Genomic DNA, 72,089 nt, shown 5'->3' on the forward strand with positions numbered 1-72,089 from the left:
ATTAATGAGAAGGAAAAGGAGGCGTGCCGGTGGAGGTACAATGCAAGGCTGATCTCAGAGCGCTAGAATGAAGCTTGTTCTAGGTGAGTTGGTTGCAATATTTGTACACACACTCACTTGGTGTAGGAGAATTTTTGTACATGTTGTTTCTAGCTGTGTTGGGTGTGAAGTGAATGTTGTGGTTAGCGTTAGAGAAACAATCAGTCGGAGATTTTGAGAATTAGTTAAATTTAAATAGATCGAATTAAACTTACTTATCTATCAAGATTATCTGAGCTGATAATCTTATGTTGCCAGCGGAGGTTAGTTTTTTATCAAGTGTTGAACGCAGATTGCGGATTTGGAGAGTGGGTAGATTAGCCGAGCGCTTTGTGAGGTAGAGCCGACAAGTGGTAGAGCTGGCAGATCGGTCGAGTGGACCCAACGTTCGGGTCACTAAGAGGTTGAGTGGTGGAGACGGTCGAACAGGCGAAGCGGTCGATCGAACAATGTGGTCAAGTGAGCAGAGCAATAGAAGCGGCCCAAGTGGGCGAAGCGGTCGTCTCGAGTAGGCAAATGGATCGAGGTTTGCGATCGTCGCAGTTTTCTTGAAATAGATTCGTCCCACCTTCGGTTATACTTCGATATTTTCTCGAGTCATCTATTTTCATGATATAACAGTTAACTGTGATACGCACCAAGTACTGGTGGTCACGATGAACTGAGAGGTACCTAATTGCTACCACGAGTAATCTGTCGAGCAAGAGACAAACGACAAAGGAGAAAGAGAACGGAGATAGAGAGCTTTTGCTTGTGTGTATATTGCTGTGATCGCAGTCTCCTTATATAGGAGTTCAAACCAATGGGCAGCATTAATAATCAATTAATGATCATTATTCACTGAGCAGTGAAATGCCCACATTTCACTCAGTCGTCTACATTCTGAATTAGTCTTTAATTTAATGTATCCGTTACACACTTAAATAAGTAGTAAAAAGATTTATATTGTAAAATGTTGATTTTTCCATTTGGGTAAATTTTGCCCCGATTGGTCTGACATTTGGTGTGCGTAGGTCGTGCTCGCACATGAGTCAACTTAGTTCAATGCAATCTAGGTCCTGAATTTGCACCCCCCCCCTGCGCACCCATGCTGAAAGAGAGTCTCTCCCCATATATTTGTTCAGATCACCAATGCATATAAATCAATATAAATCAACCAATATGCCTTGAAGCTCCCAATACAAAACTAAAGTCTCATTCACAATGGAACTTCATGCCTCTTTCATCTCTTCTCCATTCACATATATATCCAACAATCCCCCATATGAATGGAAATAGGGTATGTGATAGCATTCAGCAGTTGAGTGTAGAATAGGGCAAATAGGTTTTATCCTTTGAACCTTTCCTTATAAATATATGTTTGTTTATTAACTGACAATAGACGCGATGTCCTTGAACTATTCTATCGTCTGTGCAAGCATTGGCATATCTCACCCAAGACTCTCCTTAATACAACTCAGTTCTCATGAGTGTGTTCGTTCTTGGCCATGAACACGCCTGGTTCTGTGAGAAGTTCTAAGAATTGTGCCTCCAATTTTCTTCGACGCGACCCTACTGCTTTCTCACATAGGTGATCTTTTAAGAGTATTTCTCATTACTCTATTTGGATCATTAAAAATCGTATGCTCAACCTCTATCCTTTACTGATTCATTGGATCGTTCCCCCATAGTGAGCAACTTTGTCGGTACAATTAGGTTGTCTCTTTGAACCTAGTTCTTGGGATCTCCAGTCTGCATAGGTTGGGTTTCCTTTGCACCAATATTTCTCATTGGCATCAAGCTCATCCCTCGCGATGAGCTTGTAACTAAGTCTCTGTTTAACCCCTTAGTTAACGGATCTGCTAGGTTATCCTTTGACTTCGCATAGTCAATAGCAATAACTCCCGTTGAGAGTAGTTGTCTAATGGTATTATGTCTACGACGTATATGCCTAGACTTATCATTTTACAGATGGCTCTGTGCCCGATCGATTGCTGATTGACTATCGCAATATATGTAAATTGCTGGTACAAGTTTTGGCCATCTCAGAATATCTTCTAAGAATTGTCGTAGTCATTCAGCTTTTTTACCACATTTGTTAAAAGCCACAAACTCAGATTTCATCGTGGATCTGGTAATTACCGTTTGCTTCGAAGATTTCCACGAAATAGTTGCATCTCCCAGAGTGAATACATATCCACTCGTAGACTTAGAGTCTTTTATGTTAGATATCCAACTCGTATCAAAGTACCCTTCGATCATAGCAGGATATCTCGTATAGTGTAGTTCATATTCACGAGTATATCTTAAGTACCTCAGTACTCTTATTATCCTTTTCTAGTGCTTAACACCGAGATTACTATTGTACGTACTCAGTTTATTAACTGCATAGGCTAAGTCTGGTTGTGTACAACTTATCAGGTACATCAGACTTCCAATCACTCGAGAGTATTCTATCTAAGAGATACTTTTCACCTTGATTTTTCGATAGATGTTGACTCGTATCTATCGACGTTCGTGCCAATGCAGTATCACTTTTAGTGAATTTCTCAAGAATCTTGTTCACATAATGAGACTGACTAAGAGCAAGTCCTTCTGTTGTTCTAAGAATTTTGATTCCTAGAATCACATCAGCTAGGCTCATGTTTTCATGTCAAATCTTGAGTTCAACATATTCTTAGTGGATTTGATAATCTTATCATTACTCCTAATAATAAATATGTCATCTACATATAGGCATAAGATGGCATAGTCATTCTCTGCGGCTTTCATGTAGATACATTTATCACACTCATTGATTTTAAATGCACATTCCTTTATAGCATTATCAAATTTCTCATGTCACTGTTTTGGTGCTTGTTTCAAGTCATATAATAACTTCACCAATCTACAAACCTTATTTTTCTATCTTGGCATAGAAAAACCCCTTAGGTTATTACATGTAGATTTCCTCTTCTAAATCCCTGTTTAGAAAGGTTGTCTTCACATCCATATGATGTATTTCGAGATTTCATAGAGCGGCTATAGCCAACAATACTCTAATGGAAGTTTTTCTCGACATAGGAGAATACGTATCAAAGTAATCAAGGTCTTCTTGATGCCAGTATCCTTTGATTACCAATTTGACCTTATACTTATCAATTGTGTCATCTGACTTCACTTTCTTCTTGAAAATCCACTTGCAACCTAGTGGTTTACTTCCTATAGGAAGATCCACAAGTTTCCAAATATGATTTTGCAAGATAGATTCTAAAATAGATTCTATCTCAGATGCAATTGCCTCTCTCTAGTGAGGTCCATCAGAAGAGCTTACTGCTTCTGAGTAACTTCGGGACTCACTTTCCAATATGAAAGTGATAAAATCTTATCAGTAGGATTTTTCTACCAGAGCTCTTTTGCTTCGTCTAAGCTCAACCTCGACTGGTTTCTCATCATTATCTTCATCTTGTGTTTCATATGCCCATTTTGTGGAGATAGTTTCCTCTCGGGTCTTATACGAAAACACATGTTCAAAGAATGAGACATTTCTTGATTCTATTATCGAGTTCGTGTGTATATGTGGTATGTGTGACTCATACATAAAAAATTGATACGTATTACTGTTAGGTGCATATCCAATAAATATGCAATCAATAGTCTTTAATCCTATTTTAATCCATTTCGAATCAGGCACCAAAACTTTGGCAAGACACCCTCACATTCGTAAATATTTATAGAATGGTTGTCTTCCATTCTAACTCATAAGGGCGCTTATCTATCTTTTTTCGGGACACCTTATTTAAAAGGTAATTAGCTATTAACATCCCCCCATATGAACTCTGACAGCCCAGAGCTCAATAAAAGAGCATTCATCATCTCCTTTAGAGTTTGATTCTTTCACTCAGCAATTTCATTTTACTAAGGTGTATAAGGAGCTATTGTTTCATGTCTGATTCTATATTCAACACACAATTCAGCAAACAGTGATATATATTCACCGTCTCGGTCACTTCGAACTACCTTAATCTTTCTATTAAGTTGGTTTTCAACCTCATTTTTATAGAGAGCAAATTTCTCTATAACATCATCCTTACTTTTAATAAGATACACATAATAATATTTTACGTTATTATTTACAAAAGTGATGAAGTATTTATTTCCATCACGTATTGGTGTACCTTTGAGGTCGCACACGTCGATGAGAATTAACCTGAGTGGTTCGTTGTTTCTCTCAACATGTTGAAAGGATGACCTTGTCATTGTCACTTCAACACAAATCTCACACTTGTGTTTTGGGTCAAGATGGAATGTAGGTATGCTTTACATGTTTATTAATCTACGCAACACATTATAGTTAACATGTCCTAATCTACCATTCCACAAACACGAAGACTCAAGCATATAAGTGGAGAGCTTTCATTTTTATTTATCTTAGACCTAATGACATTATATTGAGCTTGAACAGCCCATCAGATACATAGTTGCTTCCTACAAACATTCCATTTTTAGACAATACAACTATGTTTAACTCAAAAATAATGTGAAAGTCATGCTTACTTAATAGTGATTCGGACACTAGATTCTTCCGAATCTCTGGAACGTACAACACATTGTTCAGAGTAAGGTCCTTGTCTAAGGTCATCTTCAGAACCACTTTTCCTTGGCCCATGATGTTCGAGGTTGCTGAGTTCCCCATAAACAGTTTGTCTCCACTGACTTGTTCAAAGTTGTGGAGTAGCTCCTTATTGTAGCAAACATATCTGGTGGTTCCAGTATCAATCCACCATTGTCGCAGGTTTGAACTCACCAGGTTTAATTCAGAGACTACGGCGCAAAGGTCATCCATTTCTGATCCCTCATTCAGGTTGGCCTCCTGCTTCTTCTTCGGGTTTGTGCACTCTGAAGATTTGTGACCGACTCGGTCATAGTTGAAGCACTTCCTAAAGAACTTACTCTTGCTGATACCTCCTCTAGGTCCTATCTTGGAAGACTGGGGGTTCTTCTGTTTTGAGTTTTGACCGTGCTCAACCACGTTGGCTTTCACAGTAGCCTGATAGAATAGTTTTCTCTCTGAACACTTGTTGTCTTCTTTGATGCGAAGTCTAACAATGAGTTTCTTCACATTCATCTCCTTCTGCTTGTACTTCAGGTAGTTCTTGAAGTCCTTCCATCCGAGGAGCAGCTTCTCAATGATAGCAGCCACCTAAAAGGTTTTACTCAGAATCATTTCTTCTGAGTGGATCTCGTGTAAGATCATCTGAAGCTCTTGGACTTAGCTGGTCATCGTCTTGGAGTCAACCATCTTATAGTCCAAGAATCGGCCCACAATGAACTTCTTGGCCCCTGCATTATTTGTCTTGTACTTCTTGTCCAAGGCCTCCCACAGCTCCTTAGCTGTTCTCTTCATGCTATACACAGCATATAGTGAGTCGGCAAGATAGTTGAGGAGGTAGTTTTGGCAAAGGAACTCAGAATGAGTTCATGCCTCCACTGCATTGATGGTCTGCGCATCAGCATCCTCAGAACACTTGGGAGGGTCCTCGGTCAAGAATTGAGCTAGATTGAGCGTGGTCAATTAGAAGAGATCTTTTGTTATCACCTCTTGAAATCCAATCCACTAAACTTCTTTGATTTTTTTCCCCCCGTGATTGATTGGCACAGTTTCAATCGGGGCAGAGGAGACCTTCGTGTGTTGAATTTGTTGCACCTCAACACTTTGTTCTGTGGTCATCTTAACATAATCGAATTTGTTTCAGGATTGTTAGAGAAACAATCTACCGAAGATTTTAGGAATTAGCCAAATTTAAATACACCGAATTAAATTCACTTATCTGTCAAGATGACCTGAGCTGATAATCTCAGACTGTCAACGGGGGCTGGTTTGATGTCAAGTGCTGAACGCAGACTGCAGATTGGGAGAGTGGGCAGATCGACCAAGCGGGTTGTGAGGTAGAGCTGACACGTGGTAGAGCTGGCAGATCGGTCGAGCAGATCCAATGTTCGGGTGGCTGAGAGGTCAAACGGTGGAGATGGCTGAAAGGGAGCAGCGACAGACTAAACAGTGTGGTCAAGCGAGCATAGCAGTAGAAGAGGCCCAAGCAGGCGAAGAGGCCGACCTGAGATGGCGAATGGACTAAGGCCTACGGTCATCGTAGTTTCCTTGAAACAGATTCGCCCCACCTCTGGCTATGCTTCAAGGTTTTCTCGGGTCGTCTGTTTCCATGGATACAGCGGTTAACTGTGATATGCACCAAGGACTGATGGTTACGACGAACTGAGAGGTATCCGACTGCTACCATGAGTAATCCACCGAGCAAAAGATGCATGATAGAGGCAAAGGGGAACAGAGGTGGATGGCTTCTGCTTGTGTGCATATTGCCTGTGATCGCAACCTCCTTATATAGGAGCTCAGGCCAATAGGTAGTGTTAATGATCAAGTAATGATCATTATTCGCCGAGCAGTGAAATGCCCATGTTTCACTCAGTCATTTACACTCTACATTAATCATTAATTTAATGCATCTGTTACACACTTAAATAAGCAGTAAAAAGATTTATATGACAAAATGTTAATTTTTTCACTTGGGCAAATTTTGCCCCGACTAGTCCGACATTCGACGCACGCAGGTTATGCTTGCATATGAGTCAACTTAGTTTAGTGCAATCCGAACCCTAGATTTGCACCCCTCTTGCGCACCCATGCATGAGAGAGAGTCTCTCTCCATGTATTTGTTCACATCACCAATGCATGTGAATCAATATAAACCAACCAATATACCTTGAAGCTCCCAATGTGAGGCTAAAGTCTCATTCACAATAGAGCTTCGTGCCTCTTCCACCTCTTCTCTATTCACATATATCCAATAGTGATTTGTGTATCGTTTGCATGATTTAATAAGAGGGTTGGGTGAGTCTAGCAAAAAGCAAATCCAAGGAAAGCTCGTGTCTAGGTATTTCTAACTTTCATTCATTCATATGGAGATGGTCAACTTAGTCTTGCAGGTTTTCATCGACCATCATGTAAATTTGATGATACGGTGAATAGGAAAAGAGTCGGCCCAAAGGAAAAGAGGATCAATGAACTTGTATAAGTAGTTTTCAAAGTTCACGAAGGGTTAGAAAGTCGAATAGCTGGCCTAGTAGCGGTCCACATTTTCGATTGGCCTTACCAATTAGATAGGTTCTCTATGGACCCCATTTCTAGTACAGACCAAATTCACTCGGAACTTAGCACCCCTCTTGCTAATCAGATAGGTTCTATGTGAACCCCACACTCGGTGTAGATCAAGCTCGCTCAGGATTCAGCTCCCCTCTCTTTCGATCAACCTTGCCCCAGATCGAACTCACTCGAGACTCAGCTCCTTTCACTTCTGATCTAACAGGTTTCATGTGGACCCCACTCCCAGTGAGGATTGGACTCACTCGAGACTCAGCTTCCCTTAGTCCCGATCGACCTTGTCGATCGGACGGGCCACAAAGAGTCAATGTTGACTTGTTAGATTGCCTATAAAACTTTGCTTCCTTTGAGGATATCGGTACGACCCAGTTAAGTCATATACATAAGTAGGCTCTCTAAGAAGCTCATCTTCTAGCTAGCAATCCAGGGGGACTCCTGGCCCAAAAGCCAATAACTACCATTAACATAGTACATGAGTTTGTCAAAGAATCATATGTACGCACAAATATTTACACCACCTACCTACGGATGTGATTGATGGATGTAGTATAAGCATAATGATGGGATAGATTAATTGATTATAGGATAATGCCTCATTAATGCGGAGATTGTGAGGGGAATTATATAAGAGAGTCCTTCTATGTTGCCAAAGATATGCACACACACACTTACACATCTCTTTCTCTTTATTGCTGCTTGCTTTGCTTTGCACCACCAGTATTGTTCCAACTTGATTGTAAGAGTAGCTGCACTAGGAACCCCCTGGCATGGTTACTGACGATTTCCTTCTCTTCTCAGGAGTTCTTGGAGCTAATCAATCTGTATGCCACATCACCAGTGGTTCATCATTATCGCTTCTATACATGATCAAATTTGAGGTCGTTTGTGGGAATCCCTGCCTGCTCCGAAGTGTAGGACGACATTGGAAGAGTGATTGTCACTTTGTCACAAGAAAATCTTGATTTACTTGTGCTAACCAAAGCGTAGACACTAGCGCAAAAGGCAAAAAAAGCAACAAGCGGCAGTTCCTTCCCCTTCGAAAGCACCCACTGCACCTACCACGTCATCAGAAGAACCACCTGCTTTTGAGCGAGGATCCAAGGCCAAACAGCCAATGGAGCTCCCCAAGCATTTATCTGAAAGCTTGTGGAATGCTGCCTTAGAGCCGAGCGATCCAAGGGATCTTCATCTAGAGATTCACCCCATGGATCCTAAACGAGGCAAGGCCTCAGCTGGTGTTAACTTGGGCAAGTGGCTGGGAATGCCCCTCCTACAAGAAATCTTAGAAAATAAAGATCCAAATATTTTCGTCCTTTATCGATCAGAGAATATGGAGGCTCTATCGATCCCGAGGATTACCTCCGTAAGTTTGAGACTGTTGGCTTGTTCAATCAATACATTGATGACGTCAAGTGTTGAATGTTCCTAACAACTCTATCCAGCTTGGCGCAAAGGTGGTTCGATCAGCTCCCTACAAGTTCAATAACCAGCTTCAAGGACTTCAAGAAGGCTTTCCTCCAATACTTTGTCAACAGTCAAAGGTGCCAGCAGCTAAAGGTACCACAAGACCAACTTAATTTTATTCGCTCTCAAGCAGCTAGCAAAGGAGTCCTTGAAGGCTTGTATAAAGAGATTTGATCAAGTGACTATCGATGTTCCCTCTACCACATCTAAAATTCTGATAAGCGTTTTCTCACAAAGGTTCCTGGATGGGGATTTCTTTCTCTCTCTAGCAAGAAAGCCCCCAAAAGACTTTGACAATTTGTTAGATCAAGCGAGCAAATGCATCAACATGGAGGAAGTCCAAGTGGCCCGTAAGAAGGAAACACCTAGCCTAGTTCCTCTTTTTCAAGTCGAGCGAAAGGCTCCTCCTGCTCCTTTACCATGCAACGAGCGTCGACCGACTCTCATTCCCCTGGCTCAAATGCCTTTGACTCAACGAGGAAGAGTTGTCCAACACATGGAGGTAGCTCAGACATCTTTTGTCGAGCCACATCGATGGATCCCTACTTTCTATACTTATCATCGGACCAGGACACACAACACCCAAGAGTGTCAACAATACACTCAACTTAGTCACTAAGCGGTTGAGCAAGACAACCAACTCTCCAAATTGCTCCGTAATTGCTCAGGCAACTAGCACCATACCCCAGTGTAGCTAGCCAACTGACCAGCTGGTCGGCTAGCATACTACCACTCTTCGGTAATCCTTCTGCCTCGTATAAAGGAAGGACATCTACGTCGACTAGACAGGAGGAAAATCAAAGTAACGCAACAGTGAGAAGAGTGAGTATGATTTAAGGAGGACTCACTGATGGAGACTCCAACAGAGAATGAAAATCCCATGGAAGATGATTGAAAATCCATGTAGTTGGCTCTAGCTGAGAGCAAGTGGAAGGCCCACAAATTAGCTTCGGGCTTCAGGATCTTGAAGGAGTGGAGCTTTCCCATGATGGCACTCTGATCATCAAAGTCATTATTGCAAATTCTAAAGTAGCACGCATTTTCATCAATACGGGAAGTTCCGTCAATTTTCTCTTCAAGGCAGCCTTTAACAAAATATAAATAGGCCAAGCTGATCTTCAACTTATGACTACTGCCTTGTATAGATTTACAAGTAACAAGGAACAACCGCTCAAACAAACCAAGCTCACCATCTCCTTGAGCCACTCATGAGGATTCAACAAAGTACTTTCATTATAGTAGATGCTCCTTCAACCTACAATATCATCTTAGGAAGGCCCGCATTGCATGAATTGCAAGCAGTTGTTTCCATCTTCTATCAAAAAATAAAGTTCCTAGTAGAAGGTTAAGTGGGACAAGTAAGCGAAGATCATACAGCAAGTGGTCAGGGTGCACGAAAATGCTACATGGACATGTCAAAATAGAGGCACGAAAAGCTCAAAGAACCCTAGTGGTCGGGGTGAACATCATACAGCAAGAACTCCTAGGCCAGCTAACTAAAGGAATTGAAGAGGTATAGATTCATCTTGACCTGCAGGATGCGGTGACTCAAATAGCTGCTGACCTACTTCGGATCTAAAAGGAGAGATCGTGACATGCATGTCTCGTAATAGGGACATTTTCACTTGATCATCACAAGAGTGTAAGGGCATCTCTTATCTTTGGCGGAACACAAGCTCCACATCCCTCTTGATGTCCAACTAGTTAAGCAAAGGAAAATAGATTTTAGCACAAAACAAAATTAAATCATTCGAGTGGAGGTTGGCAAGTTGCTCGAAACAGGTCATGTTCAGGACGTATAGTTCTCGACTTGGCTTGCCAACATAGTGCTCGTAGCCAAATCCAATTATAAGTACCAGGTCTGCATTGACTTCAGGGACCTCAACAAGGTCTAACCCAAAGACTGCTATCCACTCCCTTGCATTAATTAAATGGTAGATTCTACTATAGGGAGTGACCTAAATTTGCATGATGAATGCTTACTAAGGATATCATCAAATTCTTCTTTCTTAGGAAGATCAAGAAAATGTTAGCTTCATCACTGTCGACGATACTTTTTGTTACAGTGTTATATTGTTCGGACTAAAAAATACAGAAGCAACCTATCAAAGGCTGACAGAAAAAATCTTCTGACAGCATTAAACCGAAGTATATGTGGATGACATCTTTATTAAATTTATCCGAGTGGCAAATTTGATTTCTGATATAGAAGAAATTTTCAACACCTTACAAAAGTCAGGACTTAAACTAAATCCTAGCAAATGCTTATTCAGAGCTAGGCAAGGGCATTTCCTCGAATATATTGTTACTGAATGGGGAATTGAAACCAATCCGGAAAAAGTTTGAGCACTCAAAAGTATGGATGCGCCACAAAATCTCAAGGAAGCACAAAGACTGGTCGACCGGATCACTGTGCACTCTGGATTCCTCTCCCGATCAGCGAATTGGATGATCCCTTTCTTTAAAGTACTCCACCGAGCTACCAAATTTTAATGGGATAAAGATTGTGACAAAGCCTTTGCTGAAATCAAAGAGTACTTAGAAAAGCTTCCCTCCCTTTCCAAACTTGAACCCAGCGAATCATTATAGCTCTACTTATCAACAACACAAGAGACCACGGGGTCAATGTTGGTTAAGGAAGATAACAATATGCAAAAAATCACTGTATTTTTTAAGTCGTTTATTAAAAAGTGCTGAGTACCAGTACACTTCTCTCGAGAAACTAGCCTACGGGCTAGTCCTTATGGTTCACTGTCTAAGGCCTTATTTCCTTGCTCATCCAATCATTGTCCTCACTAATAACACCTTGGAAAGGGTGTTGGTCAACCCAGAAGCATCAAGAAGGTTGATCAAGTGGACTACGGAGCTAAGCGAGTATGATATACAGTATCAGCCCTGCACAGCTAGTAAATCCTAAGCTTTAGTCGATTTTCTAATAAAAGTTCATAATCTTGAGTCGGAGAGCACTTGAAAAATTTATGCAAATGGATTCTCGACTTAGAAAGGAAGTGGGATGAGAATCTTATTAATATCCTCACAAGAAGATGTAATGCAGTTGTCCGTTCAGTTAAACTTCAGGGCGTGCAATAATGAAGTAGGTACTGGCTACACTCCTAGCAGCCAAATATGTAGGGGCAAACTGAGTCATTATCCACTCAGACTTGTAGCTGGACGCCCAATAATTGGCAGAAAACTTTAAAGTCAATAGTTAATGGCTTATAATATACAAAGAAGCCTATGAAAAATTGAAGACTATTTTCTGAGAGGTAACCCTTTGTAAGATCACCTGAGTAGACAATCAGAAGGTAGACGAGCTAGCCAAGATGACTAACTCCCTGTCTACCTAAGTCTTGGATAAGTCCATCGGACAAACCATTCTGATAGTCCAGATGACTAACCTATCGATTAAGGGGCTCCATTAATTTCTTATTTGTAGCATGGAATTCTATTGGTCGATGTTGAACAGGCTCGAGACGTCAAAAGGAGAGCTAGTCGATTCATCCTGATAGGTGACCATATTTATAAAAGGATTTTCTCTCAGCCTCTTCTAAAATACATTGGGTCAAATGAGGTTAATTATGCACTTCAAGAAATTCATCAAGTTGTTATTGTAGTCACACTGGTGGTCGGACACTGTCCCAAAAAATATTATTGGCAGGATACTTTTGGCCCACCATTCAATCTGATGTCGCTCGAATGGTGGTCACCTGTACTTCTTGTTCAAAGCATCAAAATATTCCCCCACCAACTGACTAGATTCCTGAAGACATCACTAGTCTCCTGCCCTTTTGATCGATGGGGAATCAACATCACGGGTTGTTCCTGACTGCTCCTGCACAGAAGAAATTCAAACTTGTGGTAATAGATTATTTCTTCAAAGTGGGTGGAGGGTGAAACTTGTTAGAGTGTATACTAAAAGCCTAAGCTTTTGTAGACATTTATTTTGAATAAAGAATCACATTTGGTCAAATTGTCTACATTTGTTTGTAGTTGTTCAATTAATTTATATTGTAGATAACATAGTAAGTGGTGTCACATACAGAAGATAATGTTATCAGTACCTTATAAATTATAAACAGTAGCTCACGACTAAGATGGAAAGGAACAAACCATTGGAAGGTCGTAGTGTAATCAGGTATTAGTTTATCTTAACTATATAATTACACTAGTACACTTAGAGTGTATTGAGTAAGACCATTAGATGTCGTTTCTTTTATACTGACTTTATAAAGGAACAAAGACCTCAGTTATTATGAAAGTGTGTGCTCTTAATCCTAATATAATAACAAGCACATATATTTGATATTTATTTCTTTAATTTATCAATGGGTGAGATTTAGTTTGATAAATCAATAAGCCCGATAAGTTGAGAAATGATATCACTTATAGTGTGTGTTGTTGATTATAAAAGGAAACTGTGTCCTAGAAATCTAGGTTGAGAATGTCCCCAAGATGAGCTCATAAGGATTGTCATGTTAAACCCTGCAGGTGGACTTAGTCCGACATGACGATAAGGTTGAGTGGTGCTACTCTTGGACTAAGATATTAATTAAATGAGTTGTCAGTAACTCACTTAATTAGTGGACATTCGACATCTTAAACACAGGGAGACTAACACACTCATAATAAGAAGGAGCCCAAAAATGTAATTTGGGATTGGTGCGGTAGTTCAATAATAGTTCTCTAGTGGAATGAATTATTATTGATAAAATTAAGTTGTGTGTTCGGGGCGAACACGGGATGCTTAATTTTATCGGGTGACCAAAACCAATTCCTCCTCTCGGTCCCTATCGTAGCCTCTTAGTTATAGAGTACTATACCCACCTTCATACACATGTTATAGGGGCCAGCCAAGCTAGCTTGGGGACCAAGCTAGGGCCGGCCAAGCCTTGGTCCATGGGTGGCCGGCCCTAGCTTGAACCCAAGTCTAGGTGGCCGGCCATTAAAAATACAAAAGGAATTTTAATTTTAAAATTTTTCTTATGTGGAATACATGATTTAAAAGAGAGTTTAAAAATTAAAATATTTCTTTTTATAAAATTCTACAAAAGATTAAGAGAAGAGTTAAATCTCTTTCCTTATTTGTAGATTAAAAGGTTGATTTTAATTTTGGTAAAAACTTTACGTATTTATCATCCACATGTTGAAAAGTTAAATTTTAAAATTATAGAAATTTCCTTTTATAGCATCAATCATGAAGGGATTATTAAAGAGAAATTTTATTTTAAAATTTCTCCGGAAGCAAATTAGGAAGCTTTAATTTTTCTAGCCAAAAATTTCCTTGTTTGCTTATTTGAGGTGGCCGGCCATATACACTAAGAAAAGGATTTTAATTTTAATTAATTAAAATTTTCCTTTTCAATGGCAATAGAGTTAAGGAAGTTTTCATTAAATTTTCCTTATTTGCCAAGACTAAAGGATTATAAAAGAGGGGGTTTGGGTGCCTTTGTTGCAACAACCTCTATTCTATTTTCTCCCTCTTTTCTTCCTTGGTGTGGTTGGCCCCTTCAAGTTCTCTCCTCTCCTTGGTGTGGCCGAACCTCTCATCTTCCTTGGAGATCAAGTGGTGGCCGGATTTTAGCTTGGAGAAGAAGGAGAGAAAGCTTGCATCCCTTGGAGCTTGGTTGGTGGAAAAAGATCTTCATCCTTTGGAAGCTTTGTGCTTGGCCGAAACTTGAAGGAAGGAGAAGAAGGTGCTAGGTGGTCCTCGTCTCGGAAGATCGTTGCCCACACAACGTCCGAGATTAGAAGAGGAATACGATAGAAGATCAAGAGGTTATTATTTACAAAGAAAGGTATAACTAATATTCACTACAAGAAAAAAGACATACAACAACGGTTTTTAACCGTTGTCGTAGGCCATTTTTAACTGTTGTTAAAGGCTGTGTTGTTAAAAGGGGTGGCAAACGACAACAGTTTTTAACCGTTGTCTTTGTAGGCAAAGACAACATTTTAACAACGGTGAAAAACTGTTGTCTTTTCCTACAAAGACAACGGTTTTTCACCGTTGTCTTTGAGCGTATGCCTAAGCTCTTCAACAACAGTTTTGAACTGTCTACGACAACGGCTAAAAAGCGTTGTCTTTTTAGCCAATAACATCGGTTTGACAACGGTTAAAAACCGTTGTCTTTTTAGGCAACGATGTTAAATAACATCAGTTTGTCACTATTGTCTTTTAACGCCATTGACAACAGTTTGACTTATTTAAACTGATGTCTTTGGGTACAATATACAACATGTTGACAATAAATAAAAAATTTATTAATCTTTTCCTACTCAACAGTTTATAAAAAACATCATCATCCAGTGCAAATTTCATCCAGTGCAAATCATCTAGTGCAAATTTCATTGATAAAAAACCTACAATCCAAACATAATCAATATTTACAATGCAAATTTCATTAAAGTACCAAACATCATCATCCAAACATCATTAAAGTACAAAACATCAACATTCAAACATCACAAAAGTTTACAAAACAAAATAGTACCCATAACAATATATCACACATATATATAAAATCCAAAATATCTTATTTTGTTGGATCAAGTCTTCTCTACCTGTGCATCTTCTAAACAGCATGTGCATCTTCTAAACACCATATCAATAACTGCAGCCTTTTCTAGTTTCTCCTCCCTCCTAGCTTCTCTTTTCTTCTCCTTTCTGGGTACGGGATCATTATCTTTTCCCTAAGGTAAATAGCATATGATTGCAAGTTAAGTCATTTCCCAGGAGTAAATGGCATAAAGATGATAATGACAAAGACGTTGTACACAATTGAATATGATAACAATACTTCTTTCTAGGCACAAATTAAAATTACTGCATAACTCACTTTCAGTTCAAGTTAATATCTACAAAATATCATTGATCAAGAACCTACAATCCAAACATCATTAAAGTACCAAACATCAACATCCAAACATCACCAAACTTTACAAAACAAAATAGTACCCATAACAATATATCACACATATATATGCCAAAGTATATTATTTTGTTGGATCAAATCTTCTCTACTTGTGTAATTCCTGTGATTAAAGTACCAAAATTGGCTAAGTATATAACACCCTTTTACTTCCTGTGAAAATAAAAATCACATGATTTTAATCCAATTCAACAACAAGTCTAGCTAGTCTCCAGTATATATTTTTATCACCAACATTAGAGGTTGTAATATGTCAAGAGCTACTGGACCTTTGACATGTTTATACAAAGAGTTAAGTTTACTTATTACACCAATATGCGTATCAAGTGTGAAAGGATTTATACAAAGAGTTAAGTTTGTTTATCCAACTGATGGGACTTTCCTGAGACAAGGAGCCTGCGAATACCCAGAACCAACTAATTACTCTTAACTTAGATAAATATGATACATAACAGAATGATGCTTACCATGAAGATGCTCTTTCAGTGCTCCATTATGCATAAACTCATATACAAGAATGCTTTTGCCTTCTTGCTGGCAGTAACCGAGAAATTCAACCAGATTTCTGTGATGTATTCTTGAAAGTAGAGAAACCTGGAACAAATTTTATTGGTCAAACTGGTGCAATAATAACTTAGTGCAATCCTTCAGCAAGCTACCATAAACACACTTTATGAAGAACCTTAAGCATATCTTTTTGGTTTGGCTAAGCAATCATCTAAGCAATTAAGAGTAACCCTTTTACCCAAAGCTATGTAAACGGCTACCTCACTTGAGAACTGTCTGTTTCCCTGACAAGAATCATTGGTTTGAACTTTGACGGCAATTTCTTTTCCGTTTTTCAACTTTCCATAATACACTGTCCCATAGCCCCCAGAACCAACTTTTTTAGCAAAGTTTTCTGTGGCATCGTTGATTTCAGATAACCAATATCTATGTGTTGTTTCAATGCCAAATCCTCCGAAAGAAGCACTTAACTCTTGGAATGGTTGGGGAGGTGGAAGATCATCTGCAAATGAAAAAACAATATCTTTAATTCATATACATGTTTCAGACAAAAGTTAGTCAGTTGTATTGAGTCGTACCTACCTTCTCTTGAAAATAGTCTAAGTTTCTTGGGGATACGCCTCAAAATAGCATACCCAAGTTTGATAATTGTAATTTCATTGGAAAGTAGGACTTAAAGAGATATTCAACACAATCTAATAAGAAATACCCACGTGAAAACTATATTTTTGCCAAGAAGATGACCAGGTACTGTTCCGGATAGCATATTGTTCTGCACGTACCTGCAAGCTCAATAGTTACTTCATGCTGGAGTTGGTGCTAGACAAAGCCAAACGTTAAAAGAGAACAAATTTGGGCAAACATTGATGTTCGTTAAATGACAATATAATGGCAAGAAAGGACATACAATTCTTGTAAATTTGATAGGCCATCCAAAAATGATAGATCACCAGTTAACTTATTGTTCTCAAGGTGACTGCAAAAAAACAATTCAAAAAGTCTAGCGAATGATTAAGTGTTTGATATATAAACCAGCAATATTTATATATTACATGTTTCTAAGACTTAAGCATGCACCGAGAGCAGGTATATGGCCACAAAGCACGTTTCCATCAGCCATCTGAAATATTTGAATTTGACACAGTGACAAGGAATCATTAAATCCATCAACAGTTGTGCCGAATGAAATAAATTGACTTGGAACAGAAGTAGATTCTAACTTACAATTCGACTAGGCCAGTTAAACTAGCAAGCTCTGCAGGTATATTCCCCATCAAATTTCTCCCTGATAGTCTACTGTTCATTATACGAATCTATTCATTAGTTCACGCGGCGAGAAGATAGCTAAAATTTGTACATTAGCAACAATTCATAGGTCAGCTAGAGAAACTGGAAATCATGCATGGGAAAGCAAAGCAAACATGACAAAGACCAATGAGATTTAGAGAAGCATTCAGTACATTGAAACAATTTGTGGTTGCGGATCTGAATTACATTGAACCCATGACCATGGAGCTGGTAAGCATGGATCTCCACCTTCTTGTGCCCAAACTTCTTTTGGGTAATGTGATACAAAGCTTTCCATGGTCAGTGCTGAAGAGAAAAGAGGTATAAAGGATACACTCTAAAAGAAAACAGTGTTGCTCTAGATTACCAAATTAACAAGATATTTCTTTACTTACCGTCTAGGGATCCATAATTTATCTCCATATACTTGTATATCTCAAAAGCATTTAAGATAGGTCCCTTGGATGAATCATTTGTTTTCTTAAAAGCAAAAGACAAGACAAAAGGGAGACTTATATTATATGATCCCGGTTCATATAGCCAAAAGGGAGAATTTTCAAAAGTTTAACTTGAAAAGAATAGTCAGACCTCCAAGTGAAATCACAGTCCAGATTTTTCAATACAAGGGTCCTAACAATTTAAAGAATAAACTCATTGAAAGAAAAAAAACACACCTTTTGGTTAAAATTCCATCTCTCCCTTGATGGAATAAAGTCCTCTCCATTGCCAACTCTGAGCTGCAACATTTGTTTTAGTTGTCATAAATAACCCACATCAGCATTTTGTACATGTTGCTTCTTACCAACCCAACCTATTTTCATGGCATGCATTATAACCACTAAGCAGTTATTTGTTTTTGTATTTATTATCAATCAGATATTATTCTAAGTTTCCATTTCTCCGTGCTTAAAATTCCAAAGCTGCCAATAACAGATATATCAAACGAATTTGAGGTTAGGTTACAGATTCATGACATCCAAATTAAAACAGTACAATTTATTAGCAGTGAATGCAAAAGAACCAAGCAGGTAAAATCTCCCAACAAGTTGGATTTCTGAATCGCTTCTGCTTCTTTTAAATATACAATTTTTTCCAATTAATGCCAATAAAAAGACAAGTTATGCTTTCAACTTTTACTGGATGATTCTTAGAGTTCAACGCATCGTACTTTTGATTCCAAATCTCTAACTTTATGAAAAGAACCCATCTAAATCTTATCAGAATACATTAAAAAAACAACGAAAATCAAACATTGAAAACAAGCACAATTTGATTGGATCGATGATAGGGGTAAGCCAACAGCAAGATCAAAAAGTAAAGCTCCTTTAGATATCTCACCTGGAAGACGCCCGACGACGGAGAGACCAATGAGAAGGATGACTGGATGCCGCCCGAAGAGTCAACGCCAAGCACCGCATGGACAAGCCGCCGCTGGAGATCAAAGGTCGAAGCAGCCGATGCCTCAAGGTCACCGGCGAGCTGTTTCGCACTCCATTCGCTACCGGAGCTGCGGCACACGAAGGTGAAGACGCCCATTTCTTAGTTCTCACTGATACGCACGCGAGCTCGCGCCGACACAAAATCCCAAACCCTAATCAACAGCTCTTCTCCACTCTCAGATACACCCACCGCCATCCCCATGGAGGACCGACGTCGGCAACTCATCGGCGATGCGGAAACCGGCACCGTCGGGTCTATCGAGGACACCACGATGACGAAGATGGGGAATCTCATCCAATAGATTATCGATATCGAGCTCCTCCACTCTCTTTCTCATTATCACGTCTCGCTCCTCCAAGAGTCTGGCAGAATCAGGAAAGAAACGGGATAAGAGGAGAATTAGGGTTCGACGACCAGGATTTGTGGCACGGGGAGCCTTCGCGAAGGCGAAGAAGAAGAGTGTGGAGCAAGAAGACGATAGAAGGGGCTTTATATAGAGGAATGTGAAGAGGGCGAGCCCAGAGTACCGTAGACGGCGAGAAGATGCAGGAGTATCTAGGGTTTTCGACGAGAAGATGCAGGAGGAAGAAGTAGAGGACACTTACTGTTAGTGGATTTCATGTCGGAGGTCTTGCTGGTGAGGGCGTCCTTAATGGACTCGTGGACTGCTGCTGCTCCTAAGCGGCTCCGGTGAACAAGAGATTGTGAGAAAAGAGAAAAGAGGGACGGATTGAGAAGATAAAAGGGTGGAATGCGGCGGCAAAAAACTTTCGGGGAGAGGGAAAGAAAAAAAGCGGGGCAAAAATTGGCGAAGGGGAAAAAACGGCGAAGGATAAAAAAATACCAGTATTCAACATCACTTAAGACAACGACTTTTAAAAACTGTTGTCGTAATCCCAAAAAAAAGCGCACATAGACAACAGTTTTAAAAAACTGTTGTTGTAGCATTTAAAAACCGTTGTCGTAGTCTTAAAAAAACATAAATAGACAATGGTTTTTAAAAACCGTTGTCGTAGGCCAAAAAAATTGTTAAAAGACAACGGTTTTGGTTAAAACCGTTGTTAAAAGGCAAAAAGACAATAGTTTGGTATAAAACCGTTGTCGTTTGAGTGTTGTTAAATGACATTTTTCTTGTAGTGATTGTTTTCCGCATCATGTTAGTTTTGTTTCTTTGTAAAAATGTCAAATACAAGAGGCATGCGATTCTAGTTTTCGAAATTGTGTTCTTTTGTTTTTTTCTTTTCCTTGTGATTTGATTGTTCTTAGAGGTTAACCTAGGGTTACTATGGGAAGGTTAAATATTTAATTTTCTTAAAAGGCTTTGTCTAGTCGGTGGTGGTTGCTCCCATATCCAAGAATGTCATGTGCCTCGCCATGCAGTACTGGAAGCCGATTTTGGAAATAGATATTTAATTGTCTTCGTGACCTAGGTGATTTGGATCGAACGTATTAAGTTCCGCAGGAGATCCAAGTCTAAACCTAAAAGAACAAATAAATTAAACTTAGGATCAAACGTGTTAAGTTCCGCAGCCGATCCAAGTTTAATTTAAAAGAACACATGGTAGCTAGGAAAAGGTTCAGACCTTTATACAAAATTTTTGTACAGTGGAACCGTTAGGTTTTCCGAGTAGCAACCAACAAAACTCTGGCCATGAACACTGAGCAAGCAGTTATTAAATTTTTATGGGTTAACATCTTGTGTCAATTCAGAATTCCTCACAAGCTAGTCCTAGATAATGGATGGTAGTTCCAAGGGCGCAAGATCAAAGAATGGTGTGAAAGGTTCAATATTCTCCAACCCTTCACTTCTGTGGCATACCCACAAAGCAACAATCAGGAAGAAATCATCAATCAAGAAATTATTAGGAAAATCAAAATTAATTATATGTGTGAAAACTGAGTAGAAGAGCTCCCTAGTATTTTATGGGTTTACTGAACCACCTCTAGGGAAAGCCCAGGAATGACGCCTTTTCATTTAGTCTATGGTAGTGAATAGTGGTTCCAGTCGAAGTCGGCAAAGAGCCCATTAGGCGGCTGCTCCATGATCAAAATAATGTCGATCAACATCTCCTAGAGTTAGATTTCATCAGCGAGACTCGCGATCGGGCAATCACTAGGCTAACTGCATATCGACAAAGGATGCGATAGAACTATGATCGATGAGTCGTCCCCCATTCCTTTCAAGAAGGAAATCTTGTTTGGAAGAAGATCAAGCCAGTTGGAGATGTCAACAAATTAGAACCTCAATAGGGGGACCCTTCATAGTGGTGCGAAAGCTTGCTTCGGGAGTATACTACTTGCAGGACACAAATGACAAGAGGTTGAATAGACCATGGAGTGCAAATTAGCCTTATAGGACTTGAGAACATTTTTGCTTCAAAGGATGTGAGTTGTAAAATGTACTCTTCCCTTTACTTAGTGAAAAGTGTAAAAATAGGCTTGTTCGGCCTTGCGGCTAAAATCCCAAACTCTTGGTCTTTGACAAAGTTATAAGTATGGTCCCCCACATGCCCCAACGACCTTCTGATTGGTAAAAATCTAGACTCCCATGTCTTTAAGGCCAAGTTATAAGTGTGATTTTCCACACATCCCAGGCAAAAATCTCAGACTCTTGGTCCTTGACCAAGTTATAAATGTGGTTCCCCGCACGCCACAACAACCTTCCGATCGATAAAAATATAGATTCTCACATCTCTAAAACCGAGTTATAAGTGTGATTTCCCACACTTCCTTGGTAAAAATTCCAGATTCTTGGTCCCTAACCAAGTTATAATGTGTTTCCATATGCCCAACGACCTTCCAGTCGACTAAAAATATCAGACTCTTGATCCATGACCAAGTTATAAGTGTGGTTCCCCACACGACCTAACGATCATCTGGTCGACTAAATTCCCAGACTCTCGCATCTCTAAGACCGAGTTATAAGTGTGGTTTACCACACGCCCTAGTAAAATTCTTAGACTCTTGGTCCTTGACCAAGTTATAAATGTGGTTCCCCATATCCTCCAACGATCATTCGATTGGCTAAATTCCCAAACTCTTGCGTCTCTAAGACCGAGTTACAAGTGTGGTTTCCCACACGCCCTAGCAAAATTCCCAAACTCTCATGTCTCTAAGACCGAGTTATAAGTATGGCTACCCACACGCCCTAGTAAAATTCCTAGACTCTTAATTCTTGACCAAGTTATAAGTGTGTCTCTCCAGACACCTCAGCTAAAGTTCTTGATTCTCGCGTCTCTAAGAACCTACTTATCAATATGGTCCACACACATATTCGCCGCTCAGTTGGCACTCGTCTAAAACTGAGCACTCGCCTCACTCGACACTCTGTTTTGGCAATTGCCTCACTCACCGCACTATCGACACTGGCCTCACTCGTCACTCTATTTGGCACTTGCCTCACTCGCTACACAGTCGACACCAGCCTCACTCGCTGCTCGGTGGACACTGACCTCACTCGTTGCTCAGTCAACACTCGCCTCACTCGCCACTCGATCAACACTCGCTGCTTTGTTCGGCACTCGCCTCAATTGTCGTATGGTTAGCACTGGCCTCACTCATCACTCGGTCGGCACTTACCTCACTTGTCGTTCTATTCAAAACTCGCCTCACTCGCCGCACGGTTGGCACTCACCTCACTCGCTGCTTGATCGACACTCACCTCACTCGCCGCTCGATCAACACTCACCTTACTCACACAATGCTCGGATGACACCCACTTCATTAATGCCCTCTTAGAAGCTTACATTTGGTTGCTCAAAATGAAATGGAAATCGATACTTAAGATTTGAAGTTACTGGAAAACCATGAAAAATCAAAAGGCATTATTCCACAAAAAAAAAGAAACCTATTAGCAGGAGCCAATCCCAACAAAAACAAGAAATGAAATAAGCCTAGGTAGGATTTGGGAAAGCAACATCAAGAACGTCATCAAAAATGTTTTGATGGCCAATAAATCTTTTAGGAAGTTGCACCGTCAGATATCTTGTCTCCCTTAACTGCTTGATAGCCACATCAGTTCCATAGGAGAATATTTTCATAATTCTCCTGCTAAAATCAGGAAAGCGGAAGTAATCAAGCCTATGGGCCTCCAGCAGGCATGCTTCCCCGGTCTTATAAGATGTTAGCTCGGCTTTCATGGTTTCCAGCTCAATGCTAGCTGCCTCCAACTTGGCCTTATGAGCATCTAGGTCTTTTTGTTGATTTTCAATTAATATATCATTAGCCATCAGCTCAACTATTTTCCCTACCAACTCAGAGATCTAGTTGTTGGTCTCTTTTAATTTCGGAGTGAGGGCCTTGGCTTCATCCTTTTTTTTGTCCAAATCGGACATAGTCCGATAACTCCTCATACTTTCATATTTGAGCTAAGACTCACTAGTTTACAGAGTGGTTTGCAACTTTTGTACGGTCACAGATTGGTTGGTCGTCTTCTCTCTCTCCTCCAAAAGGGCCTTCTCAGCCTGCGATAGTAGTTCTGAATAGGCCACCGCTTCAACCCTCAACTTGGCAACCTCCTCTTGAACCTCTTGTGACTGAGGTGCCTAAGCAGACTCTAACTCCTCAACTTTTTTCTTCAAGGCCTAGTTCATGTGATTCAAGTCTAATGGAATCTGGTAGAGGGATAGCCCCCCGAAAATCAAAACTAGAAAAAAAAAATGGCAAAATCTCTTTAAGAAATGCAAAATGTTACAAAAGCACTTACTGCAGTTACGTCCTGGCCAAATACATATGTGAATCTGGTCAGCATCTGGTTAATGGGTTGATCCATGTCTTGCTCCCAAGCCTAGGCCAATTTATCCTTTAGTCGCACAATACGGTTGAGCAGGGGTGGATCTGAAAGGGAGTGGGTCAGTCCTCTCTGTGAGGGAATTGCAAAAGTAGCGCTTACAGTGTTAGTTGGAGGTGGTGAGAGAGCACAGATCGGTCGAGTGGCTATAGGAATGGTTGGTTGAGGAGGGTCACTTAAAAGTTGACTACTGAGGGATCCATCGGAGTCAGAGTTGACTAATCTACCAGTTGTTTCCCCATAACAGTTGCAGAAGATTCTCCCTAAGTGGACGGTGGACACATCGAGGAGGTTCGATCGACAGGAGTCGTCAGCCAACGTCTGCTATGATTAATCCTCATTGACTCGTTAGATTCTATGGACTCGGAGGAGACTCTTATAGGCATCATGGAGGATCAGGACAACATCATTTCCCCTGTACTGGTAGCTACATCACTTCCCATCCTACTAGTTGCGCCCTTAACATCGGCTCCCTTATTGTCAGAGTCGATCGGCTGAATTTCTTGCTTAGCTAGAATGGCTCCGCCATGCATGTTTAGCTCGGCTTCGTCAAGCCTCATGGTGCGCTACTCACGATTGTCTTCCACATAGTTCTACTTGCAAAATAAAAAGAGAACTTTAATTACCAATAATAGCAAAGACTATGTGTTTTTCTTACCAAAAGAAAAGGTCAGTCTAGCCTTGATCGGACTAAGTCCAAATATATACATAATGTCCTCTTGAATCAATTTGACAGTGTTGAGCTTCAAACTTGATAGGGCATCAGAAGCAAGTAGATAATTAGGCTCCCAATGAAAAACACCCAATTTCAGAGGAGGAAGATCCATCTACCAACCGGTCAGCCATTGAAAGGGAAAATTTGATGGAATAAAGAAATAGTGGGATTTTAGCCATTATTGAAAGAAAACATCTTGTCAAAAAAGACTGTCTTCCGTCGGACTTGGGAAATAAAAATCTTTACCTCTACTTTTTTGGGATAATAAAATAATGAAAGATGCGAGGAGACAAGGAGACTCGACACGACTTAAACAAAATAACTACCCCAACATAGTAATTGAATCAAATTCAGGGCCAACTATTGAAGGGGGGTGTAAAAATACTGGGAAATCTAAAGAAAAAAACCAGTGATGGGAAAACGAAGGTCACCTATAAGCTGGTCTGTAAAGAACGTGACATATTCTGGAGGGGGAAGATGGGGGCGATCGAGGGTGTTGGGAATAATGATATAAAAGTCCACCAGAATGTCGTAAGTTAGCTTAAGCTGATCCACCTCCTGGTCGCTGATATCTAAGAGCATGGTAGTGTACCACAGGGAGGGGATGTGCAACGGAATTTCAAGGGTCATAGAATCGAAACAAGTAGAATGAGAAAAACACTAATAACTTGCAAAAGAAAGCAAGAATGAAAGGAAGAATCAAGGTGAAGAAAAAATAGCCGACGAAAGATAGCGAAAGCAGCTGGAGAAGGTAAACACATGAGCATTTACTCTAAGCCGCCACGACTTATAAAACTCTTAGGGTTTTCTAAACTCACCGTTTGATTGCTTGGACAAAAAAGGAAACTAAAAGATTACCATCGTTCGATCAGAGAGACAACGGAATTCAAACTGTTAAACGTGTCTTCAACAAACCTATCATAGCTAGTGACGTGGATGAGCCATGTGGCAATACTAGATGAATTGACATTTATGATGGATATGACAAACGAATCATGACCATGATACACCCTCATGCATATCACTACCCCTTACCGTGCATTTATGGCACCTGTAAGGCATATCATTTTCCATTATCAAAGTATTGATGAGACCTGATATCTCATTTTTCAAGGAAGATGGCGACAATAGTAAACTTGTGTGAATGGTATCAAATTTCATATCAGATAGGCAAAATTAAGAGAGTATCTATTCAGTCAATATGAACATCCTTTAACTAGACTTGAAGGGGTGATTTGTGATACTATAAATAGAGAAAGGGTTGGGTTGAAGGAAAAGGGTGTCAATGAGCTTGCATAGGTGGTGATCAAAGTCAATGGATGGTTAGAAAGCCAAATAGCTGACCTAGTAGCTCCCCACACTCCCGATCGGCCTTGCCCATCAGATAGGTTCCTTGTGGATCTCATTCTCGGTGCAGACCGGACTCACTTGGAGCTCAACGCCCTTCTCGCTCGATCGGCCTATCGGTTGGATAGGTTCTTTGTAAACCCCACACCCGACACAGACTGAGCTTTCTTGGGATTTGGTTCCCCTCTCTCCTGATCGGCCTTGTCGATCGGGCAGGCTCTCTACGAGCCCTACTCTCTGTTTGAACCGAATTTACTCAGGGCTCTGTTTCCATTTTCCCGACCGGCCTTGCCAAACGGGCAATATCCCAATGTCCCAATGCCCCATTCCTGGCTTGGACCAGATTCGCTTAGGGCTCTATTCCCACTTTCCCGATTGGCCCTGCCGATCATATATCTCTTAATATCCTAATAATTTACTCCTGGCCTGGATCAGACTCACTTGGGACTCATCTACCTTCACTCCCGATCGGCCCTGCAGATCGGATAGGTTCCATGTGGACCCCACTCCCGATGAGGACTGAACTCACTCAGAACTCAACTCCCCTTAGTCCCGATCGGCCCTGCAGATCGGACGGGCCACAAAAGAGTCAATATTGACTTGCTAGATCGTCCATAGAACTCTGCTCTCTTTGAGAATATTGATACGGCCTAGTTAGATCATAAACATAAGTGGACTCCCTAAAAAGCTCATCTTCTAATTAGTAGCCCAAGAGGTCTCCTGGCCCAAAAACCTAATTACTATCATTAATACAGTACATGAGTTTATCAAAGGATCTTATTTACACACAGATACTTACACCACCTACCTATTAATGTGATTGATGGATGCAGTATAAGCATAACGATAGAACAGACAGATTGATTGCAAGATAATGTTTCATTAATACAGAAATTATGAGGGGCATTATAAAAGGAGATCCTTTTCCGTTGGCACAAATACGCACATGCACACTTGCGTATCTCTTCCTCTTTGTCATTGCTTGCTTTGCTTTGCTCCACCATCATTGTTTCAACTTGATTATCGAAGTAGCTGTATTAGGGACCCCCTTACCTGCTTACTGACAATTTCCTTTTCTTCTCAGGGGTTCTTCGAGTCGGTCAATTTGCACGTCACATCACCGACAGTCCATCTTCATTACTTCCAAACATGATCATTTGAAAAGTGCAAATGGACCACGAGAGATAGCCCAACACTATAAGTGATTCGAGCACCGTATGTATGTATTTATTTACATTGTGCACTGTGTGAGAGCAAAAAGGAAACCTAGCAAGAATGATGGATACAAAATGTCTTCTCGTTCAAGTATTCAATTTTGGTTTAAGAACATGTTACCAACATGCAACTGACTAATTGACTTGGTTTCTAGGTTGCCATGGTTAGTACCACTTATTTGACTTGATCTTTAGTCACAACAAAAGGATAAATTGTATGATCTCTTCCACGAGTTAACTACTTTGTGATGTAGATTATTTGCGTGTACATTTTAGTCACTCAAATTTGTTCAACAAATCCAAACTGATACATTATTTTGTCTTTACCAAAGAATCAATCAATTCACTTTGCGAAGTTAATCAAGATCTTCAATAGAAATCAAAATCAATTTTTTTTCTAAATACAAGAAAAAGGGGAAAAATATTTTGTTTATTTTTTACTTTTTTCAGGAATCAAATAAAAAGGCTATGATGATGTCATTAGTGTTTCCAGGCGTAGACCAACAGCGAGAAGCCTTCCGCCCGCCGCATTTCCTCCTCCTCCGCGCTCGCCCACTCAATCACCGTCGATGCGCTCCCCGTCGACGCCGACGAGGAAGAGGAGTCGGTCTTCCTCAGTCTCCTCCCCCTCCTCCTCTGTCTTTCCCAACAGCAGCCGTCGCCGCTGCCTCTGCCCCAATCGGTGTTGTGCCCCGCGGCCGGTGAACCTTTGTACAGTGAGCTCCCCGTTTGCTTCTCATCCTCCTCGAATCGGAGAAGAAACACGGCCTGTCCCATCTCTTCCACACCGGAAGCGGCGCCGGCGGATGCCCCTTCGTCCATGGCCTGAAAGAACCACTTATGGAGGTCCCACGAGACCTGGATCTTGCTGTCGCCGAGCTCGACCTTCTCGTTCCCGCGGAACTTCCACCGGAGGCGGCGCACCAGCAGGATCCGCTCCCCGTCGATCTCCACCGACATAGCAGCCTCCCGGCCCTTCTCCTTCACTTCCAGATCGATCGCTATCTGGTGATCCTGACCGCCGAACCTGGCCCGAGTGCGGTAGCATCTCCCCCCACCGTGGTCCCCTAACACGACGTGCTCCCGCCTCGAGATCGGGGGCTGAATCAGAGAGATTTGTGGCGTATGGGCTTTGGACTTCCTGGGGGCCGCGTCGGCAAGATCCCCGGCGACGAGAAGCACCGCACCGTCGAGAGAGGCGGAGACGGAGTACCCGGAGACCGGCTCGGGGCCGCCTCCGGGCGGGAAGCGAGCACGGGTGAGGTCCCAATTGAAGTCGACGCGGCGCCGGTCCTTGAGGTGGAACCGCCGCGCCCCCCGCCGCTTCCACAGCAACAACGGCCGGATGCAGAACGAAAGCACCTCCTCCTCCTCCTCCTCCTCTTTTTCCTCATCCGCATCGGCGTAGAAGCGGAGAACGGCGCAGAGGGAAACGCCGAGGGCATCTCGGGACCAGGTGAGGCAGGCGACCCCGAGGCAAGTCTCGTACACCGACGTCGTCAAACTCGGAACCGACGGCCCCGCCGCCGCCGCGCCGCCGCCCCGGAAGCACACCAGGATGCGATCCGGCATGCTCTCTCTCCAAATCCAACACTCACGAATCGGAATTGAACAAGAACTTGATTTTGATCGGAAGACGAACGAAAAGAATCACAGGGAAGGGGGATAAGGGGGTCGCAATATAAACCTAGAAGACCGCGGCGGAGAACTCTCACAGCTCGGTGACCTTAACACTTCCGTCTGATTCTAAATTTTTAATGTCTAATATTTGCTTATTTACAACTAATAATAATAATATCACTTATTTTTACAAGCTGTTGAATTTTGTTTACTTTATTCGAGATTATATTGACTCAATATTCCTGATTGGAATAAATGGGTGAGAAAAATCAAATGTGAGATACTAAAATAAAAGGTAGGAAGGAAAAGAAATGGTCAAACTTGGTGGAGGAGTTTTGACATTTTGATGAATGTTCAATGACCAAGTTGAGATTTGATGGTTGAATGCTTGGACAATGGACTAAATCCAATGCTTCTTAGCTGATAGGGCGATTGCGGTAGGGGCCTCCAAATCAGGTTAAAGTCTAGGGGGTCAGTTGATACGGGATTAGAGTTAAGGAAAAGTCAATCCTTGAAATCAGTATAGTTAATCTTCGCGGCCAAGAGGTAATCCAACCAACCCAATGAGTCGGTCAGATCATTCGGTCAAGAGGTTATCCGAGCGGGCCAATAGGTCGGTCGGATGTCAAACCTCTTAATATGGACGAATAGATCAAGAAAGTCAGCATTCTCTAGGACCAAGATTTTTTTAAGATAACATAACCCCCCGAGTCGAGTCAAGGTTAGCTGACATGATGATCAAAGTTAATGAATGGTCAACCCTTGAAGACAGCGCAGTGCCCCCAGGGCGTAGCGCAGACGGTGGGCGCATGGTATCTCTGGCGTAATGGCCAGGGGTCGATTCTCAGGAACTGACGACCTGGGGTTTACCCCGCCATGCGCTTATGGCCTGTGTACTTGCATGAACCTCCCTTCATATCCGTGGGGCCGACACTAGGGGAGTCGCTAAGGTAGCGGATCTACCTTTTTTGAAAACAGCGCTGTCAATCTCCGTGGCCAAGAGGTTATCCGATTGAATACGCGAGCTGGTCGGACGTCAAACCTCTCAATATGGATGAATAGCTTAAGAAGAGTCAGCACTCTCCAGGGTCAAGATTTATTTAAGATAGCATAACTGAATAGTTCGATCGAGCAGTTCAATTGATCGGAACTACGGTCCGATCGAATAAAATGGGCACTCGGTCCGATTGAACTCTTTGGTTAAAATCAATAGGCCAAGTAAGGGATGAGTTCCCGACGATATTCTTTATGCCCGATCGACCAAGTAACTGTCGACTGAATCATGGGAAAAGCAATTTTCCAGGTAAGCGGGTTGTGGGCCCCCAATCTAACGACCACATATTCCTTTTTAAAGTTTTGTGTCACGAAAGACAATGAATATTCTATATGTGGATTGTACATCAGAAGCTTCCTCTCTAATAAACGTAGAAATTACGGGTTCATTTTGAGAGAGGTGTCAGAACATCTTTATGGTCTGTCCTTTTCTAGAATTGTGTACAGACTACAGATAAACAATAATACTATAAAAAAGGGTCTCTATTTACGGATGCGGGTACGCTCATATTACGTGAGACTACGCAATTTTTACTATTCATTCATAATACTATTCATCATCTTTTAGTAATCACTAACTTGAGCATCGAAGGATATATGTTGGGGAACTCTTCCCTGGCTCGATCACTAACGCTCCTCTTGAGACATAGGAGTGCTTCAAAGTTATATTTGGATAGCGAGATCAACATCTATGCCACGTCTCCAGTATTTTATCTTCATTGATTTTAAACAAGATTATTAGTAACCATGTTTCAATGTTTTTACCAAATGGTTAACATTAAGTTAATTCTAGAAGGGCATTGTTAGGTTTGAGTTTTAAAAACCAACTTGACTATTAGTTGAAATCATAACAGGAATATTCTTGAGATCTAGTAGTCTAGTTATTTCTGTGTAATTTACAATGTCAACTACCATGTTAATATATTATTAACTATGGGTAGAGTTCAAAGTTGTTTCTGGATAATCAACTTTGATTTTTTTTTTTCTAATAAAAAACTTAATTATGAATTAATTTAGATGATTGGAAATTAATGAGACTAAGACAAGTTAATCAACTTGTGACTTGTGGACCAAAACTTGATTAATAGGTGATCGTTACTAGAAAAAAGAACATTTAAGAAACTCATTAGATTAAAAATCAAACTTCTAAAACTAAAGAGTAAAAGGTGATAACATTTAATCTAGTATCATCGACACCAACTAGATCCATTTTACCGTGGCAGTAAAATATTCAACATTGTTGCACCTCAAAGCAATAAGTAATTGAAAGAAATGCAATTTTAAAAATAAAAATTAAAACAATTCTATTATTATTATTAGTAGTAGTAGTATTATCTCGATAAAAAAAATTAACATGGGCCGAATTAGGCCATTAGAAGGCCCTTTCTATCAGGGTGTATATATGCGAACGGATCCTCCAACATAGGGTTTCTTCAGTTTGCTTCGACTCCAAGGTTTCGCTGCGGCCGACCGGAGCTCTTATCAGCAGCGGAAATGGTAAGAATCTCCTCGCCGTCTCCTCCATTTCTACGATCATGTCGATTCGAATGGTCAAATCGAGTTTTCCATCTTAATTCCTTTTTTTTTAGCCATCACACAAGACGTTCCGGATCAAGAAGAAGCTGGCGAAGAAGATGAGACAGAACAGGCCAATTCCTCACTGGATCCGCCTGCGGACGGACAACACCATCAGGTGCGTCTGCTTTAGTTGGTTGTTGCCTCTCTTTTTTTTCCCTAGCCATCTGATCTGTTAACGGATTGTTTCGCTTGGTTGTTCAGGTACAACGCGAAGCGCAGGCATTGGCGTCGAACCAAGTTAGGGTTTTGAGGTTGCGCCTGATCCACCCGTTTGTTCTTCTTGATTGCTTTTGTCAGCTTTCACATGAATCATGCCTTATTTTAACGGATTTTCATGTTATTATGTGTGTCGGAGTCTAGTGGAGATTGTTTTTAAAGTGAAATTTATATCACACCTGAGATTTACTGTGATGCATAAATACTTTAAAATTGGCTTCTTCGGTATTTGAAGTAGCATTTGAATGGTGTTCTTTGTCTCTACTTATCTTTATAGGTATTTTGAATGATCCTGTTTCAATCACTCGTATATCAGTATTTTACTTCATGATATTTCTTGTCCTAGACTATGGCCATAACTGCATCCTCTAAGAATAGACTTGCATTAGAATGTTAGATCTTGATGCTACACACTAGTACTTCTCCTATGCAGCAATCAGCATGATTAGACACCTTTTGAATATTTCAGAAACACTAGTTACGGATGGCGAAACTATTGATTCCAGTCTACTTACAAATTAAAGGACCTAAACCCATCTTCAACAACAAACATCATATTAGATATAATTTTCACACTAAAATATTACAATTTCAACACCAAATATTATTTCAATTCCAATTCAGTTACACCATATCATACCAAAAACGAATATTCATTAGAATATTCTATTTTTTTATTCATAGTTTAATTATCAACCTACATTTTAATTTATTAACATTTTTATATGATAATTATTATTATATTTAAAATTAATACGTCGTTGATATTTGATAGATTAATTTTTTAAAAATGTTGGATCCAACTAATATATATATATATATATAAGTTATATTCTATTAGTATCATTTTTATTTATAGTTGTTTGTTAGATTTAGTGTTATTCATGTTTTTAAATTTTTATTAGTAATATTTTGATTGTCATTACTATTTTTATTTTGTATATCAGTGTAATGAGTGATGTGCTTTACATTTATGCATATCAAAATTTTTAATATTTTATTGTATTTTTTTATAAAATTAGTGACATAATTTATAAATGTAATTATAATTTAAATATATTAAATAAATTAACAATAAAAATTTTAATAAATTAAATCTTTACAAATATGCATAATAAAATTAAAATAGGCTACTAAATACACTTATAGTAATATTAAGTAATGGGGACAAAGAAAATAATAATTATAAAGTAATTTTTATGATTGGTATACTTTGATACTACTTGTAACAGCTCCCTCAAATGAGACTATCAATTTGTAACTTGTAGATACAACTAATGGCTAAAATTTTCTTATCCCTTAGTGAATAATAGTTTACTCACCTATATTCTATATCTCCTTCATTGGCCTACAAAGATGTCCCTATGTATCCAGAGTCCCTTATGCCATTCATACAAAAGTAAGCTCCCCATGAAAATGAGTCTGTCTTTATTTATTTATTTATTCTTTTTTTTTTATTTGAGTCACTCAGAAAGGCCTTCAGTCCTCAAATCTTTTCCTTTTACTGGTGCTTCATCTCTTCCTCGTGATTCTTTGAAACTAAGACCAAATCAATTAATGAGTAAAACTTTATTAATGGTAGTAAAGATGATTAGACATAAGGGGTGGGAGGAATTTTTTTTAAGGACATGCCTACGTCAAAAATTAATCAACTGGATATCCTTGTGGGGACTTTGAAAATTTTATTAATGATTCTTGTTCTTATTATCCTTGTGGGGACTTTGAAAATTTTATTAATGATTCTTGTTCTTATTGTGGCAATGATTTTTATTTTTAAATTATAGTAAAATATGATTACGTTTATAAGATCAGTCTATAATTTACCGTTGACTAGAGGAATTTCTTGTATTTTTAGAGGTATTAACAGGTAGTTGCTTCATTAAAATTATGGTCTTTGGCTTGCTTGATACTAAGGCTTTTTGAAAATGATAAGTGGATGATTTTCTCTTTTATGAATTGCATTTTATTTTATCCTTTACAAGTTCTTTTCAAATTACCTTTTTAAATTTTAAATTAAATTTGTCAATTTTTATTTCCTCTGTTGATTATTAATATAATTAATTTATCTATTTATAAGAATATGTCGTGTATATTTATTCAACGCTATATTATTTGTCTTTCAAAAAATTTAAAATGTGTAATCCAACGATAATTATCGGTTATGTCATTTAAGATTAATTAGACTTGTTAAAAAAATTAAATGTTGTTACATTACTAATTGTTAAGGTTATTAAAATTAATTTTAATCTGCACAATTTATTTATATTTTCAGATAAACGTGTATTAATTTCAAATTCTGTCTTCGGCTATTTATTAATTTCAACAACACTTGTAAAGATTTAAATTAAGCACTCTGTTTTTTTAAATTATCAAATACTCTTCAGTCCTTGGCTCTTTCCTTGGGCATTGGAGGTTTGATCAGGCGGATAGAGAATAAAAAAGTTACAATCACATATTTATTATAATAATATATTTCTTTTATTCAAATTTTTTTAAAACATTAATATTCATTATTTATAAATCTTATATATCATCTTAAAATTAGAATACATTTCAAAAATATATATTTATTTTAAAATTTTATAATTTAATTTGAATTAAATAAAATAATTATAAATAAATAAAATAATATAAAATATAAGTCCAAATCATTGAAAAAACAAACATGTATAAAAATCAAATTATTATTGTTTTAAAAAATAAATAATAATATTATTAAAAAATCTACTCATATTTTATTATTTACCCATTTTATTTTTATTTTAATTTTTTTTGAATAATTAAAATTCTAAAAAATAATAATAAACACTCAGTATGTCAGCCCTGGCCGCCCATCTCATACCATTTTGAACGCGTTTAAGATGGGCAAAAATCTTCTGGTCTAGGATCCCTAGATCAGTACTGATCCCCTACTTATTCATTGGTTGGATGGATTAGATCCCACCTATTAAATAGATGAAATCCAGTCCATCTAATTAATAAATGAATAGGATCTCTTCTAGTACAAAAAAATCCTAGATCAAAAAATCTGACATAATTCAAGATGAAGAGGTGTTATAATATCTCTTCACAATAATATTAATATTAAAGGAATATTATAACATCTAATTAATAGGAACATTGTGGAGGCTCTTAGCCCTTAAAAGGGCATCATTGAAAAGATTGATGCCTAACTAAAAAACGATATGTATAATCTAGATATATAAAATCGTTAGGTGCTTAGTTTAAAATTATAAATATTAACATTAAAATAAAATGATAAACATAATTAGTCGTAATGATTATCTCTTGATGATTAATATGGTCCCATAAAATTTTTCTATTGATCATTAAGATTAATTAAAAAATACTTATATAATGGGCGGTCAAGAAACTTGGCATCTAAAACGAGTGTAATATTGTCAACGCTAGTTTTTTATTTAATAAAATAAAAATGGTAACAATAAATAAAAGATAAAATGATTAATGATTTTAGAAATTCCGAGGAAAGTTATAATAATTTTAACAGAAGACTATTCTGAAGAAAAACAAAATACATAGACAATTATGTAAAATGATTAATTTTGGCAAGTTTACTCCGCCTTGAACAGTTTCCACGATCGCAGCCATAAATTACGGCTTCGTCTGCTCTCTCCTCGAATCCCCATCGGCTACCTCCGTCGGTGGATCTGGATCTCCGATCGAAGTCACGCCCGCAAGCACGCTAAGGTTAGATCTCACCTCTAATTCTGCTCATTGATCTTTCTCTCGTTTTCGTCATCGAAACCGACGTGGAGATTGCTAGATCTGATTCTATATGCCTTCAAAAGAAAAATCCTAGATTTTCTCTTCTCGATCCGTTTACCATCTCATTTTCCTCAGATCTGTGAGAGAATCCGACCGGGGATGGGTTTTGCTCTCGGATCCGGCAACAAGATGACATCTTTCTTCGGATCTGCCTCCTGGTTCGTTGTTTTCTGTTGCCTGGCCTTTCTTCGATCTGGCGACGGGTTTTATCTACCCGGAAGCTACCCTCACGAGTATCCGGTCGGAGAAGTCCTGCCGGTGAAGGTCAACTCGCTTACCTCCATCGAGACCGAGCTTCCTTTCAGCTACTACAGTCTCCCCTTCTGCCGCCCTCAAGATGGAATCAAGGACAGCGCTGAGAATCTAGGGGAGCTCCTCATGGGAGACCGCATCGAGAACTCCCCTTACCAGTTCAAGATGTTCACCAACGATTCCGATGTCTTCGTCTGCCAAACGAAACCCCTCTCTGCTGAAGATTTCAACCTCCTCAAGAAGCGGATCGATGAGATGTACCAGGTCAACGTCATCCTCGAGAACCTACCGGCGATTCGGTACGCGAGGAAGGACGACTTCGTCCTCCGGTGGACGGGCTACCCAATCGGAGTCAGAGCTGCCAATTCCTACTATGTGTTCAACCATCTAAAGTTCACTGTTTTGGTGCACAAGTACGAAGAGACCAATGTGGCGAGGGTGGTCGGAAGCACCGGTGACGCAGCCGATGTGATCCAGACCGCAGATAAGTCGAGATCTGGAAACGCAGGCTGGATGGTGGTTGGATTTGAGGTTGTGCCATGCAGCGTCCTTCACAATCTCGAGAAAACCAAGAATTTGAAGATGTATGACAAGTACCCGGCAAAGGTCGAATGCGATCCTACTACTGTGGCCATGAAGGTGAACGAGAACCAACCTATAGTCTTCACCTATGAGGTTGCCTTCGTCGAGAGTGATATCAAATGGCCCTCTCGCTGGGATGCTTATTTGAAGATGGAGGGAGCCAAGGTCCACTGGTTCTCTATCCTTAATTCATTAATGGTGATTGCTTTCTTGGCCGGCATTGTTCTTGTGATCTTATTGAGAACTGTCCGAAGGGATCTTACCCGGTACGAAGAGCTGGATAAGGAGGCGCAAGCGCAGATGAACGAGGAGCTCTCCGGCTGGAAACTTGTTGTTGGAGATGTCTTCAGGACCCCAAGCCACCCAATGTTGCTTTGCGTTATGGTGGGTGATGGTGTGCAGATTCTTGGCATGGCAGTTGTCACCATCTTCTTCGCCGCACTTGGATTCATGTCCCCGGCATCTCGGGGCACCCTCGTCACGGGGATGTTGTTCTTCTACTTGATTCTTGGAATTGCAGCAGGGTATGTCGCTGTTAGGATGTGGAAGACAATCAAAGGAGGGAATCATTCTGGTTGGATTGCTGTTTCCTGGCGCGTAGCTTGTTTCTTCCCCGGCATCGCCTTCCTCATCCTCACCACATTGAATTTCCTGCTCTGGGGCAGCCATAGCACTGGTGCGATCCCAATTTCCTTGTTCATTGTGCTGCTGCTGCTGTGGTTCTGCATCTCAGTTCCACTTACTCTTACTGGTGGATACATCGGCGCCAAGGCATCACATATTGAGTTCCCTGTCCGGACTAATCAAATTCCTCGTGAGATCCCTCCGCAGAAGTACCCATCATGGATGCTAGTTATCGGAGCTGGGACTCTGCCATTCGGCACTCTGTTCATCGAGCTCTTCTTCATAATGTCCAGTCTCTGGATGGGCCGAGTCTACTACGTCTTCGGGTTTCTCTTAATTGTGTTGATTCTCCTTGTCGTCGTCTGTGCGGAGGTTTCTCTAGTCCTGACCTACATGCATCTGTGTGTGGGGGATTGGAAATGGTGGTGGAAATCCTTCTTCTCTTCAGGATCCGTAGCTATCTACATCTTCTTATACTCGATCAACTATCTAGTATTCGATCTTAAGAGCTTGAGTGGTCCTGTGTCTGCCACACTCTACCTTGGCTACTCACTGTTCATGGTCACTGCTATCATGCTTGCTACTGGTACAGTTGGATTCATTTCGTCCTTCTGTTTTGTTCACTACCTCTTCTCATCTGTCAAACTCGACTGAGCTACTTCTGAAACAAGAGCTCTGGAACTGAAGGCATGAATCCATTGGCACAACTGGAACAGATTATTATAGAGAAGATGTTTGTAGCTTGAGGAATCTACAAGGAATATGGTAGATTGTATGTGTGTTATCATTAATAGCTGCGTTTTTTTATACCTGTCTTAGAACTTTTTAGTCATAGAATGTACTTGTTGGATCATTTGCTTCCTTTGTCACTGTCATTTTTTGTTAAATTCTGTTTTTATGTCATAAACATAAATGAGAATTGCCCATTTGATTCTTAGCTGTCTAGGTACATGCACGTTGTATTGATTTTTTGTTTTGTACTCTGTACCTGTGTTAAGTTCTTGTGGTTTGCTAATCTCTTTTTGTCCATTAGCTTCATTAATTTTACATTCTCTTTTTTTCTAAACTATATCCATTTGGTTACTATGTTGGTGGATTAATGGTAGGACTTAATTTACTAATCACTATTTAGCGTGCATGCAAAAGAAAAATTACAACATTTGGATCTGTTGCTCATTATTTGTCCAAGAACCACTGCAATAATTCTAAGGCAAAAATCAAAAAGGTTGTCCATCATTTACGTTTTTAATCATATGAGCACTCTTTTTTTTTTCTGAAAATAAAAAATTAAAAGTTAAATGAGCACTTCTATGTTCCTTTAAAAATTATCTGTCTAAAATATTTTTATATTATTTGATCATTTGATTGTGTAGGAGTTACTAACTAGTATATATAATTATAGAACTAGCTACTAACTTTTATAAATATATTATATAAAGCTGATGTTAATTTTTATAATTGTAGAATAACTTCTATAATAATGATTTTATATTATTTAGATTTTAATTTTTTGAGTGATAATCTATTTAAAATAATATTTTAATAAATAAATTAAACAATGAGACTATATAATACTCATTTTATTTCAAACAGTTAATAACGTCTACAATAACATTGAATTTAGGAATATTTTTAATATAATAGACACTTATATTTTTTTTTTTAATTTTTTTGAAGGGTGCCCATTTATTTATTTTAATAAGTGTCATATGATAAAAATGTAAATAAAAGATGTCTTTTTAATATTAATTTTTGCTCATAATTCTTTTTGATAAGGTGAGCATAATGGAAGTGTATGGATGGAAAGAAGTCGACAATTGGATTCTTTTGTTTATTTGAAAAAGAGGAAAAGTTTATCTTGAAGTTTTCCATTCGGTAAATTCGAAGGATGGAAGCTTAAATTTATTAAAAAGGTAAAAATATTCTCTATTAGAGTAAATTATCCAAAGCTAAGGTCTTCCTTATGTAAGGATATTAACCTCCGTACAACGATGGGATGGTAAGAAACGGAAGAGACTTTCTAGACCAGGAGCGTTTAAATGGCATTCAAAACTTGTATCTTTCGACATTCCATCAAAGCTTTTCAATTTATCCTTTATCCTAATAATTAAGATAAAATTTTCATAAAACTATTTTCATAAAACTATGGACATTACGTGATTAAATGATGTAAATGACTATAAATTTAATAATAAAATAGAATGAAAATAAAAATAAAAATAAAATCTATCTAAATATATAGATTTTGTTGATTTCTATAAACTTAAAAATCATTTCATTCCTAAATCGTCTATCCAAATATTATTTTTTTACTATTATTCCTTTCCTTTATTTTAAACTCATCAACCAAATATCCCAAAATTCCTAAAATATCAAAAATAAATATTATCCTTGTGCCGATTCGCAAAAGCAAATTTTCAGGGGAAAACACTTTTTTTTTAATACTTTGTCCTTGTATGTGTTTACGCAAGTAAATAGATGAAAATTTCTAATTTTTTTTGTTCTTAATTCCTTTTATCTAAGGGCGTGTTGTCCATCTAAGTAAACGGGAGTTCAAGTAGACAATAAAGAGGAGATAATTAAATTGCCTTATTTACTTGGCAAAGGAGAAAATTAGAAACAAAAAATAAATCAAAAAACAAAAATCTCCCATGGGCAATGAAACTTGTACATAAGATTGCATAGCTGTTTAATTTAAACAAAAACAAAACAAAAAAACTAACTTGTATGAATTGAAAAGTTATTCAATATAGTGATTGAGTGACAAAAAAAAAGGGGCCTGAAGAATGTTCTTGAAATTGGCCAAATGATAGAAGCAAGTTATTGGGTTAGAATTTCTTCTCATGGAACCAGCCTCTGAGGATCGCGGGGGAAGAGGGATGTTTTCCGGATATTATTGAGGGCGCAGAACAGCATAACCACACGCTCCAAGCCGACGCCGAATCCACCATGAGGAGGAGCACCATACCTGAAAAGATAGCCCAATGAACACAGACAGAAAATGAAGAAGTAATCCAAAAATTGTTTTCAGTAACATGCCACATTGTTGAACTTGGTTCTTCTTTGCACTTTTATCATAAAGTGAATCAACAATCTTCAAAATAAATAAGCTTGAAAGTATCATTTGAACATTGCATCGTCGAGTGTAAGTTGAGTCGATTGTAATAACAGTCCAACCAGGGTTTAAAGGACATGCAACTTCACACAGCATGAACCTCAGTTCAAAAATCTTTAACATGGACGATCAAATATCAGAAATAGTTTTTTTAACTATGGATATCCATACATTGGAAAATAAACTACTTAACAAGAAAATTGTTTTTACGAGAAAAATATGCTGTCCAGGAAAAGTATTTCAAGTGAAAAGGATCACAATTTAATCTACTAAAAGCACCACCATTATGGGTGTTCGTGCAAACCAAATTATATGACATGAATTCTAGAATCTTTGCAACCATAAAGGGAAACGGTCATATAAAATGACAATGGTATAAGATGCAAAATAGCAATCAAGAAAGATATATACCGGAAGGAGTCAATGTATGATGATATTGTTTTTACTTCGATTCCGCATGCCTCTGCACGGGTGGTCAACAGTTCTGGGAGGTGTACTCTTTGAGCCCCTGAGATTATTTCCTCACCTAAAAGAAAAAGACAATTAGAGTGGACAAGTCCTAATTCTGCTATATTTCAAAATCTCTGGAAGTGATTCAGAAGACAATGTAACTGCAACAAATTTGGCAACCTGCTTTCAATCATGTAAATGGCTGATCCGGTATGTAGTTTGCAGAGCTATGGCAAGCCAAAGAGAAAAGTACTAACTCAATTTGGCATTACATTGTAACAAATTTAATTACCTTAATTCTGCTCATAACTCATCATAATGAATTCTTTATTTCCCAGAAATACATGGATGTAACTAAGAAAACAAGGCAATGATTTGACTGGAAGCAGCTGCAAATGCACTTTTAATACAAATATTATTCTATAACACCACCTCTTGTATCAAGAAAGAGATCATGGATCTGTCCTCACTCCTGCACCTATGTTCTATGAAGTAGTTTCTGGGACACTAAATATTATATAAGCATTGTGGGATGATGGTGAAAGTCACAGCTGTTGTACTATGATGGAGTTTCTAGTTAATCTTGAAGAATTTTGACTTATTTTAACTTGCTTTTACAAGCACACGAACATGGCAAGTAACTGCATAAGTACAAGATAAAATAATTTTAAGATAGATTTAAATGGTGCGACTGAAAAAAAAATGACAAAAATAAGCATTTATAGTTCACACCTCGAATGAAAACATCAAACGAGTTACTGTATGCTGGATCATCGTAGCAGGGCATAGTGTAGAATGGTCTTACAGCCAAAGGATACCGGCATAGGATGTAGAAATCAGTGTCATACCTGTGTTAGAAAGAAAAATAAGGAATTTGAGCAATGCTTCTGATACAACCAGAAAATGAATCAGAAGGAAGGGAAAACAAAACTACTTTTCACGAACAAGCCGGCCCAATTTCCTCTCAGCCTCTGTGTTCAGGTCACCTAGAGGATCAACTTCTACTCCAGCCTCCTGTAGAACCAGTCAAACTAACTTCTTTAGTTGAGAACATACATGGGAATAATGGTAAGAATCTACCAAAGTAGGCAAAAGTGGTAACGGCCCTCAAAAAAATTGAGAACAGCATGATTGTCAAGCACAGAAAAGCATAACTTGTGAGGTATTTGAAACACTAGCATTTATTTCTCATAAGAATTATAAGACATTGTTTCTAACAATGGAAATTGAATTTTCCTTAAGGTTTATTACTGTAAAAAGTTATAAAATAATTAATTGAAAATCTAATATATGTGGTTATACTCGAAATGGTTGGTTTGACCAAGCAGGTGCCAAGGAAATAGTTGCATGACCTTCATAGATGTTATGACATAGGTATGCTATGCGATGCCCATGGCGAGGAGATCCATTTGGGGAAGGACAAGTCACATACACTATAGTCTCTTCTTTCACATGTTAAAGTTGGATTTCATTTCCAAGCTACAAAAACCAGAAACCAACAGCCTAATCTTCATTGCATTATCTCTCAGTACCAAGTGAGAACAAAGTAGACAAGTAGGACACAACATATCCATGGCCACAACATAATGGCAAGAAGTGATGGATCATAAGTTCAACAAGGAGATAATAAAAAAAAACAAGTTCCTAAATTATAGTAAAGGATATGCACCTTAAGCATTTGAATGCCTTCCTGGAAATTAAGTCTCAGAGTCTTTCTCAGGTACTGAAAGATAACATAAAATGGAATTAGAAAACACCATTAAAAGAAAATAAAGAAAAGACATTCTACTGTGAAGAAAAAAAACATAATATACCACTAGACAAGCATCAGTTTTCTAGAAGATTTTTATTAGAAGGTTTATCATCTTTTGATAACATAAACGCCACAGCCTTTACCTTCAGAGGTTCAAAAGGGTATTGCTTATTGATGCCATCAAGTTCAGTTTTGCAGTTCTCATTCAGGTCATCAAACATTGCGACAAACAAATGATCCACAATATCACAAACCTGCAAGAAACATTAAGAGATTTTCAAAAGTTTTCCATTGCATACTTTGTCAGAGGATGGGACCAACCAATCTTACCTCAAAATAGTGCTCTTTAATTTCCATTTCAACATCAAGCCCAACAAATTCACATAAATGTCTGTGAGTGTATGAATCTTCAGCTCTAAAAACAGATCCAACTTCAAATACACGTCCAAAGCCCCCACAAATTGCCATTTGTTTGTACAGCTGAGGTGATTGTGCTAAGCATGCAGGTTGCCCCTTGTAGTCAAGCTTGAATACAGCTGCACCACCTTCACTAGAACCAGCTATCAACTTTGGAGTATGTATTCCAACAAATCCCTCAGATCGCAGAAATCGCCTAAACACCTAGACATATGGTTAAAATATTTATAAAACACATTTTCACAAAATTATCTCAATCAAATGTATTTTAAAAAAAAGGCAGCCCGGTGCACAAAGCTCCCGCTATGCGGGGTCCCGGGGAAGGATCCATTGTACGCAGCCTTACCTTGCTTTTTGCAAGAGGCTGTTTCCAGGATTTGAACCCGTGACCTAAAATCAAATGCATTTTAAGAAGAGATATTTTACATGTAAATCAATAGAAAACTCTCCTACCTTATTGCCCTTATATAGTTCAAAAAGGCCCCTGAAAATTATTAATTAAGGTAGAAATGAAGTAAAAAAAAAAAAACTTTTTAGGTCTTTTTTACATGATTCCTTCGAGAATATCTTATAATGAATAATTACACCCTTGTCAATACAGTTTATTTCTCACTTGAGGTTGAGACCAGTGATCAAGAATTTAAAGGCAAATCCTCATTCCAATATATGCTGATGAAAAAGACTGCATGTAATGCATTGAGTGGATACAGACCTTAAGAAGTGGATACTCCCATGTAACAAACAATGCTGCTTCTATTTCAAGATTGCAAACAGCAAGTCAACTTTAGTTTTTTTTATTTGACTTGACCATGAGGTGTCCTCACACCACATTTGGTGTGAGACTGTTCTTTATCACGGTGAAGTGGTAAGGATAAGCCAATTTTAGTTAATCACAAGAATTTGACAGGCAAAATACCGACCATATATCAGCACATGGCACAAATGGATGGCCTATGGAAATTCAAAAAGTTTTTTACAAAGGGTCTCTAGACAAGAAATTAAACAAAAAGAAATAATAAATATATCATTGTTAACCATAAGGTGCATCTAGTAACAAGTTGCAGAAGTATTTAAGAAACTAAATTTAAACAAAATTTATTTATTGATGTAGATTTACTTAGCACAAAAGAAAATTTATTTGGAAAAGCCAGATGTGGAACATGAGTAGAAGCTTACATCCTCCACATGACACTGAATGCGAAAAATTGCCTGGTTTGCAGGAGTCCGTATGTCAAGAACTCTGTAATTCAAACGTGTATCTTGACCAACACGAACAAATTGCTCTCCAGTCTGTCATTCAGAGTTGTCTTGAAAGTTAGAAAATGAAGTTTTTGGTTTATTTCACAAAAATAAAGAACTCAATGTTTCACTTCCAGTATAAAACCACTTCTTTTTAAAGAATTTAAAATTTCATAAGTAAAAGAATCAAATTTCATTACTAACCTGTTCTGCCTTTTCAATTTCTTTCTCGCTCCGTGCTGCATCTTCAATATTAATAGGAAGATTAGGCACAGATCTGTTGACACAATATAATTTTTTAATTTGAACTTCCACCTGCAAACAAGTATCAGGTTATTAAATTGACTTTCCACTTAAATGTACATTTACTAAGCCAACAATCTCTTCCATGTAAAAGACACGTCTTATGTTTTTTACATAATATACTAAGGCACCCGAATTAAGTAAGTAGCATAGAAGAAGTGTATGATCGTGCATACAGCTAACAAACAAGTAAAACTGACGTCTGATGTTAGAAAAGTTAGGGAAACAATTAGCAAGTTGAGCAATCTCGTATTGGCACGTGAAGTATATTGAAGAACTCCTGATAAAAGTTGGAAACGTTCAACTAGAGAAAAAAACTAGATGCAAGCAGCAACAGTAATTTTGACTATCTTCTTGAATTACCAATTAGTACTCTCTGATCTCTGAATTCCCTATTTTATAGTATTTGATAAATGGTAACATTCACAATGAAGGATCAATTCTTCGCAGCAAACGTCAATTTCATCGACAAAAATTTGAACTTTCAAACACAGACAGCACTTGATGGCAAAAGAATACAAGGACGAGCAACTTACTTGCTGGGTCGTTCCCTTTATTGGATCTTTGGGAACTGAAACTATCCCCTGAATGTCTACAATTGATTCCTTGCTGAGCGCTGTGGCAAATTTCACCATTTGAGGGCTCACAGACTCCTTATCGACAGAGAGCACGCACTGGACTGTGCTCATGTACTGCCTCAGGACAAGAAAAGCCATTTTCTTGCTCACCGGCCTAATCGTCTGGGCGACTCCCCGGATGAGCACCGACTGGCCAGAGTGCTGGGTCTCCAGCGCGCTGATCTCAGTCCACTCCCGGCCGCTGATGGCCTTGGATTGGATCTCCTCGACCAGGACGTCGCCGTAATTGGTGGCGAATGGATCAGCCTCCGCGAGATTATCCCGACCGGCGGCTGTCGACGCGGAAGACTGCTGCTTGCGATCCTCCTTGGCCTCCTTCTTGGCCAGCTTCTTGGCCTGCTTCTTGCTGAGGGTCGTCCCGGCCAACTCGTCGGCGACTCCATCGGCGGTCAGCGGAGGTGGTTGGGAGGCGGTCGCGGGATCGGTTGACGCCATCACTAGCTACGGTAAGCAAAACCCTAGCACTGCTTTTTCCGACTTTCCCACCTGTTTATACATCAGCAGATTAGATGGTCGTCGAGTTCAGATCCTCTGTATCCTTGTGTCCCATGTCCCCTCGCTGATCTAACGGATTAGAACATATCTTAAGGATACAATACACATCATGAAATTGTAATGACAGTCTAATCCACGAGAAACATGAGGACAAGAGAATCTCGGGATAAAAGATTTGAACTACTCGACCATTGTCGTCGAATTATTTTTCTATTTTTTCTTATCGGGTAATAATCAAGGTAATCAATCGGATAATATAATCAAAATTAATTATAATATTAATTATTTTATTTAATAAATTTTAAAATTATAATATAATGTATTCTAAATTATAAAAATAATAAAATTTTATAATATGGAATATATGGCCATCAAATTATTCCAAGCGGAATGTTTAACAAAATTTTAAATATACTCTTAGTCTATTTTCTATATCAACTGATGATCGATGTTGTTGTCACTGTCGACCACCAGTTGTCGTCGGCCACCGGCCGTCGCCCATCGTCGCCGCCTACCGCAAAGGTCTCAGAATATTTTTATCATTTTATAATAATATAAATTACATTACTTATAAAAAATAATAGATACCAAATAAAATCAAACATTACATACAAGGATTATAAATAGTTATATTTGTTGGATCGAGAAGCGTTAGAGGGAAGGTGATTAGCGCTCGTGACTTTCATAATTTTCAGATTCGAAAACGTATCGAGTTGAGCAGCGGAAATTAAAATAAAATCACACACACATAGAAAACTTCAAGATTTACTTAGTTCGGAGCCTAGAGCGACTCCTACTCCAAGGCCCACGCTCCTTGAGCATTTACTTTAGGCAACAACTATAATAGCGCAAATGTTTACAAGAAATAATTACAAAATAATATTAAAAGTTATACTGACAACAAAGATTTGAAGTTTCGTAGCTTTGGGTCGTCGGGATGTTGTTGTAGCTTAGTCGGAACATCTCGTTAGCAGCGCGCTGAAGAAAGAATGCTTTGGAATTCATTATTAGAGTTGTCGGTCGAGACCTCCATATAAGGGTTGTTGAAGGTGCCTCCAAACTCCTTGAGGGCGCCTCCATCGCCGCCGGATCCGCAGCGCATATAAGCTCCGAAGCAGTCTTCGCTATCCACTTGAGGGCGCTTTCAATGTCGTCCAAGGAGCCTCAAGCCTCCACGAGGGCGTCTCTAGCCTGGCTTCCTGCGCAGCTTCTGCCTTGCACCTGAGGCGCCTCCAAGCTCCATGGAGGGTGCCTCGGGTACTGTTCATCCTAGGCAAACCTTGTTATTTTGTCCCTGCAAGATATGTTAGTCCACAAAACAACATGTCCTGCAAAACAAAATTAGCACATAATAATAACATACAAATAAATGTGTGACAGTCAATGGGTTGTCCGGTTCTGATTTCGGATTTTCGACCGAAACCTCTAGGTCGAACCGACCCCTACTGTTCCCTTAACGGGGAACGCGTCCTCACCTACTCCACACAGGAGAGCATATCTATTGCTAGATCGTTCCTCTAGATCGATTGGACTTTCTGCCTAGGGTTACCACCCCCTAGGACCTAGTGTTACCACCCCCTAGGGTTTTCCGTGTTGGTTGCTACTCGAAAAACCTAGAGGTTCCACTGTACAAAAATTTTGTACAAAGGTCTGAACCTTTTCCTAGCTACCATGTGTTCTTTTAAATTAAATTTTGGATCGCCTACGGAACTTAACACGTTTGATCCAAAACTTAATCTATTTGTTCTTTTAGGTTTTGACTTGGATCTCCTGCGGAACTTAACACGTTCGACCCAAGTCACCTTAAGTTATTAATTCCATTAAATATTAATTTCCATAATTGGTTCCCAGTACTGACGTGGCGAGGCACATGACCTTCTTGGATATGGGAGCAACCACCACCGACTAGACAAAACCTTTTATGGAAAGCTAATATTTAATTTCCTAAAATAACTTTAGGTTAACTGAAAAGAACAATCAAATCACAAGGAAAAGAAAAACAAAAGAACACTATATCGAAAACAAATTCGAAACTCTAGAATCATATGTCTCTTGTATTTAGTATTTTTTCCAAAAATAACTAGTATGATGCGGAAAGAAAAAATACTAGTTATACCTTTTAGAAAAACCACTTGATCTTCTACCGTATTCCTCTTCTAACCTCGGACGTTGTGTGGGCAACGATCTTCCGAGATGAGAAACCACCAAGCACCTTCTTCTTCCTTACAAGTTTCGGCCATCAAAACTTCTTCTAGGATGAAGAGGTTCGGCCACCACCACCATGCTCCAAGGGATGCTAGAAACGAGGCTTGCTTTCTCTCCTTCTTCTCCTTCCTTGATCCGGCCACAAACAAAAGCTCCACCAAGAGATAAGTTTTGGCCAACAAGAGGAGAGGAGAGAAATAGGGTCGGCCACCAAAACCAAAGAGGAGAGGAAGGAAAAGAATAGAGATTATTCCCCATGAAGCCTTCTCTACCCCCTCTTTTATAATCCTTGGTCTTGGCAAATAAGGAAAATTTAATAAAAATTTCCTTAATTCTTTTTCCATTGAAAAGGAAAAATTATTTAATTAAAAATAATTTTCTTTTTCAAATACAATGGTCGGCCACCTCAAGCCTCAAATCAAGGAAAGTTTTAATTAAAACAAAAATTAAAACTTCCTAATTTGTTTCCGGAAATTTATAAAAATTTCTCCAATAATTTAATCCCTTCATGATTGGTTTATAAAAAGGAAATTTAATAAATTAAAATATTTCTTTTAAACATGTGGATAAAAAGAAAGTTATCTCTAAAAATTAAAATCTCTTTTAATCTACAAATAAGGAAAGATATCAAGTCTTTTCTTAATCTTTTGTAGAAACTAATAAAAGAGAATTATTAATTTTTAAACTTTCTTTTAAATCATGAACATGGTTAAAAAGGAAAGTTTTCTTAAAATTTAAAATCCTCCTTTAATCAACAAATAAGGAAAGATTTCAAATTTTAAACTCTCTTTTAAACATGTAGATGATTTACAAATAAGGAAAGTTTTTACCAAAAATTAAAACCACCTTTTTAAACTACAAATAAGGAAAGAGATTAATCTCTTCTCTTAATCTTTTGTAGAAAGTTATAAAAGGAAATTTTTAATTTTTAAACTCTCTTTTAAAATCATGATATCCACATAAGAAATAATTTTAAAAAATCCTTTTTAATATTCTAGTGGCCGGCCACCTAAGCTTGGGACCCAAGCTTTGGCCGGCCACCTACATGACTCATCCACTTGATCTTGGCCGGCCCTAGCTTGGGTTCCAAGCTAGCTTGGCCTCATTGGATGGGTAAGAAGGTGGGTACACGGTGGGTATAAATCTCTATATACTAGAGGCTACGATAGGGACCGAGAGGAGGAATTGGTTTTGGTCTCCCGATGAAATTAAGCATCCCGTGTTCACCCCGAACACACAACTTAATTTCATCAATAATAATTCATTCCACTAAAGAACTATTATTGAACTACCGCACCAATCCCAAATTACATTTTGGGCTCCTTCTTATTATGAGTGTGTTTGTCTCCCTGTGTTTAAGATAACAAATGCCCACTAATTAAGTAAGTTACTGACAACTCACTTAATTAATATCTAGCTCCAAGAGTAGTACCACTCAACTTCATCATCATGTCGGACTAAGTCCACCTGCAGGGTTTAACATGACAATCCTTATGAGCTCCTCTTGAGGACATTCTCAACCTAGATTACTAGGACACAGTTTCCTTCTATAATCAACAACACACACTATAAGTGATATCATTTCCCAACTTATCGGGCTTATTGATTCATCGAACTAAATCTCACCCATTGATAAATTAAAGAAATAAATATCAAATATATGTGCTTGTTATTATATTAGGATTAAGAGCACATACTTCCATAATAACTGAGGTCTTTGTTCTTTCATAAAGTTAGTATAAAAGGAACGACCTCAAATGGTCATACTCAATACACTCTAAGTGTACTAGTGTAATTATATAGTTAAGATAAACTAATACCTAATTACACTATGGTTTGTTCCTTTCCATCTTGGTCGTGAGCTGCTGTTTATAATTTATAAGGAACCAATAACATGATCTTCTGTGTGTGACACCACACACCATGTTATCTACAATATAAATTAATTGAGCAACTATATTTATCATAAATGTAGACATTTGACCAATGTGATTCTTATTTATAGATAAATATTTATACCAAAAGCTAGGCTTTTAGTATACACTCTAACATTTACACCATCAGGTGGTTCTACAAGCTCCCAGACCTTATTAGAGTACATAGACTCTATTTCAGATTTCATCGCCTTTTGCCAAGATGCTGCATCTATATCTTGGAGTGCTTCGTCATATGTCCGGGGATCAGGTTCATGTTTACCCGGGATCAAGTCCGAAGACTCTCCCAAAAACATGAATCTCTCAGGCTGCCTGACAACCCTCCCACTACGACGAGGCACTGTTTGTGGTTGTGTATCACGTGTTGCAGTTTCTTGTGGTACTTCATCTTGTACTGTTGGTACTAAAGTAGACGTGTCCTCTCTTAGTTCTTCTAAAACAACTTTACTACTGGGCTTGTGATCCATTATATAGTCTTCTTCTAAAAACTGGGCATTGGTGCTAACAATGACCTTCTGGTCTTTAGGACTATAAAATAAACCTCCTTTCGTTCCTTTGGGATATCCCACAAACACTCGAACTTCTGTACGAGATTCTAACTTATCAGCATCTGGTTTCAGCACATGTGCTGGACTACCCCAAATCCGAATATGTCTTAGACTGGGTTTTTGCCCATTCCACAATTCTGTAGGAGTAGAAGAAACTGATTTAGAAGGTACTAAGTTCAGAACGTATACTGCTGTTTCCAGAGCATATCCCCAAAACGAATTTGGTAATTCCGAATAACTCATCATCGATCTAACCATCTCCATAAGACACCATTCTGTTGGGGTGTACCAGGTGCGGACAGTTGGGATTGAATCCCGGCCTCTGATAAGTAATTCCTAAACTCTCCTAAGAGGTATTCGCCACCACGATCAGACCGTAGTGTCTTGATACTCTTACCTATTCGTTTTTCCACATCAGCCTTGTACTCTTTGAATTTATCAAAGCACTCGGAGTTGCGGCGCATTAGGTAAATGTATCCATATCTTGAATAATCGTCTATGAAAGAGACAAAATATTCAAAACCTCCTCTTGCCTGGATAGACATAGGACCACACAAATCAGAGTGAACCAACTCTAACACTTCTTTGGCTCTATACCCCTTGTCCTTGAACGACCTCTTGGTCATTTTACCTTCCAAGCAGGATTCACAAGTTGGAAAATTTTCCAACTCTAATGAACCCAAAAGTCCATCGGCTATAAGCCTCTGAATCCTACTTAAGTTAATGTGACCAAGCCTTAGATGCCAAAGATATGCTTGGTTCATTTCCGAAGGTTCTTTTCCCTTATTTGAGTTAGAAGATGAGTTATAAATTTCCATGTTTTACTTTGTGAGAGAAATTGGATTTAAAGTATACAAATTGCTAACTAATGTACCAGAACAGATAATCACTTTATTTCTCTTAATAACTACATCGTTACTAAAGGAAACTGAATATCCATCTAAAAACAGTTTAGAAACTGAAATTAAATTCTTTTTAAAACTGGGTACATAAAGACAATTTCTTAAAACCAAATTTCTATTTCTACTAAAAGATAAGTAGACGTCTCCCACTGTAACAGCTGCCACCTTAGTAGCATTGCCCATGTAGACGGTAATCTCTCCTTCAGATAGTCATCGGGTTTCCTGGAAGCCCTGCAAGGAATTGCAGACATGATCAGTGGCTCCCGTATCTACACACCAGGTGCTCGTAGATAACACCGCTAAACATGTTTCAACAACTAGAGCATGAGATATACCTTTGTTTTGGTTCCTACGAGGACAGTCCGCCTTCTAATGTCCTGACTGCTTGCAGATGAAGCACTTGCCCTTCGGCTTCTTCACTCCAAATTGAGCCAGCTTGTTTCTTCTTCTTCTTTCCTCTCGGTTTAGAAGTAGAACCATTTTCAGCATAGTGAATTTGAGAATTATGACGAAATAATCCTTCTGCTGCTTGAAGTTCTGTCAGTAGTTCCGCTAATGAATATATCCTTTTATTCATATTATAGTTCAGGCGGAACTGCTCAAAACTTCTAGGTAGCGTTTGGAGGATCATATCGATCTAGGTTTCCCCATCAATTTCTCCTCCAATGATCTGTATTTCGTTCAGATAAGCCATCATCTTTAGGATATGATCCCTCACAAGAGTACCCTCTTGCATGGTGGCTGTCATTATCTTTCTCATGGCTTCTTGCCTAGAAGCCCTATCCTGATGACCAAAGAGTTCCTTGAGATTGTTCATAATATCATAAGCTGTTGGTAAATCTTGATGCTGATGTTGCAATACATTTGACATTGAAGCCAAAATGTAACACCGCGCCATCTCATCTGCTTTTACCCATTTTCTATGATATTCAATCTCCTCTTGGGTAGATTCACCAGTGAGTGCATCAGGACAAGGCTCAGTCAGTACAAACTTATAGCTTTCAGCAGTAAGAACAATGTCTAGGTTCCTTTTCCAATCTATGTAGTTAGGACCAGTAAGTCTATTCTCACTCCAAGAAAAAAGCTAATAGACAACACTTAAAAGACAACGCTTTTTACAAAAAGCGTTGTCTTTTTTTCTTCTACAACGCTTTTAGTGAAAAGCGTTGTCTAAGTTTTTTTATTCTTATCAAAGACAACGCTTTTTCAAATAAGCGTTATCTATTAGTATTTTTTGGGGATCAAAGACAACACTTTTTTAAAAAGCGTTGTCTATTATATTATCGTATTTTTTTTCTTTCGCCGTTTTTTTCTTCCGTCTTACTTTTTTTTTCCCACCGTGTTTTTCTTTTCCCTCTTATTTTTATGCCTAAACCCTATATGTCTTTCCAAATCCCTCTCTCTTCATCACCTCCTCCTATCCTTTCTTTTTTACTGCCCCAACCGTCTCTTCTCTTCTCCCTTCTCCTCCCTCCTCCGCCGGCATTCTCCCTTGGCCGATCTCCGTCCTTCCTCCTCCAAGATTCGACAGACAGGTGGGATGCGATCATCGAGGTGACAACCACCTTGGACCTATCTTCAACGATGGGCACGACGTTGGCATTGTAGTTGGGCCTCCTAGCAGTGTGCATCGTCCTACCTCAAGATCATAACAATGGCATCTAGGTTGTTGTGGGCTTCGAGGGCCGCCTCCTACCTCAAGATCTCCACCTGCCCTAGCACCTGCTCCATAGGTACGTCTCTGATCTGCTGAAACCTCAGAGTTTTCCGCTTGGTTTCATGTTCTAGAGATCTTTGTTGATGGTGAAATGAACAAGATGGGGAAGGGGGTCGAGATATGTCTTTTCCCCCTAGAAAAAGGAATGTTGGGACATCTTTGGTAGATTTGCTTCTTGATTTTTTACTCCTATGGATCCGTATCGCATGATTCTATTGCGACTTGTGAATCTCCTCTGGATGTAGTTGTGAAATTTAGTCTAGGTTGGTCTGGCTAGATTTTGTTGCAATTTCTAATTTGATAGTGATGGGTGATTCGTCTCTTTCTTCATTAGTTAATTTATTTTTGATATGGATGTGAGCAAAATAGAGCATGGAGATGCATCATTAATGGTGAGATTCAACTGTTTCTAGTAGGAAAAAAAGAACTTATTGTATTTGATATTAATTTCAAGATCGATGTGGTGTTTCCTTACAGGATCATTTAGGTGATGTTGTGTATATTGCATTACTAGAAGTTGGTTCCTACGTGAAGCAGGGCAAAAATTTTGGTGCAGTTGAGAGTGTCAAGGTAACCATTGAAATACTGAGTTAAATGGTTCTCCTAGGTTGGTGAGTTTCTAGAAAATTAGTTGTTAATTAATCTATAAAATAAATACTCTTATTTTTTCATACTTGTCACATTTTATTGTTTTTGATCATCTAAAGAAGCAGTAGTCAATAGTGAATGTGAAATGAAGATGAGCATATATGTTGTCAAAACAGAATATTCCATGTGTTAGAATGTAATTATAGGCTTTTAAGAATCTAAGCATTATATATTGCTATGTTATTGTTTACTTAGTGTGTCACTACCTGAAGTATCTTCTTAGCTTTCTATTTATGATAGATAGCCAACTCTCAAGTACTTTTCGGTTGATACTTGAAACTTTATGAACGCTCTTTTTTTTTCTTAACATTCATGTCTTTTAACTGTGACGCATTCACTTAATTCATTAGATAATACTGAGGTACTATCATTTGTCTTTGTAAAAGGTTAATGCAAGTCCATTCGAGGATGGCTGGATCGTAAAGGTCAAATCGAGCAACGATGGAGAAGTGAATTCATTAATGGATTCCGAACAATACTCAAAGTTCTACGAGGAAGAGGATGCAAAGCATTGAGGATATTCATTTTCAAAATCACTTCATTGCCTCTGGTTAGATGTCTCTCAAGGTTTCATTGGGTCAGTTCCATGGAAACTTTGGCTGAATTTGATTTTTAAATGACTCGTCTATCTGCATTTTTTTTGGCATTTAACCTTTTTGAGATAATAAATAATGTGTTGTTATTTTCGTGTCATATATGCAAAACTTTTTCGATGCAAATTTATATTCGATCACATAAAGACTAGGAAAATCCTACTTATGAATTGGCCCAATTCCTTTCTCAGTTTGCAACTTACAAGAAAGAGATTTCATGTTTCCTTCATATCAAATATGAAATGATATTTTTCTTTCTTTTTGGGAAAAATTGCAATTGTGTATTCCATGAAGCATTTAGATTCATAGATCATAAATTATCTGAAATAAATATAAGTTTTTTTAGATTTTATTTTTATGTTAATCCATGTTCATGCTCATTCTCTACCTTATTGACTAACTGTTTGATGAAATTATTGAGCTAGGCTTAATTGAGTGGATTGCCCATCTCACTTTGTACTGGTTGATCTGCGTGCCTAGGCTCACCAAGATCAACTGGCTCAAGTAGCTTGCAAAGCTTGTCCTTCACCAGGAATTGCCTCACCCACATGTAACCCTTTATTTGTAGTAAACAGTAAATTGTGATGCATTTCTGATTACTATAACTGATGCATTTCTGATTTCTGTTTAGCAAGAGTTAATTTCTAATTTTTGATTAGCAGTAGTTGATTCACAAAACTGGTTATCACATAACCAATGGTACAGTGTTCAGTAGTTCTTAATTGTTAGGTGATACTTTTCTCTATGATATTGCATGTTTGATTATGCCAAATTGGTTATATCTGATTGCTATAATTATTTTTTGTTAGAATTGGAAGGTTGGTATTGAATGGAGGTACCCAACTGAAGATGGATAGATGGATGTTTCAACTGAAGATGGATTGGTTTCACATGTCAATTATCTTCAAATCTAGATAATGTTGGGTTAACGTTTGTGTTAATTTGGGTTAACGTTTGTGTTAATCAATGTATCTATCATTTTGGGAATTATCTTCGAATCTGGACATATTAATTTTCTTTAAATCTTGTTTGAATCATGTTGACAGTATCATCATTTTGGGAATTATGTACTTGGTTTTTATGTACACTGTGTATCTATCTCTGTTTATATATATATATATATATATATATATATATATATATATATATACTTTACCTAGTTTTGATGTGTTATGACTTTGTTCATTTTGTTAAGTTATGGTTGATTTCATTTCTATAGCAAGGTAAAGAAAAATAATGGTTTTGTAAATATAAAAATAATGGCTTTGTAAATAGAAAAACAAATATGATTTTTTTTTTAAAAAAAAATGACAACGCTTTTAAAGCGTTGCAAAAGCGTTGTCTTCGCTACAAACGACAACGCTTTTAAAGCGTTGTCTTTGAACAGACTTTTAACAACAGTGTTTTTAACAACGCTTTTTCAACTACATAGACAACGCTTTTAAAGCGTTGCCTATTAGATTTTTTCTTGTAGTGTCTGTGGTAGTATGATGGACAGTGGGTTGAAAGTCATCCTAAGAATCACAAATAACTTTTGGTCAGAACTCTAAATTTAGAATAATATTGATTCCTCAAACAATACTATTTTAAATTAACAAACACCTCAAAACACCGCGAATATTATATGCCACGATAGTGTGGACGTATACAAATTCAACATTTGTAAAAGGAGGGTTTTAACCCATTAATTTTATTATCTTGTCAACCTAACTTTTTGACAAATAAAATTAATAGTTGGTATTCTTTGGTCACACAAATAACAGCAGTGACTCCGATGGGGAGGATACTATTAAATGTGCCTAAGTGTATACCATTACTTGGCACTAAGTCCATTAATAAGATTGTGCCCCTTCCGATGGGGAAGATCACACGCTCTTAATTAATTTCCTATAGTCATCCTAAATGGAAGTTTGTTCTAGTGATCCACAAACAAGCTCATCCGATATGGAGGAAGGCACTCAGAGCCAATGCGCAAGCTTGTTTGCATCACTTACAAACCAGTAATGGAGACCGTGGAATTTATTTAAAATTCCTCTCCCACTTAGTTATTTATAAATGAGGAATTTTAACTATGCTAGCCTACTGGACATGTATACTAACATGCACACACAACACAATATAAAAGCAATAAATGAAAAACTATTTTTCAACTATTATGGCTTTTATCTATTGTTGTCTTCCATGTGTTGTCATCCCAAGCTGCTGCCATATTTGGCCACCGCCACCGGGTCTAGCTGTCGCATCCATCTTACTCCTTGTTCCGCTGCGCCTCTGGTCCTCAAAAGGTTCCACGCCTTGCAAGATTTGATCCGCGAGATAAATAGAATTTTACATTTTTCAATCCTATATTCCTCGAAGGAATGTACATGTAAACTAGATCGAACATAAAATAAAAATTTACATCCATCGATCCTATATTCCATAAAAGGAATGTACATGTAACTAGATCAAAAATAAAATCCTAATTAAAAACTAAATACAGCTCCTGCTGTATTTTATAATACAATCATGCACACACATATAATTGCCCTTGACATGTCCAAGGGTCCAATCACACACATAAAGAAAACTATAAGCCATAATAGTTGGATCTTGCATCCACAAAGTTAGCACATCCTACTATTATCCTGCCTAAATTATGTATGACATGTGCATAATTAAACTAATAACAAATACACAGAGGCAAAATCCTAGCTCTGATACCAATTGTTGGTTGCTACTCGGAAAACCTAGAGGTTCCACTGTACAAAAATTTTGTACAAAGGTCTGAACCTTTTCCTAGCTACCATGTGTTATTTTAAATTAAATTTTGGATCGCCTGCGGAACTTAACACGTTTGATCCAAAACTTAATCTATTCGTTCTTTTAGGTTTTGACTTGGGTCTCCTGCGGAACTTAACACGTTCGACCCAAATCACCTTAAGTTATTAATTCTATTAAATATTAATTTCCATAATTGGTTCCCAGTACTGACGTGGCGAGGCACACGACCTTCTTGGATATGGGAGCAACCACCACCGACTAGACAAAACCTTTTATGGAAAGCTAATATTTAGTTTCCTAAAATAACTTTAGGTTAACCGAAAAGAACAATCAAATCACAAGGATAAATAAAACAAAAAAAACACAACATCAAAAAACATATTCGAAATACTAGAATCGTAAGCCTCTTGTATTTGGTATTATTTCCATAAATAACTAGTATGATGCGGAAAGGAAAAATTACTAGTTATACCTTCTAGAAAGACCTCTTGATCTTCTACCGTATTCCTCTTCTAACCTCGGACGTTGTGTGGGCAACGATCTTCCGAGATGAGAAAACACCAACCACCTTCTTCTCCTCCTAGCTAGGTTCGGCCACAATAAAGAAGCTTTACCAAGGATGAAGAACAAAACACCAACCAAACTCCAAGAGATGCAAGCTTTCTCTCCTTCTTCTTCTTCTTCTCCAAGTAGTATCCGGCCACCACAAGAGCTCCAAGGGAGATGAAGGATTCGGCCACCACAAGAGGAAGAGAGGGAGAGGATGATGGCCAGCCACAACACCAAGGAAAAGAGGGAGAGAAATAATAGAGGTTGTATCCAATGAAGGCACCCCCACCCCCTTCTTTTATATTCCTTAGACTTGGTAAATTAGGAAATTTAATTACAATAAAATTTCCTTAATTTCCTTGACATGATTTAATTGAGAAAAATAAAATAAAATTTCCCAATTAAACTATAATGGTCAGCCACATCATGGAGGAATAAATTAGACAAGTTTTAATCAACAAATTAAAACTTCCTAATTTGTTTCCAGAAATTTTAAAAATAAAATTTCTCTTCAAAAATCTCTTCATGGTTGATAAAAAGAAATTTCTATAATTTTAATTTTTCAACATGTGAATAATTTTTAAAGAGAAAATAAAATATCTCACCAATCTACAAATAAAGAAAGAGATTTAATCTCTTTCTTTAATCTTTTGTAGATCCTTTACAAGAGAGATATTTTAATTTTAATTCTCTTTAATAAATTATATCTTCCACATAATAAAAATTAAAATTAAAATTCTTTTAAATTTAATATGGCCGGCCCCCTCTAGCTTGGGTTCAAGCTAGGGCCAGCCACAGCTTAGGCCGGCCCTAGCTTGATTCCCAAGCTAGCTTGGCCGGCCCCCTTTAGGTGGGTATAGAAGGTGGGTATAGGTGGGTATAGTACTCTATAAATAAGAGGCTACGATAGGGACCGAGAGGAGGAATTGGTTTTGGTCTCCCGATAAAATTAAGCATCCCGTGTTCGCCCCGAACACACAACTAAATTTTATCAATAATAATTCATTCCACTAGAGAACTATTATTGAACTACCGCACCAATCCCAAATTATATTTTTGGGCTCCTTCTTATTATGAGTGTGTTAGTCTCCCTGTGTTTAAGATATCGAATGTCCACTAATTAAGTGAGTTACTGACAACTCATTTAATTAATATCTTAATCCAAGAGTAGTACCACTCAACCTTATCGTCATGTCGGACTAAGTCCACCTGCAGGGTTTAACATGACAATCCTTATGAGCTCCTCTTGGGGGCATTATCAACCTAGTATCTCTAGGACACAGTTTCCTTCTATAATCAACAACACACACTATAAGTGATATCATTTCCCAACTTATCGGGTTTATTGATTCATCGAACTAAATCTCACCCATTGATAAATTAAAGAAATAAATATCAAATATATGTGATTGTTATTATATTAGGATTAAGAGCATACCCTTCCATAATAACTGAGATATATGTTCCTTTATAAAGTCGGTATAAAAGAAACAACCTCAAATGGTCCTACTCAATGCACTCTAAGTGTACTAGTGTAATTATATAGTCAAGATAAACTAATTCCTAATTACACTACGACCTTCCAATGGTTTGTTCCTTTCCATTTTGGTCGTGAGCTACTGTTTATAATTTATAAGGTACTGATAACATCATCTTCTATATGTGACACCACATACTATGTTATCTATAATATAAATTAATTGAACAACTACAAATAAATTGACCAAATGCGATTCTTTATTCAACATAAATGTTTACAAAAGCTTAGGCTTTCAGTATACACTCCAACATTCCGCCACCTAGGGTTACCACCCCCTAGGACCTAAGGTTACCGCCCCTTAGGGTTTTTCGCCACCTAGGGTTACCACCCCCTAGGACCTAGGGTTACCACTCCCTAAGGTTTTCCATCTGCCTAACTGCAATTAGGACTTTCCTGCAAATTCATTCACACACATTAGATAACAAGATTACTTAATTTTGAACCCTTTGACATAATCAAAACACATATTCGATCGTTGAATGCTTCCCGCACCAACAATCTCTCCCTTTTTTATTATGGCAACACGGTTCAAAGTTAAGTCAAAATTATAACAGTAAATATAGAAAGTTAAACATGAGCATAAATGAAATAATTTGAAATCAACACCTATACTTCCTCTTTCATGTTTAAATTCGTAAGTTACTTAACTTTGACTTTTCTCTCTCCCTTTGACATAAATCAAAAAGTACAAGTAGAGAGAAAAATATAGAAAAATATTTTATGTAATTTTAAGCTCCCCTGAATAGTAGCACTTAGCAAAATTTAGCTTTGAAAATACTTAGCTAATTTAGAAATATTTTGAAAAATATCCAACTTTTTCAACAAAAACTTAGAAACTTTTATATCTTTTTCGAAAAACAAACTTAGCTAAATTTTCAGCTTTAAAATTGATTGTGTTGAGAAAATACCTTACCAAATAGCTAAGTTTTAGGAAATAATCTAACTAAGTTTAGTTTAAAAAAACTTGATTAAGTATTTAGCTTAAAGAGGTTTTTTACAAAAGCATAGTTAAGTACTAAGCTTGAAGATACTTAGCTTGAATAACATAGTTAAGTAATTTACAAACTTAAAACATTTTCAAAAGTATTTTAACTTGATTTTTCAAAGAAAACTTAGCCAAATTTTGAAAATAAATGTTTTGTCAAGTATTTAGCTTTCAAAACTTAACTTAAAAATATTTTGATAAATTTAGTACTTAGCTTTAAAATATGTAAATAAAATTTGATAAATCGAAGTTTTGAAACTCTCTTTCTCACAAAAAAAAAAAAATACTTAGCTAAGTAAGTGATTTGAAAAATACTTGAGCAAATACTTAATTTTTGTAGATAATTTATTTTTCATTTTTAAAAAAAAATAAATTAAAATTTTGGAAAAAGTTATTTTTTGAAAAATAACTTAGCTCGACTCCCTTCACTCTCCCTTGATTAATGCTTAAAAAAAATTGAGGATCCTAGAGTCCAAGCATGTATTTTAAAAAAAAACTATTTTAGATTTTTCTAATTTTCTATCTCACTTTACCAAACATGTTCAGCTTATAAGTGAGTGTGAGATGAAGTTGTCAATATTGAAATTGAAATATGGGTTTGGATTTCAAAATTTAAAATATAAGTAAACATTTCAGATTTTTAAGCTTTAAAGATATATTAAAGATTAATAATCTTCCATATTAAATTAATTTGATATAATTAAGATTTTGAATATCTAAGAATTAATAATTTGAAATTTGATTATTATTTGAGAATAAATTTTCATTTAGAAATAATTAAAATTTTGAAAATCTAATAATTAAATGATTAGGATATTTAATTCCAATATGATTTTAAAATTAATTAGAATTTAGATTTTGAAAATTGAATATGATTTGAAAATTAATTATTATTTGAAACTTAAGATTAAGATCTTGAAAATTAAAATTTAATAATTAATAATTTAAAATTTTATTTATGAATTGAAACTTAAGATTAAGATTTCGAAAATGAAAATTATTTTAAAATTAATTATAAAAATTAAGTAAGGTTTCAAAATTAATTATGATTTAAAACTTAAGATTTTGACAATAATGATTTTGAAATTAATCATAATTTAAAAATAATTTAATTATGATTTAAAATTAATTATGATTTTTTAAAATATTTATGAAATTAAATAGATTTTTTTAAAAATTAATTATGATTTAGAGTTAAGTAACTATTTTAACCCTAGGTCCATCTCACCATTTTTCTAAGTTATCAATCAGGAAACCTTGTATGTTATTGTGAGATGATTAACTTTAATTTAAATTTTGTCTAAGGATTAATTTACATTTGTGTTAGACCTATGTTTTCCAATTAGTCAATTAAATACACATTTCAAGGATCGACTCCCAGGCTGTGGCGAGGCACTAGGCATTATTGGGTATAGGATCATCCACCACTTCTGGACAGAGTCTTTCAAAGAAATTATGTATTTAATTTTCTTTTTAAAATTCCTAGGTTTAACTAATCAAGTGTAAATTACGCCTAGATCCTTAATCTAGCCTAATCTAAGCATGCATAGACGTAAAGCAGAAAATAACAATCATCAAGCAATTTCATTTATTTATTAAGATAGTTTTTTTACTGGCTCCCCCTGGATCATAGCCTTAATATGGTATATCAAGGTAATAGACTTGATCTTTGGATACCCAATATTTATCAAGTCCAACTTGATTGACCAAGTTGGACTTAGATACCCATGCTTGGACCACCTTTCTATTTGGTATGTTAACAAGTGACAAATATGAACGATATTTTCTTTTTGTTCTAAATCCAATTCCGGATTGATTATATACGACCTTCTGTTTTTCAAGAATCAAGTCAAGATTTTTTGAACCCAGTGTAAACCGTTCCAATGCAATCTTCAAATCCTTGACTTGAGTTTTCAGGCTAGAATTCTCTTCCTCAAGCTTTTGAACTTGAGTTGAGGTTCCTGTTTGAATCGAGTCAGTCAAGAATTTGGAGGTAGTCACTTCTTTAAGAGTTGTTACCTCCTTTAGAAGTGATTTGATCCAAATGTTGGATTTTGCTAATTTATGCATCAGATAATTAACTAAGTTTTAGAATGTATACTAAAAGCCTAGCTTTTGGTATAAAACATTTATCTAGAAATAAGAATCACATTGGTCAAATGTCTACATTTGTGATAAATGTAGTTGTTCAATTAATTTATATTGTAGATAACATGGTGTGTGGTGTCACACACAGAAGATCATGTTATCAGTACCTTATAAATTATAAACAATAGCTCACGACCATAATGGAAAGGAATAAACTATTGGAAGGTCGTAGTGTAATTAGGTGTTAGTTTATCTTAACTATATAATTACACTAGTACACTAAGAGTGTATTGAGTAGGACCATTAGAGGTCGTTTCTTTTATACTGACTTTATAAAGGAACAAAGACCTCAGTTATTATGGAAGTGTGTACTCTTAATCTTAATATAATAACAATCACATATATTTGATATTTATTTCTTTAATTTATCAATGGGTGAGATTTAGTTCGATGAATCAATAAGCCCGATAAGTTGGGAAATGATATCACTTATAGTGTGTGTTGTTGATTATAGAAGGAAACTGTGTCCTAATAATCTAGGTTGAGAATGCCCCCAAGAGGAGCTCATAAGGATTGTCATGTTAAACCCTGCAGGTGGACTTAGTCCGACATGACGATGAAGTTGAGTGGTACTACTCTTGGAGCTAGATATTAATTAAGTAAGTTGTCAGTAACTTACTTAATTAGTGGACATTTGTTATCTTAAACACAGGGAGACTACCTCACTCATGATAAGAAGGAGCCCAAAATGTAATTTGGGATTGGTGCGGTAGTTCAATAATAGTTCTCTAGTGGAATGAATTATTATTGATAAAATTAAGTTGTGTGTTCGGGGCGAGCACGGGATGCTTAATTTTATCGGGAGACCAAAATCAATTCCTCCTCTCGGTCCCTATCGTAGCCTCTAGTATATAGAGATTTATACCCACCGCATACCCACCTTCTTACCCATCCAATGGGGCCGGCCAAGCTAGCTTGGAACCCAAGCTAGGGCCGGCCAAGACCAAGTGGATGAGCTATGTAGGTGGCCGACCAAAGCTTGGGTCCCAAGCTTAGGTGGCCGGCCAAAGCTTGGGTCCCAAGCTTAGGTGGCCGGCCACTAGAATATTAAAAAGGATTTTTATTAAAATTATTTCTTATGTGGATATCATGATTTTAAAAGAGAGTTTAAAAATTAAAAATTTCCTTTTATAGCTTTCTACAAAAGATTAAGAGAAGAGATTAATCTCTTTCCTTATTTGTAGTTTAAAAGGATGGTTTTAATTTTTTGGTAAAAACTTTCCTTATTTGTAAATCATCTACATGTTTAAAAGAGAGTTTAAAATTTGAAATCTTTCCTTATTTGTTAATTAAAGGAGGATTTTAAATTTTAAGAAAACTTTCCTTTTTAATCATGTTCATGATTTAAAAGAGAGTTTAAAATTAAATATTCTCTTTTATAAGTTTCTACAAAAGATTAAGAAAAGATTTGATATCTTTCCTTATTTGTAAATTAAAATAGATTTTAATTTATAGAGATAACTTTCTTTTTATCCACATGTTTAAAAGAAAGATTTTAATTTATTAAATTTCCTTTTTATAAACCAATCATGAAGGGATAAAAATTATTGGAGAAATTTTTATAAATTTCCAGAAGCAAATAAGGAAGTTTTAATTGGTGTTTAAAATTTTATTTGCTTGGAGATTTTATTTGTTATGGCAGGCCATTGTAATTTGAAAAGAGAAAATTGTTTTAATTAAATAAATTTTCCTTTTCAATGGAAAAAGAATTAAGGAAGTTTTTATTAAATTTTCCTTATTTGCCAAGACCAAGGATTATAAAAGAGGGGGTAGAGAAGGCTTCAAGGAAAAGGACTCTATTCTATTTTTCTCCCTCTTTTCCTTGGTGTGGTGGCCGGCCCTTCCCTTTCTCTTCTCTCCTCTTATTGTGGCCGAAATCTATCATCTCTTGGAGCTTAGAGGATGTGGCCGGATCAAGGAAGGAGAAGAAGGAGAGAAAGCATGCATCCCTTGGAGCTTGGTTGGTGGAAAATTCTTCATCCTTTGGAAGTTCTTGTGCTTGGCCGAAACTTGAAGGAAGAAGTAAGAAGGTGCCTAGGTGGTTCTCATCTTGGAAGATCGTTTCCCACACAACGTCCGAGGTTAGAAGAGGAATACGGTAGAAGATCAAGAGGTCTTTCTAAAAGGTATAACTAGTAATTTTTCTTTCCGCATCATACTAGTTATTTTTGGAAATAATACTAAATACAAGAGGCATACGATTCTAGTGTTTCGAATTTATTTTCGATATAGTGTTCTTTTGTTTTTCTTTTCCTTGTGATATGATTGTTCTTTTCGGTTGACCTAAAGTTATTTTAGGAAATTAAATATTAGCTTTCCTTAAAAGGTTTTGTCTAGTCGGTGGTGGTTGCTCCCATATCCAAGAAGGCCATGTACCTCGCCACGTCAGTACTGGGAACCAATTTTGGAAATCAATATTTAATGGAATTAATAACTTAGGTGATTTGGATCAAACGTGTTAAGTTCCGCAGGAGATCCAAGTCAAAATCTAAAAGAACAAATAGATTAAGTTTTGGATCAAATGTGTTAAGTTCCGCAGGCGATCCAAAATTTAATTTAAAAGAACACATGGTAGCTAGGAAAAGGTTCAGACCTTTGTACAAAATTTTTGTACAATGGAACCTCTAGGTTTTCTGAGTAACAACCAACAATTGGTATCAGAGCTAGGGTTTTGCCTCTGTGTATTTGGTATTAGTTTAATTATGCACATGTCATACATAATTTAGGCAGGATAATAGTAGGATGTGCTAACTTTGTGGATGCAGGATCTAACTATTATGGCTTATAGTTATTATGTGTGTGATTGGACCCTTGGACATGTCAAGGACATTTATTGTGTGTGCATGATTGTATTATAAAATACAGCAGGAGCTGTATTTAGTTTTATTAGGATTTTATTTTGATCTAGTTACATGTACATTCCTTTTATGGAATATAGGATCGATGGATGTAAATTTTATTTTATGTTCGATCTAGTTTACATGTACATTCCTTCGAGGAATATAGGATCGAAAAATGTAAAATTCTATTTATGTCGCGGATCGAATCTTGCAAGCAGTGGAACCTTTTTGAGGACCAGAGGCGCAGCGGAACAAGGAGCAAGATGGATGCGACAACTAGACCCGGTGGCGGTGGCCAAAGATGGCAGCAGCTAGGGTTGGCGACACACGGAGGACAACAATAGATAAAAGCCATAATAGTTGAAAATTAGTTTTTCTATTTATTGCTTTTTATGCTGTGTTGTGTGTGCTTGTTAGTATGCATGTTAGGTAGACTAGCATAGTCAAAATTCCTCACTTTAAATAACTAAGTGAGAGAGGGATTTATTTTAAATAAATTCCACAGTCTCCATTATTGGTTTATAAGTGATGTAACAAGTTTGCGCGTTGGCTCTGAGTGCCTTCCTCCATATCGGATAAGCTTGTTTACAGATCACTAGTTTAAACTTCCATTTTGGATGACTATAGGAAGTTAATTAAGAGCGTGTGATCTTCCCCATCGGAAGGGGCATAATCTTATTAATGGACTTAGTGTCAAGTAATGGTATACACTTAGGCACGTCTAATAGTATCCTCCCCATCGGAGTCACTGCCATTATTTGTGTGACCGAAGAAAACCAACTATTAATTTGTCAAATAAATAGGTTGACAAGATAATAAAATTAAAAACCCCTCTTACGAATGTTTGATTTTGTATACGTCCACACTATCGTGGCATACAAAATTCACGGTATTTGAGATAATTTTATTTGTCATAAAGATTTATTGACAAGGTAATTAATGGGTAAACCCCTCCTCTTACAAATGTTTAATTTTGTATACGTCCACACTATCGTGGCATGCAAAATTCACGGTGTTTGAGGTGTTGGTGAAATTAAATAATATTGTTTGAGGAATCAATGTTATTTTTAAATTCAAAAAAAAAAGTTTTGACCAAATATTTGATCAAAGACATATCAACTATTAATTTTATTCGTCATAAAGTAAAGTTGACGAGATAATAAAATTAATGAATAAAATCTCCTCTTCGATTTTGTATACGTCCACACTATCGTGGCATACAAAATTCATGGGATTTTTAAGGAGTTGATCTTGACCAAGTATTTTTGTGATTCTTAGGATTTAAAATGTTTGTCAATCCCCTAGTAGTCATACTATAAGAAAGACTTAGTAATCTCAATTGTAATGATTGGAAATAGGACTTGGACATTAAGGTAAACTGTCTTCTTAGAACTAAGAACAATATAGGTGCATTTAATTCATTAGTTGAAACATGTTTAGTGGTGTTATCTACCAGAACCTGGAGTGTAGATACAGATGTCATTAATCATGTCCGCAATTTATTGCAGGGTTCCAGGAAACCCGGCAACTAAATGAAAATTAAAACACCGTCCACATGGGCACTACTATAAAAATGGTAGCTGTTGCAGTGGGAGATGTTTATCTTTTGATAAAGAATAAAACATGGATTTTTGAGTAATTGTCTTTACGCACCAAGTTTAGAAAGAACTAGTTTTCAGTTTCTAAACTATTCAAAGAACTTGATATTCTGTCTCTTTTAATAACAAAGTTGTTATTAAGAAAAAGAGGGAAGTTATCTGTTCTGGTACGTTGGTTGGCAATTTATAAATCCAATAACTCTCATAATGCAACAAATGGAAATTAGTAACATATCTTCTAACTTTAAGAGAAAGCAACCTTCGGAAATGAACCAATTATATCTTTGGCATCTAAGGCTAGGTTATATTAACTTGAGTAGGATTCATTGGTAGCTGATGAACTTTTGGGTTCATTAGTAGTGGAAATTTTTTCAACCTGTGAGTCTTACTTGGAAGGAAAAATAACCAAGAAGTTTTTAAGTCTAAGGGGTATGGAGTCAAAGATATGTTGAAATTGGTTCATTCTGATTTGTGTGATCCTATGACTATCCAGATAAGAGGTAGTATTGAATATTTTGTCTATTTTATAGACAACTATTCAAGATACAAATAAATTTACTTAATGTACCGCAAGACTAAGTACTTTGATTAGTTCAAAGAGTACAAGGCTGATGCGGAGAAATGTTAAAGTAAAAGTCACTATGGTAAGATCGTAGTGGCAAGTACCTCTTGGGAGAATTTAGCAGTCACTTATCAGAAGTAGGGATTCAATCCCAACTAACTGCACCTGGTACACCCCAACAGAATAGTGTAGAAAAAAGGAAGGTATAGGATTCTTATGGAAATAAGTAGATTGATGAGTTATTACCAAAATCATTTTAAGGATATACTCTGGAAACGGAAGTGAATATAGTACCTTCCAAAGACAGAACTCTCTACTCATATAGAATTGCTGAATAGGCGTAAGCCTATTTCGAAGCATATTGGGATTCGGGTAGTCCAGCACATATGCAGAAGAGAGACAATGATAAGTTGGACAGGAATTCACTTGTTTGTGGGTTATCCTAAAGAAATGAAAGTAGTTTTTTTTAGAAAAGGACTATGTAATAAACCATGTGCCCATAAGAAAATTTGTTCTTAAGGAAATAATAAAAGACATGTCTAATCTAGTACCAACTGTACAAGATGAGATACCACAAGGAAACTGCAACACGTATCACAAATGATACACAATTGCAGAAAGTGTCTTGTCGTAGTGGGAGGGTTGTTAGGCAACCTAAAAAGATTCATGTTTTGGGAGAGTTTTTGGACTCGATCCCTGAAGGACATGAACCTGATCTTCGGACATATGACGAAGCATTCCAAGATAAAGATGCAACATCTTGGCAAAGAGTAATGAATAACAGAATTAGAATATATGTATTCTAATAAAATCTGGAAGCTTGTAGAAACACCAAATGGTGTAAAAGCCTTTGGGTGTAAAAAGGTCTATAATAGGAAAAGAGGGATAGACAGGAAGGTAGAAACTTTCAAAAGCAAGGCTAGATGAAAAAGGAAACTTTTTCACTGGTAGCCATGTTTAAGTCTATCTGGATTCTTTTATCTATTTGGGAAGTGGATGTCAAGACAGCATTCCTTAATGGAAGTCTTGAAGAAAGCATCCATATAAAGCAACCAGAAGGGTTCATTGTAAAGGGCTAAGAGCATCTTGTGTGCAAGCTCAATCAGTCTATGGACTGAGGCAAAGCTTCAAGGTCTTGGAACATCCAGTTTATCAAAGTAATCCAGACCTATGGATTTATTGAGTAAATGGATAAGTCTTGTGTATACAAAAGGTGTGATGGAAACGTGGTGGTGTTTCTTGTACTATACGTAGATAACATTTTTGGTAGTTGGAAACAATATCAAAATGTTCTCAGAAGTAAGGGTATGGTTGTCCAAATAATTCGATATAAAGGACTTGAGAGAATGTATATATTTTTGAGATCAAAGTAATAAGGGATCGCAAGAAAATATATATATATATATATATTACTTATCCCAAGCTTAATACATCGGAAAAATCCTTGCTCGTTTTTAGCATACAAAACTCCTAGAAAGGTTTCTTACCTTTTAAGTATGGAGTGTCTTTATCTAAAGAGATGTCTCCGATGACATCAAAGGAGATTGAGGACATGTAGGTAGTTCTTTATGCTTCGGCAGTTAGACAACCTAATGTATGCTATGCACGAGATCAGAAATCTGTTTTGCCAAGGGCATAGTTAGCAGATATCAAAGTAACCCTAGACAAGGACATTGGACTGCAGTAAAGCATATATTAAAAGTACCTTAGAGGCACTAGAGATTATATGCTAGCTTACAAGGCAGTTAATTTGGTTCCTGTAGGTTGCACGGATTTTGACTTCCAATCATATAAGGACAATAATAAGTCGACCTCGGGGTTTTGTGTTTACTTTAGGAGGAAAAGTCATAATTATGGAAGAGTGATAAGCATAGGTGTTTTTCTGGACTCCACCATAGAAGCTGAGTATATGGCAAGCCTCTAAGGTAGCCATAAAAGCTGAATGACTTAATAACCTCAAGATAGACTTAAATATGATTTCTAGTTTGTCCAAAGATTATTACAATTTATTGTAATAATAATGGTGCAGTAGCAAACTCGAAGAAACCATGAGTCTATAAGGCAAGTAAACACAATAGAGCGCAAGTACTACCCAATACGAGAAATTGTATAACGAGGAGAAGTTGTTGCCGCCTAGATTGCATCAGATGATAACCTAAGGTCCTTAAGGCAAGTGCTTTTTGAAAGGCATGGGAATCAGATGTATGGCAGCAGATATGACAGCTTAGTCTTTTAGTATAAGTGACAGATTGTTAGAATGTATACTAAAAGCCTAGCTTTTGGTATAAAACATTTATCTAGAAATAAGAATCACATTGGTCAAATGTCTACATTTGTGATAAATGTAGTTGTTCAATTAATTTATATTGTAGATAACATGGTGTGTGGCGTCACACACAGAAGATCATGTTATCAGTACCTTATAAATTATAAACAATAGCTCACGACCATGATGGAAAGGAACAAACCATTGGAAGGTCGTAGTGTAATTAGGTGTTAGTTTATCTTGACTATATAATTACACTAGTACACTAAGAGTGTATTGAGTAGGATCATTAGAGGTCGTTTCTTTTATACTGACTTTATAAAGGAACAAAGACCTCAGTTATTATGGAAGTGTGTGCTCTTAATCTTAATATAATAACAATCACATATATTTGATATTTATTTCTTTAATTTATCAATGGGTGAGATTTAGTTCGATGAATCAATAAGCCCGATAAGTTGGGAAATGATATCACTTATAGAGTGTGTTGTTGATTATAGAAGGAAACTGTGTCCTAGTAATCTAGGTTGAGAATGTCCCCCAAAGGAGCTCATAAGGATTGTCATGTTAAACCCTGCAGGTGGACTTAGTCCGACATGACGATGAAGTTGAGTGGTACTACTCTTGGAGCTATATATTAATTAAGTGAGTTGTCAGTAACTTACTTAATTAGTGGGCATTTGTTATCTTAAACACAAGGAGACTAACTTACTCATGATAAGAAGGAACCCAAAATGTAATTTGGGATTGGTGCGGTAGTTCAATAATAGTTCTCTAGTGGAATGAATTATTATTGATAAAATTAAGTTGTGTGTTCGGGGCGAGCACGGGATGCTTAATTTTATCGGGAGACCAAAATCAATTCCTCCTCTCGGTCCCTATCGTAGCCTCTAGTATATAGAGATTTATACCCACCGCATACCCACCTTCTTACCCATCCAATGGGGCCGGCCAAGCTAGCTTGGAACCCAAGCTAGAGCCGGCCAAGACCAAGTGGATGAGCCATGTAGGTCGCCGGCCAAAGCTTGGGTCCCAAGCTTAGGTGGCCGGCCACTAGAATATTAAAAAGGATTTTTATTAAAATTATTTCTTATGTGGATATCATGATTTTAAAAGAGAGTTTAAAAATTAAAAATTTCCTTTTATAGCTTTCTACAAAAGATTAAGAGAAGAGATTAATCTCTTTCCTTATTTGTAGTTTAAAAGGATGATTTTAATTTTTTGGTAAAAACTTTCCTTATTTGTAAATCATCTACATGTTTAAAAGAGAGTTTAAAATTTGAAATCTTTCCTTATTTGTTGATTAAAGGAGGATTTTAAATTTTAAGAAAACTTTCCTTTTTAATCATGTTCATGATTTAAAAGAGAGTTTAAAATTAAATATTCTCTTTTATAAGTTTTTACAAAAGATTAAGAAAAGATTTGATATCTTTCCTTATTTGTAAATTAAAAGAGATTTTAATTTATAGAGATAACTTTCTTTTTATCCACATGTTTAAAATAAAGATTTTAATTTATTAAATTTCCTTTTTATAAACCAATCATGAAGGGATAAAAATTATTGGAGAAATTTTTATAAATTTCCAGAAGCAAATAAGGAAGTTTTAATTGGTGTTTAAAATTTTATTTGCTTGGAGATTTTATTTGTTATGGCCGGCCATTGTAATTTGAAAATAGAAAATTGTTTTAATTAAATAAATTTTCCTTTTCAATGGAAAAAGAATTAAGGAAGTTTTTATTAAATTTTCCTTATTTGCCAAGACCAAGGATTATAAAAGAGGGGGGTAGAGGAGGCTTCAAGGAAAAGGACTCTATTCTATTTTTCTCCCTCTTTTCCTTGGTGTGGTGGCCGGCCCTTCCCTTTCTCTTCTCTCCTCTTGTTGTGGCCGAAATCTATCATCTCTTGGAGCTTAGAGGATGTGACCGGATCAAGGAATGAGAAGAAGGAGAGAAAGCATGCATCCCTTGGAGCTTGGTTGGTGGAAAATTCTTCATCCTTTGGAAGTTCTTGTGCTTGGCCGAAACTTGAAGGAAGAAGGAAGAAGGTGCCTAGGTGGTTCTCATCTTGGAAGATCGTTGCCCACACAACGTCCGAGGTTAGAAGAGGAATACGGTAGAAGATCAAGAGGTCTTTCTAAAAGGTATAACTAGTAATTTTTCTTTCCGCATCATACTAGTTATTTTTGGAAATAATACTAAATACAAGAGGCATACGATTCTAGTGTTTCGAATTTATTTTCGATATAGTGTTCTTTTGTTTTTCTTTTCCTTGTGATTTGATTGTTCTTTTCGGTTGACCTAAAGTTATTTTAGGAAATTAAATATTAGCTTTCCTTAAAAGATTTTGTCTAGTCGGTGGTGGTTGCTCCCATATCCAAGAAGGTCATGTGTCTCGCCACGTCAGCACTGGGAACTAATTTTGGAAATCAATATTTAATGGAATTAATAACTTAGGTGATTTGGATCAAACGTGTTAAGTTCCGCAGGAGATCCAAGTCAAAACCTAAAAGAACAAATAGATTAAGTTTTGGATCAAACGTGTTAAGTTCCGCAGGTGATCCAAAATTTAATTTAAAAGAACACATGGTAGCTAGGAAAAGGTTCAGACCTTTGTACAAAATTTTTGTACAGTGGAACCTCTAGGTTTTCCGAGTAGCAACCAACACTAAGTTATATAACCGAGAAGTACTTACAGAGGGGTTAGGCCCTTCGAAAATGGTACGGATCCGTGGCTTCGCTCGGACTCGATTTCTGATTTGCTCTCAGTTTCAGACTCGAACTCAGACTCGGTTTCCATAATATTTGCCTGTACCAGTAGAGCGAGTAAGCTTGCTTGTTCTTCTTCATCGAATTCAGATTTGTCTGATGACTCGGGCCATGTTACCTTCAAGACCTTCTTCTTTCTAACCAACGTAACACCTTTCTCGGTCAGAGTAGTATTAGTCTGCTCAAATAATTCGTCTATTAAATCATGCTTACTTACTTTCGTATTAGAAGTATCTTCGTGTAGCTCAATCAGCTTCTGCTATAATTCTTTTACACTTGAGAAGGGGTCGATGCGGTTCAACTCCTCCTTGGTTAGGTCGCACTAAAGTGTATACGTTGCTTTGACGTTTACTTTTACCTTCTTTATCAGAGTTGCATCCCAATTCTCGCATGAAATTGGTTTGTCGATGTCGTCAGTTGGAAGTTCAATACCGGTTTTGACGATCATCCATATTTCAAAATGAATTTGAAGATACGACTCCATTAGGCCCTTCCAGTAGCCGAAGTCTTCTCCGGTGAAGAGCAGTGGGCGGTCGGT

The 72,089-nt window shown here is 37.4% G+C and overlaps 5 protein-coding genes and 2 long non-coding RNA genes across 7 annotated transcripts in view; 4 read left to right on the top strand and 3 right to left on the bottom strand.

Moving 5' to 3' along the window:
• Window positions 1–223, top strand: part of LOC122049238 (protein POLAR LOCALIZATION DURING ASYMMETRIC DIVISION AND REDISTRIBUTION-like) — a 1,679-nt gene extending 1,456 nt beyond the window's left edge. The window contains exon 3 of the mRNA XM_042610650.1: window positions 1–223. This exon is cut by the window's left edge and continues 312 nt beyond it. Coding sequence (XP_042466584.1) covers window positions 1–66 — 66 coding nt within the window. The 3' untranslated portion in view covers window positions 67–223.
• Window positions 224–17,341: 17,118 nt separating this feature from the next.
• Window positions 17,342–17,897, bottom strand: LOC122049239. Its single transcript, XR_006130894.1, has 3 exons — window positions 17,757–17,897; window positions 17,535–17,667; window positions 17,342–17,370 (listed from the first exon to the last, which is right to left on the bottom strand). It is a non-coding gene; the product is annotated as an uncharacterized LOC122049239 (long non-coding RNA).
• Window positions 17,898–27,210: 9,313 nt separating this feature from the next.
• LOC122046039 lies at window positions 27,211–28,514 on the bottom strand. Its single transcript, XM_042606526.1, has one exon. It carries the CDS (start codon window positions 28,436–28,438, stop codon window positions 27,347–27,349), a length of 1,092 nt encoding a protein of 363 aa, XP_042462460.1. The 5' UTR covers window positions 28,439–28,514; the 3' UTR covers window positions 27,211–27,346.
• Window positions 28,515–30,911: 2,397 nt separating this feature from the next.
• Window positions 30,912–31,593, top strand: LOC122046041 (60S ribosomal protein L39). Its single transcript, XM_042606528.1, has 3 exons — window positions 30,912–31,036; window positions 31,129–31,232; window positions 31,319–31,593. Exons 1-3 carry the CDS (start codon window positions 31,034–31,036, stop codon window positions 31,365–31,367), a joined length of 156 nt encoding a protein of 51 aa, XP_042462462.1. The 5' UTR covers window positions 30,912–31,033; the 3' UTR covers window positions 31,368–31,593.
• A 3,290-nt stretch (window positions 31,594–34,883) lies between these two features.
• On the top strand, window positions 34,884–37,514 carry LOC122046040 (transmembrane 9 superfamily member 11-like). Its single transcript, XM_042606527.1, has 2 exons — window positions 34,884–35,041; window positions 35,195–37,514. Exon 2 carries the CDS (start codon window positions 35,219–35,221, stop codon window positions 37,229–37,231), a length of 2,013 nt encoding a protein of 670 aa, XP_042462461.1. The 5' UTR covers window positions 34,884–35,041; window positions 35,195–35,218; the 3' UTR covers window positions 37,232–37,514.
• A 1,699-nt stretch (window positions 37,515–39,213) lies between these two features.
• On the bottom strand, window positions 39,214–45,033 carry LOC122046042 (aspartate--tRNA ligase 2, cytoplasmic-like). The gene is made up of 10 exons (XM_042606529.1): window positions 44,391–45,033; window positions 43,756–43,866; window positions 43,489–43,602; window positions 42,226–42,516; window positions 42,039–42,149; window positions 41,812–41,865; window positions 41,077–41,156; window positions 40,875–40,990; window positions 40,104–40,218; window positions 39,214–39,545 (listed from the first exon to the last, which is right to left on the bottom strand). Exons 1-10 carry the CDS (start codon window positions 44,925–44,927, stop codon window positions 39,419–39,421), a joined length of 1,656 nt encoding a protein of 551 aa, XP_042462463.1. The 5' UTR covers window positions 44,928–45,033; the 3' UTR covers window positions 39,214–39,418.
• Window positions 45,034–52,773: 7,740 nt separating this feature from the next.
• LOC122049240 lies at window positions 52,774–54,391 on the top strand. Its single transcript, XR_006130895.1, has 3 exons — window positions 52,774–52,863; window positions 53,328–53,491; window positions 54,344–54,391. It is a non-coding gene; the product is annotated as an uncharacterized LOC122049240 (long non-coding RNA).
• Window positions 54,392–72,089: the final 17,698 nt, after the last annotated feature.

The sequence above is a fragment of the Zingiber officinale genome, chromosome 2B (genome assembly GCF_018446385.1).
Source record: "Zingiber officinale cultivar Zhangliang chromosome 2B, Zo_v1.1, whole genome shotgun sequence".
NCBI classification, from domain to species: Eukaryota; Viridiplantae; Streptophyta; class Magnoliopsida; order Zingiberales; family Zingiberaceae; genus Zingiber; species Zingiber officinale.

Coding starts and splice junctions, on each gene's coding strand:
- LOC122046039 (XM_042606526.1), bottom strand. CDS start 28,438: ATGCCGGATCGCATCCTGGTGTGCTTCCGGGGCGGCGGCGCGGCGGCG.
- LOC122046041 (XM_042606528.1), top strand. Junction 31,233..31,318: donor CGGACGGACAACACCATCAG/GTGCGTCTGCTT, acceptor TTGGTTGTTCAG/GTACAACGCGAAGCGCAGGC.
- LOC122046040 (XM_042606527.1), top strand. CDS start 35,219: ATGGGTTTTGCTCTCGGATCCGGCAACAAGATGACATCTTTCTTCGGA.
- LOC122046042 (XM_042606529.1), bottom strand. CDS start 44,927: ATGGCGTCAACCGATCCCGCGACCGCCTCCCAACCACCTCCGCTGACC. Junction 42,150..42,225: donor TTAAAGAGCACTATTTTGAG/GTAAGATTGGTT, acceptor TGTTTCTTGCAG/GTTTGTGATATTGTGGATCA. Junction 40,219..40,874: donor GTTTGATGTTTTCATTCGAG/GTGTGAACTATA, acceptor TTTTTCTTTTAG/GTGAGGAAATAATCTCAGGG.